The sequence below is a fragment of the Medicago truncatula genome, chromosome 2 (assembly GCF_003473485.1).
Source record: "Medicago truncatula cultivar Jemalong A17 chromosome 2, MtrunA17r5.0-ANR, whole genome shotgun sequence".
In the NCBI taxonomy this organism is placed as follows: Eukaryota; Viridiplantae; Streptophyta; class Magnoliopsida; order Fabales; family Fabaceae; genus Medicago; species Medicago truncatula.
In genome coordinates, this window is record NC_053043.1 from 47,639,363 (window position 1) to 47,711,451 (window position 72,089).

The 72,089-nt window shown below is 33.1% G+C and overlaps 6 protein-coding genes and 1 pseudogene across 10 annotated transcripts; 6 read left to right on the plus strand and 1 right to left on the minus strand.

Moving 5' to 3' along the window:
- Nucleotides 1-4,360: 4,360 nt before the first annotated feature.
- LOC11418083 (respirasome Complex Assembly Factor 1) lies at nt 4,361-7,616 on the minus strand. The gene is made up of 4 exons (XM_003597315.3): nt 7,244-7,616; nt 5,945-6,048; nt 4,833-4,962; nt 4,361-4,721 (listed from the first exon to the last, which is right to left on the minus strand). The coding sequence occupies exons 1-4, from the start codon at nt 7,343-7,345 to the stop codon at nt 4,683-4,685; spliced, it is 375 nt and encodes a 124-aa protein (XP_003597363.1). The 5' UTR covers nt 7,346-7,616; the 3' UTR covers nt 4,361-4,682.
- Nucleotides 7,617-14,769: 7,153 nt separating this feature from the next.
- On the plus strand, nt 14,770-20,277 carry LOC11417600 (telomere repeat-binding protein 5). Of its 5 annotated transcripts, XM_024776765.2 has the most exons (11): nt 14,773-15,066; nt 15,257-15,318; nt 16,121-16,288; nt 16,387-17,314; nt 17,422-17,637; nt 17,734-17,796; nt 17,891-17,970; nt 18,050-18,294; nt 18,606-18,935; nt 19,213-19,276; nt 19,759-20,277. In XM_024776765.2, exons 3-11 carry the CDS (start codon nt 16,208-16,210, stop codon nt 19,933-19,935), a joined length of 2,184 nt encoding a protein of 727 aa, XP_024632533.1. In that variant the 5' UTR covers nt 14,773-15,066; nt 15,257-15,318; nt 16,121-16,207; the 3' UTR covers nt 19,936-20,277. The 5 variants fall into 5 exon arrangements, with proteins under 5 accessions (XP_024632534.1, XP_024632533.1, XP_003597364.2 ...); XM_024776766.2 differs by lacking the exon at nt 15,257-15,318 and having other exon boundaries at nt 14,770-14,896; XM_003597316.4 differs by lacking the exon at nt 15,257-15,318.
- A 3,468-nt stretch (nt 20,278-23,745) lies between these two features.
- On the plus strand, nt 23,746-25,964 carry LOC11419120 (scarecrow-like protein 33). Its single transcript, XM_003597317.4, has one exon. It carries the CDS (start codon nt 23,819-23,821, stop codon nt 25,739-25,741), a length of 1,923 nt encoding a protein of 640 aa, XP_003597365.1. The 5' UTR covers nt 23,746-23,818; the 3' UTR covers nt 25,742-25,964.
- An 11,435-nt stretch (nt 25,965-37,399) lies between these two features.
- LOC11416099 (scarecrow-like protein 33) lies at nt 37,400-39,531 on the plus strand. Its single transcript, XM_003597319.4, is given in 2 exon segments — nt 37,400-39,171; nt 39,174-39,531. Coding segments are annotated over 2 exon segments (1,926 nt in total). The 5' UTR covers nt 37,400-37,502; the 3' UTR covers nt 39,431-39,531.
- Nucleotides 39,532-46,688: 7,157 nt separating this feature from the next.
- Nucleotides 46,689-51,873, plus strand: LOC11420133 (scarecrow-like protein 14; annotated as a pseudogene).
- A 4,491-nt stretch (nt 51,874-56,364) lies between these two features.
- LOC11408919 (scarecrow-like protein 33) lies at nt 56,365-58,463 on the plus strand. Its single transcript, XM_003597323.4, has one exon. The coding sequence runs from the start codon at nt 56,444-56,446 to the stop codon at nt 58,373-58,375; it is 1,932 nt and encodes a 643-aa protein (XP_003597371.3). The 5' UTR covers nt 56,365-56,443; the 3' UTR covers nt 58,376-58,463.
- Nucleotides 58,464-64,039: 5,576 nt separating this feature from the next.
- LOC11414015 (scarecrow-like protein 14) lies at nt 64,040-66,965 on the plus strand. The gene is made up of 2 exons (XM_003597325.4): nt 64,040-66,497; nt 66,586-66,965. The coding sequence occupies exon 1, from the start codon at nt 64,221-64,223 to the stop codon at nt 66,450-66,452; it is 2,232 nt and encodes a 743-aa protein (XP_003597373.1). The 5' UTR covers nt 64,040-64,220; the 3' UTR covers nt 66,453-66,497; nt 66,586-66,965.
- Nucleotides 66,966-72,089: the final 5,124 nt, after the last annotated feature.

Here is a 72,089-nt window from a genome sequence, read left to right on the forward strand (position 1 = left end):
TTATGTTGTATTGTATATGATTATTATTATTAAGCGATGATTATGTTGTGTCATATATGATTATTATTATAGTGAGATGTTGATTACATTGTGTTGTTTTAAAGTTATTAGTGATGATGATATCTATGAGTTGTTAAGTGTACTTGATGATGTTTATGTTAAATTGATAAGTTGTCTTTTATTCATGAATTGATAATGAGATGTTTGATGAATAAGTATTATTACGAATTAAAGATGTTGTTATATTGTATATGAACTATGATGTGATGATCTATGTTGGTTATGATTTGGTTATTATGTGTTATATGATGATGTTTATAATGTGATGAATATGAAGTAAATGATAATTAGAAGTTGGTTGAACTATTAAGAATTATTACATGAAGAATTATTATTACTAATAGATGAAGTTATTTATGTTGTTAAATATAATTATTGAATTATATGCTTGATATTATTGTTTTGTGAAATCTCACCCCTTCTGCTTGAAAATGTTGCTCTTCGTATGAGTAACTTGCAGGTATTAATGATTAGTAGGAGTGGTGGCTCAAGTGTCTCTAGGTGCTCTGATACGTAACGGGATGGGAACTTTGTTATTGCTTTCTATTCCTTACGTATTGTTTTTGAAGAATTATGACTATCTTTTTAGAATGGATTTTTATGACATAATTGTAAAGAGGCCTTAGTGCCAAAGACTGGTTTTAGTTATTGAATAAATTCCGCTGCGAAGTATTAAAGATTTTGTTATTGAATTTTAAAGGATAAATAGTTATTTATTCAGTTTATGATTTTATGAAAAGAAGTGTAGCATTCCGTTTACGTGAATAACTTTGATTATTAAATAAAATTTTTATGTTGGAAAAACGGGGTGTTACATTTATCATTTGAGTTCAAATATTTATTTGAAATTCATGACTTTAATTAAGGGAAAATTGATGACTTTTGTTTACTAACAGAGCAATTTCATTATTAATTTTTTCCAACAATTAAGCTATGGTTCTTTCTGTCACTAACATTTGAACATGGATCCCAATTAGGGATGAGAATAGGTCAGACCGTCCGTCAGGGGTCTATGGTTCAGCCTACTAAAAGTTCGGCTCGGCCTAGATCGTTTAATAAATAGGCCAAGCTTGAGCTTTTTAAAAAGCTTATTAATTTAAATAGGTTATGCTTAGGCTTATAAAAAAACCTATCGAGCCTATCAAGCCGACCCGTATAGCAGTATATTACATTTTTCCACATTTATTATTTATATTTAGTAATATCAAAAAATCATTGATCCTTCAAATTCTCATAGCACAATTATTCTTATTCCAGTTTTTTTTTTATATATATATAGTTGGGACTTGGGATACAACACAACTTTTTATATAGTCGTAGAGTTGAAGTAAAATCCTGTCAACTTTGTTCAATCTGTTACATGTATATGAAAGGGAGGTCATACAGCAAGGAATTCCTAGAAAAATGAGTAATATATATTTTAATAACTATCCTGATCCGTAAAACTAGAAGTAAGAACAGTTTTGTATGAATTTAACTATATAAAAGATAACACATGTTACTAACATCTAGCTATTTGTGAATTCAACTCTGTTCTGGTGTATGCATAGCTATGAGGTGTGGTCTACATGTTCTAATTAAAAATTGGTGCTTATATTCATTTTCAGGATTGCAATATGTCTTCTCAAATCAGTGAAATAATCCCGCCAATTGTTGCCTCTATTAATGACCAAACTGTGCATGTACCAGAAAGTTTAAGCCAAGTAGAATCTATAACACAAGAACCCGAAAATGATAAAGTTGTTAAGAGGAAGCGAAAGAAAACATCAGGAGTTTGGAATGATTTTGATGAAGTTGAAATTACTAAAGGTGTATTTAAAGCTATTTGCAAATATTGCAAGAAACCCTTGGCATATGGAAGCTAATCAAACTGTCACTCAAGACGACGAGGAGATCAACTTGAAGATTTACATCATATTTAAAGTATGCAATTTAATAATAAATTTATTTTTCTTTCTACCATTATTTACATCATATTTAAAGTATGCAGTTTAATAATAACTTTATTTTTGAAGGTGGAGGATGCACATTAGGAGATCACCTTAAAGATTTGATGCATTTTTGTTGGTTGCTGGAAAGAAGCACGTGAGAAGATCACCTTGAAGAGTTGATGCATTTTTCTTGGTTTCTGATTTTGTTATCACATTCAAGATTTTATGCATTTTTTTTTGTTGAATTGCTGATTTTGTTTTCAGGTTCTTACTGTTTGGAAGTTTGTTAAGTTATCACTTTAAGACTCATATGGTTATTTGATTTGTTTGAACTGTTAATGCTTGCTTCTGATATGCTTAAGTTATAGTTTGGTTATTAAATTAAGTTTGAAATCTTTGTTGTTATCGGACATGATTATTCTTGAGTTTCTATCCATCTATAAATTTTACAATTGTGTTTTATTAGTTTAATTTGTATCTAATTAATGTTTATCACTATATTAAGTACATTGCACAAATTGAAACGGAAAAAAAAATGATGAACATACTCTGTTTGAAATTTGTAACTTAAACTAGGTTTTTAGATAGGCTAATAGGTCAGACCAGACTTTTAAAAAGGTCAGGCTAGGCTTAAAATAAAGCCGGTAAACGGCCAAGACTTAGGCCTTAATTTTTTCAACTAGGCCTAGCCTATTTAACCAAAGCCCGGCTCAGCCCAACTCATTCCCACCCCTAATCCCAATAGAATAATAGCTTTAAAGACTATTGCCATTCGAGCTAAAAATGCCATTTCCACAACTAAGCTATGAATTTAAATTCCTTCCGAAAAAACTGAGCTATAAATTGACAATATATTACTGTTAATTGATAATTTAATAATGGTTGGGATAATGCATTATTAAATACAGAGATTGAGGTTCGAACCCCGGATACCCCACTTATTCACTTTATAAGGTGAATTTTAGCCATTAGACTACCTAACAAAAAAAACTAACGGCTGTAAAATAGTTTGGCATCAAAAATAGGTAATAATGTCCTTAAAAAAAGGTCACAATGTAACTAAGTGATTAGGATGAAATGGTTAATGAGTTACAATTTTCTCTCAAAAAAGAGTGAATTATTTTAGAGAATTTGAAGTGACTAAAATAATTTTTAGTCTGACTTAGACTTTACTTACTTTACAGTCAAACTCTAGATTATGAAAGGACAAAATTTAGATTCATTTTTTTTTATTGATTTTCGTGTGATTCTTAACTAAAAATACAATATTTTTTTTATAACAAACTTTAAGAAAAATTATGAATTTGAGATATTAAAAAAATCATTGGTAATTTAGAATGTGTTTGTTTCAGCGTTTTGTCATATCATTGGTTCTTAACTAAACTACCAATGATTTGGGTAGCTTTCTTTTTTATCAAAGCCAACTTTGTTATATCACAGTCATGTCATTAATGAGGATCACACATTACCAAAATTGACGGTAGATTAAAAAAAACGCAAGAGATGTATAATAGAAAGAGCAAAAAGTTATGCACTTATTCACCTTAAGAAATGAATTTCAAGTTATGCATGATCCAAAAAAGATGAAATTTATTCACAAACACAACTCTTATGGTAGCTGCAAGGACATTTGACATGCATTGGTGCAAAGTTGAATTCAAGATTCTCAACTTCTCGACATTTGATAATGTGTGCTTGGTATCATGTCAAAAAAAAAAAAAAATCTATGCTTAATATGGCATTCTGAAATAAAGTGTAATTACCATAATTGGATTGATTTAAATGGTAAATGATTTTGACACCTTAAATAAATATCACGAGTTCAATCTTCGGCTATTGCGTACAGGAAGAAGAAGAAAAAAATCAAGCTGACAAGGGAGAACTCATCTTAAATGCCCATTGACTCCTCAACGAAAGATTAATCATCAATTTCGTTATACAACTTTAAAAACATGTATATCAATCATTTCTACAAATTTGAAAAGTATCGAACCTTATTTTAATTACTTTTAAAAATCGATTATTTCTAATTTTTCTTTCATATTTTCTCTATGCAATTGTTTACAACACAAGTCTTCAATTTCCTTGTTAGGAATTTAAAATAAACAAATTCTTTTAAAACTAAATACTTTCAGAATGCAAACATATCCTTAGTAAACCTGTGTGTGATGTGCATATCTAGTTATGCACTTGTCAAAAAGAAGAAACATTTTATATGTAAGCCATCAATATAGTGCAAAACTAATCTGATTGCAAACTTTTTAATATCATAATTCAAGTGTGGTAATCTTCAGAATCAAATCTGAGGGACAAAATATTGGGACATACAGACAGAACAAGAAATAATTTTGACAATTGCAAAGATGTCCTTCAGAATTTGCAAAGGTGTCCTTGAGAATTTACCTGCAAGCACCTTTATTAAACAGGTCAATAAACAGAATTTTGATTGTCATTAATTCTACGATCCATAGTTTGCCACAAACGTGTGGTGTCATTAGGAATGCTAGCTAGAACAGCTACAGAAGCAAAATCATTCACCCTCCACAAAATCAGAATGTTTTACATAGAAAAGTAAATACCCGCAACCCACATTTTTCTCATTGATTTCAGAACACTATGGCCAAACATGAAATCAAATATAAACTTCTAAATGTCACTGAGATTAAAGCAACGCTTCAAGTTCCCCGCCGATCAGAAGTGTCCTAAACTGTAGACTAGAATCCAGGAAAGCTGCGCAGATTAGAAAAGAAGTCTTAGATTGTGGAACAGTCAAAATCAGCAATTTTTTTGTGTGGGTGTAGAAACTTTCTACCGCTAATAGAGTAATATGGATTACATTACCAGGAAAAGAGTTGTAGATGCAAAAAGCCCTTCTTGGAGGAGGGCTCCATGGCCGCCAAATTCCTCTTCATCAACCTTCAATATTACTGAATAGTAACCATATATGATCCCGGAGGACAAAACTAAAAAGCTGCAATACAGACAGGAAAACTCTACTTTAGGAACAAACACAAACTGAAGTGTTATATCATAGTGCAACTCGCCTACTAGTGCAATGATAAGTTTGGAGACCAAACTCATAAACTTCCCAGGTGCTTGTGGATTTGTGGTATTGTTTTCCAATAAAAAACATAATGTGTACTATTTTAAACTAGGCAAAATTACTTTCATGGTCCCTTAACTTAATTTCAGGTAACAATTTGGTCTTTTTTTTTTTTTTTTCCACATCATTTTGGTCCTTCAGCAATGTTTGTATATGGATTTACAAGCTTCAAATCTAAGGTTTTCTTTTGGGGCCCAACATATATTTAAGACTGAGAGCTCACTGCGAAAGAAAACCATAGATTTGAAGCTTGAAATACATACCCAAACATGGATAGAAGGACCAAAAGGACGTGAAAAAAAAAAAAAAAAAAAAAAAGATAAAAGCACTAAATCGTTACCTAAAATTAAGTTAAGGGGACAAAAATATATAATATATGTATATAACGCAAATAAATAATTACACACTCAATTGAATAATAAAAATGAAGAACTGATGTAAAAAGATGTGCTACTTTTTAAGAGGTCGCCTCCATTGTTTTTTATTTCAGGTTCTGAATAAAATTTACACATTCCTAATTTCGGTACTTAGACCAGCAACTTGTAAGAACAGTACTTCTAAGTGTGATGCAAATATTGAGATCACAACTTGTAAGAACAAAGGCGCCCAATAAAATGTTCCCAACTTGATATTTGAGATAATATTTTCAGATTTATGCATTGTATTGATATCAAATTATGTAGGCACATAGTAATAAAACCAATCAAGTTGATCATGCACGGTACCACATCATCAGCGAATATGAGAATTCCAGAAAGACTAAACCATCAGGCAAGCCAATAGCTTATGGGATAGAGTGATAGAGACAACTTTAAGATAAACATACAGGATCGGTAAAATAAACACTTACAGCATAAACCAAAATCCCCCAACCACTGGAAAGGCGCCCCAAAGTAATCCAAATACAAGGCCCATTGCTTGTCGAATCCAATGCAATACATCTCCAAGTTGATCCTATTTGGGGTTGGGGAGGTGAAAGACAAAAACAGAGAAGCTGGTTAGGATAATGAGATCAACGCAATACATTTAACTCCTCTAGAATGAAAAGTGCACAATTATTACAAAGCAATTCATTGACCTTCTAAAGTACCTTCCTCAATTTAGAGAAGCTACATCCATATCAATCACATACTACATACAGCTAAGTATAACAATTACTGGTATTTTTTTTATATAAACTACGTGGGATAAAAACCCAAAAGCAGAAACTGCACTGCAATCAAACAAGGAGTAGGAACTCCAAACAAATCAGTGAAAACTAAATGGTTAATCTAGGGTGGAAGATGTTCATAGATCATGAGATCACTGTCCTACTCAGAACCACTATTAAATAAACCACCAGCAACCATGTTGCATTAAAGCCCAAAAGAAGAAACTACACTAGAATCAAACAGGGAGCAGAAACTCCCAACCCAACAAATCAGCAAAACTGAATGCTTAATCAAGGACAGAGGATGATCATAGATATTGAGATCACAGTCCAACTCATATCAGCTAAATGCAACTAATATAGTTTGGCACAAGTGCTAGATACTTGGGTCTCTTAACCATTCGGTCCAGGGTTCGATCCCTGGCCGGTGCGTAGGGAAAAATATTTGTTGGGAGAAGTCAACCCCTTAAATGGATCTCACTCTCTCAGTTACCTTAAAGGATTAGTCTCCCCAGTTGGGAGCAGAGGATAACTTGGTTTACTAAAATAATTAAGCTAAATGCATAGCAATTACTAAAATTAAATGCAACATTAGATATTTCTTATCTTAATCCAACAATATCGATGAATCAATGAGCAAATTTCATTATCATAATACTTCCAACTCTAAAGAAAAAAAGTCAACAATCCAAATCACTGATACTTATACCGTGTCTAAATATAATCAATTAAGAGTTAATACTCAAATTACTCCTCTAATTAAACAAGGAACTGGACCTTCATAGATATCAAACATCAACTTAGTGTTCAATTTAAAAAGTTAAGAGTAAATTAATGGAACAAACATGGCTATATTAATAAAACCCACTTTTTTTTACTCAAAAAAATAAACAAAAATCTGGGTGCTATTAATAGAACCTATTTCGTGAAAAAACAACCTCAAACAGATCGAAAAACATGAAAACAGGACAACTTGTAGAGAGAGAAGTGAAGACGAACCTTGTCCCAAGAAGCTTCGGGATCGAGCAATTTGGCGAATTTGAAAGGAGAAAGGTGACCATTCTGGTGGTGTTGTTGAGGAACAGATTTAGCTTCTTTCATCGTGAGATTCAAGTGAGAATAATCAAAACTGAATCAAATTGAATGTTTATAAGATAAAATAAAGAATGGGTATTGAATTAATTAATGTAAAGTAGGGATTTTTGAATCCGAAGGTAGATTGGGTAACTATGAGAAACGGCGAGAGCGGTGAAATTGGGAATTAGGGTTTGGTAAAACGGGAAAGAAAGAGAATCAGCCAAGTTACAAAGGAGAGTGAAGAATTAAACGATGACTGGGAATTAAAAGTTCCAGTGAGTTAGGATGCAAAATAAAAACAAAATAAAATAAATCGTTTCAAACTTTATATATGTGCTTAAATTTTGAATTTAAATGATAAGCACTCATTTACCCAACGAATAAGGTCTGTTTTGTTACAAATTAACAATTAAAAATCTACCAAAAAAAATTTATTTGAGTATATAGATAGAGTATGTTTGTTACATAAGTTATTTTATCTTATTTTTAATAAATAAGTTGTTTTATGCTTGTTTATCTTAATGAAAAATTATTTAAAAAATATGATTTTTTACTTGTTTCGATACAAGTATATATAAAAATGGTTTATTTTTTATTTTTTATTATAATAAGATTATCATAAAGGAGACTAAAATTAAGAAAACACAAAATAGAATGGGAATATTAGGTTTTCTTCTAGAGGACGATATTTTTTTTTTTTAGACATCATTATTTAAAAATATATTTATCTTATTTTCTCTCTCCTCAAAAAAAAAATATATTTTTCTAGTAGCTACTCAAAACAATTTCTCATTTGAAATCGTTTTTTTATTCTTTTTAGATTTTTTTTTTAAATTATATAACAAACGGAATTTCAAAAAAAATATGTTTTTCTTCAACAAAAAAAACGCTATAAAAAACAGGTTCAATATCATTTTTTATGAATAATTAACTAATTGTTTATCTTACTAATTTTAAGTTTTAACTAATCATTTGAATCACATGGATAGTTTTGAAATGATATATATTACTCCCTCCGATCACTAAATTCCACTTTTTAGATAAATTAAATAATTAATACATCTAGTCTTTATTGGATATATTAATTATTCAATATATCTAAAAAGTGAAATTTCATTTAATAATAGTAACCAAAAAAAGTATAAATTATAAGATGTCAGAGAGAGATATATTAAAATAAGAAATTTATGTGTTAATCCTATATGTTTGTTAATTGTCACTTAAGCCTTCACTTACTAGCAAGGAGCAAACTCAGGTCACTGGAAGTAGAATATTTAAATAATTTACAACAAAAACAATATACTTCCTTCGTTCCTTTTTAAGTATCATTCTAGTGCGGATTTTTAGTTTCTATTTAACTCTCATTTTGGTATTTTAAGGGTATAATTTATAAATTATATCTTTTGTCATTTACTCTTATCTTTTTCAATAAAACTAATTAATGCTATATATTTGAAAAACTAAAGTTTATTTTTTGTTTTTTAAATAAAGTTTGTTTCTTGTTATCTTAAAATTTAAACAAAATTTTGTTATCTATAATAATGGTTCGATGAATAGTTAAAGTTCTATAAATAAGATGCGTATTAATTGTTAAAAATTTCAAGTGCTAAAGAAAAGAACATATCTAAGAGAAAAATAAAATAAAAGACTCTTTGGATGTTCAAAAGAAAGAAAGAGTGTAAGACTCATTGGAACGACTGATGAGAGGTGAAAAGGGAGAAATAGTTGAAGACTCATTTGACAAGATAGAAGAACAATATTTAGAAAAATTGACAATTGTTTGTTATGAGAGATAGGGTGTCCAAAAAAACAGGAATTTGTTGGAGAAAAAGATAGTAACTAACAATTTATTTTTTTTAGGTCAAGTAGCCTAGCGGCCAGAGAAATTCACCTTAAAAGTGAATAAGTGGGGTGTCTAACAAATGCATTATCCCTTACCAAATGAGCTAAGCTCATGGGGACCTAACAAATGTTTGTTACAGGAGAAAAATAACATATTAAATTTATTGGAAAGAGAAAGTGTGTGAAAAAGAATAAGAATATATTGGTGGATTAAAATAAGGGTATAATAGGAAGAAAATATGCAAAAGTACACTTTGTTATTTTGGTGTTAATATTCTAAAACAACAATTAAAAAGAAATGGAGGAAGTGCTTTGTCAACATATTTGCAATGAACTAACAATTTTAGATTATAATCTCACCATTGGTTAATTTCCTTAAATAACTCGCATACGGGAAAGCTTAATTTTCTTGAATAACTCACATACGGGAAGTACCAAAGATATTTGTCATTAGGAAAATTAAAGTTCATTTCTCTTGTAAGCCCCTCTCGCTAACGAGAATATTTTTTGATTTGTTATTAAGATTCTTCCAACTTATTCGATCATATATATCAAAATAGGGAATTTCTTTTTCATAATCATCACTAAAATTTGCAATATTAAATACATTTGACACATTATTATTAGAAACACTGGATTATCATCATTTTTCTCATTTTCATGATTTAAATTTTCAAGTTTTTGTATGGCTAACTTGATAATGAAATTAAGGGTTGAAAACATTGGCTAGGGGGTATATAGAAAAAGTACCACTAGGGGGTATATAGCAAAATTAAGGGTTAAAAACTATGTTCATATTGGCGTCCCCATTGCGTTTTTCTATATAAACCCTTGCTATACACACCCTTATTAAAAACTTGGGCCCTTACAAACTTCGGCCCTAGGCAGTCACATCTCCAGCCAATATCTAAGGTCGGCCCCAATCAAGTTATAAGTCTAAAAACATAAAATTTGAAGTGTTAGTTCAGTGGTGTTAGTCAGGTACTCTCAAGATGTATAGTTTATTTTTTCTCAGAGAAATTTGTAAAACGATTATTATTGATGACTAGAAATTCACCTCACGAAGCGAATAAATGAAAAATTCAGGGTTCAAACTATACGTATCATATCATCATAACTATGTCAATTAAACTATGCTCACGAAGATACTGTTGTCATTTATTTTAGTTAATGAAAAACATTCCCCTTCCCCGATTTCGATTGTTTTTTAAAGTTCTAAGTTCATAAATAATTAATGGGTAGTGTTAACTTGTGCCCTTAAGGCACATGTTAAGAAACTCAAAAGAAGAAATATTCTCTAAAATTTTGTGCATTTAATTGATTAAAAATTGTGCATTGTCCTTACCAACTGAGTTAAGCTCACGAGGACTCTATATTTGAATCATTAAGGATACAAATTAGCATTTCCCATAATTAATTTATTAATTTGATTTTACCATCAACTTTTCAATTTCAAATTCCTATATTTTTTTTTATGGTGGCCGAGGTTTAAACCCCGAACCTTACATATATTATGCATTGTCCATACCAATTGAAGTAGCTTACATCAACAAATTCCTATATCTAATTTGCAGGATTGGTAAACTAGGTCATCTAAGAGGGAATCCTCCTCGTCGTAGAGTCTTTCTCATCTTCTTTCTACTTTTCCTATGTTGGGCGAGCCTGAGATCTGAATATGGCTTTTACGTCAAGTAATCCTATTAAAGTTACGTGAACTTCAATCTCCCTCAACTTTACAATTCATGCATTCCATTATAAATTAATTAAGCTTTCATATACCAATATGTTTTTGTAATAACACATATTAAGTATGTTATATTTTTTTAGAGTACATATTAGTATGTTAATGTTAGTAATAATAAGTATGCAGGTATTAAGTATACATTTGTCCTATCTCTGAAGGAATTAATTAAAGAAAATAAGTAAGAAATATATTTTTTAATGTTTGATTTTTCTTTTTAATTTTGTAATTTTTGCCACCTATCTACCACCAAAGTCTGATATCAAGTCACATCTATCATGAAAATTATGGAGATGGAGATATCAAACCCTCCATTTTCTCGTATCTTTATTCCTTAATAACTCTCTCACCTTAGTAATCAAACCATCTATATATCTCCTCTATAGTTAGGGTCTCGGAGTTATTAAGGAATATCTCATACTCCCTCCGTCCTAAATTATATGTCGCTTTGGTACTTTTACGCATATTAAGAAATCTTTAACTTTTGTGAAAATTAAATATGTTTTTCCTCTTTTACCCTTGGCAACACAATTACTCCAACTTGATTGCACCGTCCCAAATTCCTCCAACTCCAAGGCAATGAATTCACACGGTTCCTTCTCTCTCTTCAATTGGAGTACTAAGGCAATGAAATAATAAAACAATCCAACGATACCTCTTTCTCTCTTTATCTAACTAATACTTGTCTTTGTGTCACTTAATTATGGGTCTTGTTAACGAGTACTCCCGAGGCATTCTTTAAGCATATTAAATTAGGAAATTATTCTTTAAAAAAATTCAAATAGTTCAATTTCCAATGCAATGAATACATAATTTTTCATAAAAAATTATTATTTAAGACCCTTAAAGAGTGCTCCGGGGATACTCGTTAACATTTCCCCTTAATTATATTCGTTCATAACCTGACAATATAACATTTTTTTTAAGTTTAATGACTATAACCAATAATATAAAATAGTTTAGTCGCAGTGGCGAAGCTATAGTAATTTGTACGAGGGGGCCAAATACAAAGAATTATTTTGAGGCAAAGAAAAATTATCCTTTTCAAAATTTTATTTATTACATTTAAGGGTTAAAAATGTTTAATCACTGTAAATTTAGGTTTCAAGGAGACAAATATATTCATAATTGAATATTTGCTAAATAGACCAACAATTTATTATTCAACGTCAACGAATAAACCATTTGTACTAAACTATTGTTCATTTTGTTCGATTATCGATAATTTTATTGCTAAAAATGCTTTCATTATAGTTGTTGTAGAGACCAAAATTTCAAAATAAGACAAATAAGTTTATTAATTGTTTTTTTAACCTTTTAATTTATGCTAAATTTTTACAAATGAATTTATTTGAGGTAGCTAAAAATATATTATTGGGATAGCTAACTATATTAATATATTTATTTATTCAATGGAAATAAAAAGCTTGAGGTAGCAAAGCTACCCCTTGACTACAAAAACTACCGTGACGAAGAAGATTGTGGGAGAAGCTTTGAGGTTGTTCCATATTTTACAATGGTTCAGTGACATGCGCTTTGACAATGCGGACTTCACTTTAGATTCAAAGCTTACCACATATGCTTTCCTTCATCATCGCGTTAGCATTGCGAAATTTGGTCCGGTAATTTCATATTGTAGGAGACTTTTCTCATCGCTCACTTCACAAACTCTCGGGTTGACTTCAACGGACGACAATCAAATGAGATAGTTCATAACTTTGCGGGGGTTGTTACACTATCAGTTAATCCCATCATTTATCTTATAATGTACCTCATTGTATTGAACAACTTATTATTAATAAGATGATATAAACATTTTTCTTTTAAAAGAATAACTTTTAATAAAAACACGAGAATCTAGCTATTTTTGCATTAAACACGTTAATAATATACATTATCTTTCCAATATTATCTTCAATTATTAAGATAGATAAATGATTTGTAAAAAAAAAAAAGATAGATAAATGATAGATCGTTAATTCTCTTCTTTTAGTTAGGGATATTCTTGTAAAAAGTTGATTAACACACTCTGGTATTTTTTAAAGGAATAACACACTTTGATGAGGATGAGGATGTTGGGATGTTGCAGAGATCGGGATGTTATGTTGGATGAACGGTATGATTAGATGAGGTAGGATTAAGAATGACACCATTAGGGAGAGAGCGAGGGTAACACCTATAATAAAAAAAGTTGGTAGAAAATATGCTTAAATAGTTTGAGCATGTAGAAAGAAGTCTCTGTAGATGTCGTTGTAAGAGTATATCAGATGGAGGATTGTCAAGCCAAAAGAGACGACGGAAGAGCAAGAAAAACTATAAGAGAAACCATTATAAAAGATGTAGAGGTCCATGAGTTGAATTCAAATATGGTTTATGATAGAACACTATGACTTAATTTGATTTATTTAGCCGATCTCACTTAATGAGATAATACATGATTGTTGCTTAGAAGAACTCAATTATTTTAATTTTCCTTTTTGTTTTCTTAGTGGAAGATATTTTTGCAAAAACATTCCCAATTTCCCTTTCCCATTCAAAATCAATTGTATTTCTTAATTTTTTTTTTGAAAGATGTATTTCTTAATTTATTGTAAACTTGCTAAACCAACTATGTATACCTTCTCACGACCTCTCGAATAAAAAAAAAAGTAATAATCATCTTGATATTTGATCTGTAACGAGTAATCACAATAATCTCCTAAATATAAAAAATCAAAACAATCATTGATTATGCATTATGTTAGTCAAATACATTAAAATGCGTTGTTAGTATTGTCATATGAGTAGTGCTAGCAACACTTTATTTTAAACACTATATTTAATACTCGCTTTTCTAATTGACTTAAATCAATGTGGGTTCTACGTTTTGAAAATGGAACTCACGTAAAGTGGCGGGACATATATTGATTCATCCAATAAGAGAGTGAATGTTTGAGAGAGTGTTGAAAAGAGAGTGATGCTAGCATTCCTCATTGTCATATTAATCCCTTAATATAATTACTTATTATCATATTAGTTTTTACATGTACTTACTTACTTTCATATCAGTCTATATGTCAAAAGAGTTAATGTAAGCATTGAAAAACTATTTTAATATCAGATACTACTTTGAATAAAGAAGTACACAATCAAATACTATTTTAAAATTTCGATACTCCGAGGGATTATCTTGGCTAACTCATTATATATTTAGAGACAAAAACGACCATTGCTTTAATAAATTACACCCTCGCACCATTATTATAAGAAAAAAATAACTATTTAAATTTGTTGAATAACTGATGCATCTGATTAATATTATAGACCAGATTAAAGTTGTTATTTAATGACTAATTAAAAAATTCATTTTTTTTACAATAATGATTAAAGATTGTATAACTTTGGATGAATGAATTGCAAGTATAAATAGTACAATAATCAAGCTTCAGTTTTCCGCGATCCCACAGAAACAAAAATGAACATTATTCCGAATAAAAAAAGAATATTACTAGTTTTTACTAGTTTTACTACGTGCGTGATGCAAGTGCAATGAAGTGTGACAAAAATTTCTACAAGTACAAAACAAAATTTGAAACTAAAAAAAGAAAGTACAAATAATCAACCAAATTCAACTGAAGGTCAAAAATGTCAAAAAAGAAAATTTGAGTGAGTGAGTGACTAAGCGTCATTCACGATCAAGCGGACCAGAATCAGCCACAAGATCCAAAACTCATCCACGTGTCACCATCACATCAACCAAGTGATTGCGTGGAACCGGTCTAACGCTGTCTTCACCAGTAACCTGCTATATCCGGTAATGTTCGCTACAACAACCGATCGAACCGGTAACTCACGGTCAATGTTATAAACTCTTGGGGTTTAAGGTGGTTTTTTGTTTTCACAAGGGTTTTACTTTTTTGTCTCTCATAACAGAACTAACACGTTTCTTAGATTCATTTCAGATTCAACAACAACCATACCCAACAACGTTAATCCAATTATCTTGTTCATGGGTACTTGAAATCATGTTTTTTTTTTCTTTCTTTCCAATGAGTGAGACTTTTTTTTTTATTTGTGATGGAATCCGAATATACCCCGATCTCACATTTTGCATGAATTTGCCGAAATTTCAATTCATTTGGTGTTAAAGATTTGATCTTTGAAGATAATACTGTGGGGAAAGGTGATTTTTTTGTTGAATCTTTGATGGGTTTGATTTGTTTCCTTAAAATATGCTAACTTTTTTTTTGTTTGTTTTGTTGAAAGAGAGAAAAAAAAACTGTTGTTGGGTTTATCTTTGGGGTTTGAGATTAAAATAACGTTGTTTCTAGAACAAAGTTGAAATTTTGACATGTTTGGTTTTGTTTTGGAAGTGTTTGTTTGTGTGGTTGGGACACGTGAGTTTTCAGTTTTCGGAACACTGTTTACACAATTCGTGAGTTGTTTTTTCTCTCTCTTCATCTCTGTTTATGCATTCTTTTGGTTTTGTTGATCTTTTGTTTTTTGTTTAGTTTGAGTTTGTGTTGATTTGATCTTTGATTTCCATGTTGCTTGTGATAGGGTTTAATTTTTTTGCGTCGTTGTTTGGTGAATTGGTTACTTTTTGTGAGATCCGTTTTTTTCTGAGGTTTAAGATCGGTTTTGTGACCTTTGTCTTGTTTAGTCCTCTTTCTCGTGAATGTGTCTGGATTCTGGAATCTGGTCTTGTTTTGGAATCCCTTTCTCGTGTTCTTCTTCAACTTTTATGTCTCATAATTTTTTATTCTCTTTTTTAATTTAGTTTTTGAAGTTTTTTGAAGATTGTTGTATGTTACTGATAGATGAACCATTGCGTCTTCGTTTGAATCTGTTCTCATTGTTTACCAATTATTACTCCTAGGGTTTATTTTTTTAGTACTACATGCACTTATTCTCCCATTTGACGAAATGATTACAGATATTATCAATGGATTTTCCATTTTCGTTTTTAAAATTACCATGATTTATGCCTTCACAGTAATTGTTGTTGAATTTAGGCCTTATTAATCTCGTTTCTCTGATTTTCTCACAATTTTTGGGATGTCCTCCTCATGTAAGATATTTCCTCGCAATCAAGCATGGCTGCGAGGGAAAAAATGGATTAATGGAATGTGTTGCGTGAACAAACAATATGATTTGTCATTCACTTTCTTTATTCATATCAGCTTAACATAATGTGTTTGAATTTTGAAACATCGCGTTTGTGTGTTTAATGTCAGGCTTCCAAATTGAGACTGGTAGGGTCAAGCAACACTTGGCGTTGAAGTTTATTTGATCATTTCTTATTTTGGCATGGTTTCTGAGATATGGTGGCGCAGAAGAGGATAGATTATGGATTTGTTGGCTATCAGGTGCCAACAAAGCCGCGTGCCACACGATCACCTAGGGTAAATGAATTCTGCTTCGCTTATGGCGCTGATTACTATTATTTTCATGATTAACAAAACAATCCATGTAACTACTTTTTTTTAATGATTTTTCGTAGAAGAGGGATACATTTCAAAGAAGTGTGGAACACAATCAAATGTGTGCGATTGACTTATTGGCCACCGTAGCCGCCGGCACTTTATTGCAAGAGAAACAGAATCCAATCACACCCGGTGACGGATCATCGAAAAAAGATCAACATGGATTCGTTAAAGAAGAGGGCCAAGATACAAACAAACCATTCAAAGCCGAGCTTCCTAATGAAGCTAGTTGTGACAGAAGGCTTCAACACGGATTTGTTAAGGAAGGTTGCCCGGATGCAAATAAGTCGTTGAAAGCCGAGCTTTCTGATGACGTAAGTAGTGACAGGAAATGTTTCTCTGCTTTTTCTTCGCAGGTGTATGGTCAAAATCACTGTTCAAAGGAAAATCCGCATCTTGAAATTGATGGTCATTCATGCATGGCTTCTATAGTAACAAGTTATAGTTGCTCAGAGAGGTTGGTTGCTGACGTTTTGGTGGATAGGAAAAGCCATAGTGAAATGAAAAATATTACTAGTAAAGTTGAATTAGGATCCTCTGGATATCCAGATTGTAGTGATTGCAACTTAGATGTTGATGTAAGTAAAGTAAAGGATGAGCTACAAAAATCTGAAAAGGTACCGATCGGTACTGCGACTGGAGCGTGCTGTGTTGAGGAACTAATGGATGAAAAACCTCAAGCGCCGATCGGTTTAGGTGGCAATGCTAAGTTGTCGGGGTATAACGATAGTGTGCCTAGTAGCTCATTGTTCAAAGGTTGCAAAAATGTAACAGTAGTTAGTAGAGATGATGACGAAAACTTTTCAGGGTGTGCTCACCCTAGTTCAAAAACAAAGTCCTTTAGATCAAAGACTTGTATAGGTGATCAAAGAATAAGGAAAAGATTGGCTTCTAAATATCGGAAAGTTGCTCGAGAATCAAAGCACGAAACACTTTCTAACAATGGTGAGTTTGTGCTTAATTATCATATGAAATTACTTGCTTTCTTGTTTTGTCACTTATCGTGCTTTTTGCTTGTTTGCTAATCTGTTTTTTTATTTGAAACATGTTAGCTGTGGATAAAAATTTCAACAGAGTTTACAACAGTCAGAAAAATTATCATAAACGCCAAATATCTCAAATGAATATTCCTTTCAAAAAGAGGAAGATTTTTGACTGCAACTCCACTTCAAATTCTAATGGAAATATCAGAAGTGGTTGCACTTACTATTTGCCCAACAATGACACGAATCAAGGTGTTTCTTGTTCATCATCTCGGATGCGCAAAGGTTTTACTCTTAATTAATGAAATGCTCCTATTTAAGGCACTGTACTTAATGATCTCAAGAGTATTTTGCTGAGTAAATTCCAAATCTTTGATGCAGATCCTGGAAAGTCATCCCTGGAAGCATATCGTCATTCTGCAGTACGATCTAGAGATTCTCATGGTATGCGAAGATTGAGGGTGTTTTCTTCTATTACTCTGACTTGATTGATATCTTCCAAGAGGTTCTTACATGATGATGTTTTTATTTTACTCAGTGAAGCTTAGGATCAAATCATTTAGAGTGCCGGAGCTTTTTATTGAGATTTCTGAAACTGCAACTGTTGCCTCCTTGAAGGTACAATACAATTATATTCTGGCATATACAACTGGAAAATTCTATTGTGCTGCAGCTCTTACAAAATTTTGGTCCGCAGAAAGCAGTTATGGAGGCAGTGACTACTCTACTTCAAGGTGGATTGCGAGTTGGTATGATTCTCCATGGAAAGAAACTTAGAGATGACAGCAAAACTCTACTTCAAACTGGAGTTTCTCATGATAACCAGCTGGATGCTTTGGGCTTCACCTTGGAGCCTAATTCTTCACAAAGCTTACCACTCACATGTGCTAAAGATTCTCTTCATGTTCCTACTGCAGACAACATGCCTCTATCTTTAATAGGGTAATGCCTAACTTGCAATTGTTTGCATTAATGAACCCAACTACTTGAACTAGAATATGCTGTGTCAGTACCATCGGGTTCTACCGTAAGTGGTTGGTGCGTACCGCAGTGTGTGTGAGTGTTGTCAACCCTAAGGTACTGGGTTGATTCCTACTAAAAAAAAAAAAGAATATGCTGTATCAGTGTGTCTGTGGAAATCTCGATTTTCCTTGGAGATGCTGTCATTAAAATGTTATTGTTGTTGTTGTTATTATTATTAGTATTATTATTGATTATCATCGTTATCATCTAAAACAAGAATTAATATTCAGGCATACTTCGAGTCCATCTGTAATTTATCCGACTCCGATGATTCATGGTTTCTCTGATGCTGAGCATCAAGTAACCAGTTTAGGCAACATTGTTGAAAGTGATCATGATTCAGCACCTTCTTCCATCAACACATTAGGTGAAAAAAGATTGATAGGTTCCACAGAACTTGTAACTATTCCTGAAATGGATACGGAGGGACTAGCTATGCTACCTGTGAACCAGAAGCCAAAGCGAACTGAGATCTCACAACGCCGCCGAATTCGCAGGCCTTTTTCTGTTGCCGAAGTGGAAGCACTGGTTGAAGCGGTCGAGAGACTTGGAACTGGAAGGTAAGCCTTACAAATAGTATTTAGACTTTAGGGAGCTCTGCAAGAATTTATTTAAAACTTATTTGGATTTATATCACTTGCATAATATTTGGATAAACTGTTATAAATTAATTACTTAAAGAGTGCCCCGGGGGCACTCGTTAACATTTTCCTTACTTAAAACATGTCTATAAGTTGTTTTTAATTTATTTTCATAAGCTTGTTTTATACCAACGAGTCCTTAATCGACCATGTGCATGGCCCTACTAATTTACCAATGTGTCCTTAAAAAAATCAGGTGGCGTGATGTTAAACTTCACGCTTTTGATGATGCAAAGCATAGGACATATGTGGATTTGAAGGTAAATTTTTTGTTACCCTTTTGTATAAAAAACTATTTTTTATCATTAGATTGTATTCTCACTCAAACAAATCTTTAAATACAACGTGACCATCACACTTTAAGTCATTTTGGTGGCATGCTTCCTTATACATCTTCTGTTAACTTGTATCCAAATGCAAATTAGTTGTTCTATCAAGTCAAGTAATTGGTTTTGTATTAGGCAAGCTATTTATTGCTCCATTTATGTTGATTGCCTAATATTCTATCTAGCTAGTTTGATTAGTTTTACATAAAATTAGAATTTGATTTATAAATGTTCAATTGTCACATACATAATGTTTCACTTTTTTCAGTAAAATACAGCATAAGATACTGATGGAATGCATAAGAAAAGAAAAATGTCACTTTCAATTAGTATTGTATTGTATGATTTTGGTTTTGTCCTTATAATAGAAAAAATGGTTGGCATGTGATAATAATATTAGGTATTTGATAATGCAGGATAAATGGAAAACATTGGTACACACGGCAAGAATATCTCCTCAACAAAGAAGAGGTGAGCCTGTTCCCCAAGAACTTTTGGATAGGGTCCTCACTGCTCATGCATATTGGTCCCAACAGCAACAAACAAAGCAACAACAACTCAAGCATCACCCGGAAACTTGCCTTCTACTTTAATATGAGGGGGTGTTGATAGCAATACACCATATGATGTGACTTTGTAGATTGTTTTGGTTAGGTGTTACGGTTTCTGACCCTTGGTAATTTTTTTTTTTTTTTTTTGTATCTATGATGATATACATCACTTTTTTCTTTTTTCTGGGTACAATGTTTGTTGCTTTCTCTATATATCATGTAAAAAATTATAGTACAAGGAAGAAAGTGAAGCATAGGGGAGAATTTATGTAACATTCTCTTGCTCACACTATGGTTCTTTCCCTGTGTGGAGAGGCTATTTCTTGTAAGTAAATGGTTTATATGCAATAAAGGGCTTGCTAATAGAATTTCTCTTATGCCAAATTTACTTTTTCATTGTCTGTTTTATTATCTTCAAATAATTGATAGAAGTATTTTCACTGCTTGATGAGTGTATATGTAGTTACCTATTTTCTAAATGATCACCTAAACTATTAGGTTTTTTTTTGCCTAATTTTAAAAAATATTATTTTGGCGTAAAGGAAGACAAGACAACAAAGTTATCCCCTCCAATCCATGGCCAATGTTTGGTTATGTAATTGGAAGGGCACGTGGTTGCATGTGTTGAAAAAGGATAAAGTTTATATGCATATTCAAATATGTACCCAAAAGAATAATCTAATATTGGTTTATATGGAGCTAGTAACTCTATCATACATTGGATCACGTAGATGACTGCAAAGAATGTGTATGCCATGTGTTCCTTTGTTTCCATCGATTTGTTTTTAATTACATTTAGCAGTCAGAATCTTCTCGATGTTGCGGTCAACCCTTTTTAATTGTATGAGCTTTGATAACTGAACACAAAAATTCAGCCACAAAATAGACATCGTATCCTGTATAATTTTTTTTTCTAATTTTTTTATTTCTCTCCCTCTCCCACTGCTTCCTTTCTCTCTCATCTTCCACCAACCAACAACCCACCGTACCTCCTCTCCGGCCATCGACCACCGGCGACCACCACCATTAACCTTCTCATTTCGCGCCACCACCATCATCTCTCTTCTCCGATCCACTCGGATCTGTCACACCACCATCACCACTATCCCTTTTCTTTCTATCCCCTTCATTACTCCCCAATAATCTCGCCGACGTCGTTAAGATCTGCTTCGCTCTCTTAAAGACCAGATCTCACACCTTTGTTCTCTGTCGTCGTTAAACTCGCCGTCGCCGATAACCAAACACAAATTACCGGAAAGACACATGAATAGGAAAACTAGAATAAAAAAAGATGGAAGGAGGTGGTTATAAATACATCGGCGGCGAAGAGCGGAGGGGAGGGTGCAGCGGTGGCCAAAGAAAGAAGATGGGAAGAGAAGAGGAGGATACGACGTAGAGGGAAGGGAAAACAGAGAAGAGAGAAGAGCGAGTTTACAGAATTGCCCTTCATGTTGTGCTGAAAATTCAATTTTGTCTTTGCATTTAATGGAAATTACAAAATTGCCTATGGTGTTGTATTTGTGTCATGATTTGTGTGTTCGGTTATCATTTCTGTAATTGTATTTGTATGGGTAAATGTATGGGTAAATATATCGATATTATGGATGAATTTAATACATTAAAGGAGGGAAATGATGATTTAAAATTAAAAAACGCGTTTAATAGTGTGGATGGGAAAATCACATCCAAGGTGTCACTTACCTTGGAAGTCTCCCTCTCTTGGCTCGGTTTCTCTTAATGTGGATGGTAGTGTTTTCACGAGTTCATGTTCAACAGAGTTTGGGGGTCTTATTCGAGATCATGAAGGCTATTTTCTACATGGTTTCTATGGTAATATTGACCCCTATTGTATTTTACATGCTGAGATTCTTGCACTTTATCATGGTCTTGATTTGTGTTGGTCGACTAATTTTCGGCGAGTTATTTGCTATTCAGAATTCTTGAATGTAATTCAATTGGTTCAATATCCACTTAATATGTTTCACAAATTGGGTAACTTGAGTCAATGTTAGATTGTTGATTTGTGTCATACTCTTCGGAAAAACAACTCTGCTGTTGAGAAAAATTAGTACTTAGATACAGCTCCTTCGAATTTATCCTCCATATTGTTTGCTGATGCGCTAGACATCTCTTTTGTTAGGCATTAACTTTTTTTAGTTTTCTCTTTTCCTTTTCTCTTTTCCGTTTGTAACCAAAAAAGTGGTTTGCAAAACACTTTTAATGATAGCTTGAGAGGAAAAATATTGAGGGATTAGGATTAAGCAATTGCATAACTTAATAAGCTTTTATAATAAGTGATAAATGATAGCTTAAACAAACAAATAAATTTTATGTTGAATCATGAATTCATCTTAATAAGCTTTTTTTTTTTCTTTCATAAACTACTTTAACAAATTTATGAATAATACATAAAAGTTTATTTATTTGTATAAGTTCAAAATACAACTCAAAAGATTTTCAACAAAATACAACTTAAGTAGGAATCAAACTTGGGTTGATGAAGTAATTTTATAAGAAATAATTTTTGTATGAAATTTTGATTTTTATTAAGATTATATGTATGGATGTTTGTGACTTTTAAATAATAACAAATTATGTTTAGCTTTTATTAATAATTTAATAAATATAATAAAAATTCTTATCTTTTTCAATGACGCCAATAATATAACTTTCTTTCTTTTTGAAGGAAACAATATAACTTTCTTAAAAGCAACTTTGTTTAAGGGTATAACTCAAACAATGAAAAATCAAACCAAAAAAACATATATATTGTAATAAATTTGTACCAATATATAAAGGGAACACACTCTTTTTTGCTGAACTTTTTCTTCAATTTTTACCCTCCATAACAATAGAATTAACACCCACAATAATCCAACAATATTGTACATTATAAAAAAACTTATTTTGACCGGATATAAATAAATGTCGTATTTTGATATATCATTTTTTCTTCTAATATTACCCTACATTTAAATATTTTTACCATTTTATCATTTATTGCTAATAAAAATGAAAAGACAAACACTTTAGTTAAAATTCAAAAGTTCGAACATTTGTTCTCGTGAGTTTAACTCAGTTGGTAGGAACAATGCATAATACATATAAGGTCCAAAGTTCAAACTTCGACCACCATAAAAAACGTTTCGAACATTAGTCAGAGTCTTGACAACACCATCGGACAGTGTACACCAAAATGAAGGGAACTTCTACGGTACACCTCACAAATTGAGGTGTACCGGTACTCCTGCTTCAAATATTTACAATTTAACGATTATTTTATGAAATAAAGAGTTATTTATCAATATTTATATTTTATAAGACATCGTTTTATAAGAATAGACATCATTTCATTGGTTATAAGAATCATATTAAATTTTTAACATTTTCTCAGTAATAAATATTCTTTGTTATATGTAACAAAAATTAAAAAAATGTAAATTTTATTTCGTCGACACTTTCGGTAACTAAGATCTAATTATTGTAATTGTTAATGATAGAAAACAATTTTTTTTCTTCGAAAAAACAACTCGTTTCAATATGAATTTGATGATTTGGTGTACCGATACACTTAAATTTTTGAGTGTACCATAGAATTTGCCCAAAATGAATATATGGCCACACATGAAACAATAGAGATTAGCCCACTTCTACTCAGCGGCCCCACACGCCACATTTATTTTGCTTTGTGCATTTGCAGTATATATTGACAAACAAATAATTGACACACCATATCTTCTGAATTGGACACATGATTGGACACGGTTGATACATTAGTACACACCAAATCTTCTGAATTTAGCCACATATATAAATCAACCAACCATGTTCAACCTGGCACAAAAACAAATCTCAAATCCACTCCTTGTGACTCAAGAAACAAAATTAACAAACTTTCTTTGTTATAATTTGTTGTAAATGGTCGATGGACAAAAGAGTTGTTGGTCCACACCATGAACATAGTGAGAGTGAATTCTCTTCCACTATTTCCACTATTCTTGGTTTTATAAACAAATTTCTCATGGAAGATGATGACATAGAGGAAGACTACAATATGTTCCAACATCATGAACATGAGGAGTCTTCCACTGTTCTTGGTTCTATAAACCAATTTCTCATGGAAGAAGACTTTGAAAAAGAATACACTATGTTCCAAGATTCTTTTGCTCTTCAACTCACTGAGAAATCATTTCATGATGTTATTGTTCACACTCCTCCTGCTGCTGCTGGTCTTCCTTATTCTTCTTCCTCTTCTTCGTCTTATTCTTATTCTTCTTCCATCAAGCATCGACAAAACTACAACTATGTGCATAGCCCTAACTTCAGTGATTATAGTTTCAGCAGTGGCAGCACTAGCTCCTTTGAACCTGATCCAATTATAGACTCATACAACTATAATAACAACCCTTTTCTACTCCCAACTACTCTTCCATTTCCTCCTAATAACTTTGTTTCTCAATCCAATCCAACCCTTTTTCCTTCTTTCAACAATGCTCTTTCTCATGAGGTATTTAAGACAGAAAACTTTGAAGAAGAGCATTTTCTTAATGTGTCAGAACAAGTGAAAGTAGATGATAACAGCGAGTTATCAGAATTATTTGATAAATTACTTCTTGGTACTAAAGTCACAAAAGGGCCGCATCAAAACACAAGCTTCCAGCAGAATGAAGAATTATCAAACAGATTCGGTGGTTTTAGGAGAAAGAGAAGTTATGAGGAAGTTGTGGATTTGAGGACACTATTGATGCTATGTGCACAATCCATTTCTTGTAATGATATTTCAAATGCAAACCAATTATTAAACCAGATTAAGAAACATTCTTCTCCAACCGGTGATGGAACTCAAAGATTGGCATATTTCTTTGGAAATGCACTTGAAGCACGTTTAGCAGGAACTGGTTCAAAAATCTATAGAGCTCTATCTTCCAAGAAAAAATCTGCTGCAGATATGATAAGAGCTTACCAAGTTTATTCATCAGCATGCCCTTTTGAAAAGCTTGCAATTATTTTCTCAAACAATGCAATTTTGAATGAAGCAAAAGAAACAGAAAGTCTTCACATTATAGATTTTGGTGTTGGTTATGGTTTCAAGTGGCCTGCTTTTATACACCGTCTATCGAAAAGATCCGGTGGGCCACCCAAATTGAGGATCACAGGGATAGATCTTCCAAATTCATTGGAGAGAGTGAAAGAAACTGGTCTTAGGCTTGCAAGTTATTGCAAACGTTTCAATGTTCCTTTTGAGTACAATGGTATTGCAAAAAATTGGGAAAGTATCAAAGTTGAAGATTTTAACATAAGGAAAAACGAGTTTGTTGCTGTGAATTGTTTGTTTAAGTTTGAGAATCTACTGGATGAGACAGTAGTTTCGGAGAATCCGAAGGGTGCTGTTTTGGATTTGATTAGAAAGACAAATCCGAATATATTTATTCATAGCATTGTTAATGGTGGTTACGATGAACCTTTTTTTGTGACAAGGTTTAAGGAAGCTGTTTTTCATTATTCAGCATTGTTTGATATGCTTGATAACAACAATGTTGAACGTGAGGATCCTGTTAGGTTGATGTTTGAGGGAGACGTTTGGGGGAAAGATATAATGAATGTTATAGCTTGTGAAGGTTGTGATAGGGTTGAGAGGCCAGAGACATACAGGCATTGGCATTCTAGGCACATAGGAAATGGGTTTAGGTCTTTGAAATTGAATAAGCAGATTATAGATAAATTGAAGGGTAGGTTGAGAAATGATGCATATAATAGTGATTTTTTATTTGAGGTGAATGAAAATTGGATGCTACAAGGTTGGAAGGGTAGAATTCTATTTGGTTCTTCATGTTGGGTTCCAGCATAGACCTTCACAATATGTTGGGAGTAAATCAACATTTTTGTTCTTGAAAATTGTATGAATCAAACAATTCAGTTTTTGAAAAACTTGTATGAATCAAACAATTCAGTTTATCAGATTTGCAAAATAGAAAAGGTTGTATGTTTTTGATTTGAGAGATAGAGTTAAGACTATGAGTCACTCTAGTAAAATTTGAATCTTATTCACTATTCAAAGGTTCAATTCGTAAGACACCTCTACTTATGGACAATCTTAGAAGACAAAGGTTTAAGTCGTAATACACATTTGCTTATGCAATCTTAATAGAATTAGAAACCACTAGTCATTTTTAAATTCAAGTGTGAGATTGTTGGAGCACTTGAGTGTAAGGTGTGAATCGAAAAATTCCTAAGTCAACTCTTCCAATAATTGGTCATTTATGAGACGAGATAAAGCCATTGATTTCAAAATGGTAAAATGATCATAGCCATTGAATTTGTAACTTATCTGTGACTCCTCACCTATAATATAGCTCATCTCCCTAATTTATCTTTATCTCTTCTCCCTCCTTTAGCTTGTGTTGATGAGCTTTTTTTTTTGTCCCGTCGGATTTAAAGAGTGTTCATATGACCATAGTCCCTTTGAGAAATAACGTCCCTTCAAAATTAAAAATGTTCTTAAGAGCATAGTTCATTTGAAAATAAGTTTCTTCTTAAGATTACAATCCCTTTCGATATAAATTGTCCATTCGGAGATAAGAATGATCTTAAGAATATAGTCCCTTTCATTATATGAATCCCTTGAAGAAGTTAGAAGTTAGAATGGTGAAAACACCATATTGAAGTGGTCTCAGTACCATAATAGAGTGATATCGATACTATATTGAAGTGGTCTTATCACCATATTTTGAAGGTGTGTTCTAGAATGGATCCTACAATGCAATTAGACTTTGATACAGTTGCAGTTGAACTGTTTTATCACGGGGACGTCGTGATTGATAATTTACTTACACAATTTTGAGTGGTGTCACAAAACGTTTTAAAGAGAGCGACATAATCCGCGACTCACCTAATAATCTCTTTGATGACTGAAAATATTTTTGAACTAATTTTAAATTTTGTTCCAACAAATATTAAGTTCATCACTTCTAATTCAATATCTTCCATTTTGAATTTATGATAATGGTGAATGCACAAATACATGATAAAGATACTTAAAATCATATATATATATATATATATATATATATATATCCTTCTCATTTTTATGAAGGTGCGTATTAGCAAGATACACCTTCATAAGTTGGACAAAAACACCATTGCTTTTAAATTAAAAATAAATAAAATTAAGGGTAGCAATGTAATTTTGCTTCTTTTTGTATCTCTCTCTCACTTCTCATCCCTCCCACTTCTTCAAAACACAATGATGAAATAACAGAGACCACCAGAGATTCGGTGAGTTAACGCCGCCGCCACACATCTTGCCATCGAAAAGCTACTTCTCTTCTCAGATGTTTCGTGTCATCTTTCTTGGAAAAGAAGGACGCTAACTCAGACACATAACAGATGTCTGGTTCTCTTCCTCGGATCAATCCTCCCTCTTCCGATGCACACACTCCTCACACATATCTCCGATTCGGCGTCACCAAATCCGTTACCGGAACTGCTAATGTCGATTGCTGGGAGAAATTGAACACGGTCCACTCAGATCCAGAATTTTGTTATTAAAAGTGGATTCAGATTTTTTTTTTAATTAGTTAGTTCAGAAACAAAAAATAGTCATGAACTGGGCATCTTGATTAGTTTATCGTTTTAAATTCATAACTTAAACAAGGGATCTTCATCTTTTCTTGCTCGTGAATAGTAAGCTCCTAATATGTTAGATAGCAAGTTAAAGTTGTATTGGGGAAGAAGAGATGTGAGAGGAGTTTTGTTGTTCCCACATATACTATGGCTGTGCCACACCAGTAATTTACGCAAATACCTTCTCGGCAGTTAACTGCCGCCGGTTTCCTAGTTAACTGCCGAGGAAAATGTTTCATCCGATGAAACAGCTACCTGCTCCCCCCTACACACTATTTTTCATCACCTTCATTTCCAACCTCATTTCAATCCCAAAATCCATTTTTTCTATAATCAATTTTTGATCCAAAATCATTCAAGCATCAAGCATAGGAGGTATCAACACACTATTGACGTAAAAAAACAGGTATTGTGCGTTTTATTTGAGTCATTTTATGGGTGTTTTAGGGGTATCTACGTCAGTTACGTAGAACCCTGTCATGGGAATCAGGAAAACTTCGGTTGTTTAGTGCCGAGGAAAACCTCGGTAGCTAGGTACCGAGGAACTCTTGGTGAAAATTTTCACCACGAAAAAATGGCAGCCACTGCCAAATTTTCAAATTTTTTTTTCTTTTGTTTTTTTTTTTTGTGTTTTTTGTTTTGATTCATTATGGCATTGATGTTTATGCATTACTTAGTTGTTAATTCATATTTATGTGTTGTTTAATTATAGTAATGGTAAAGAATGTGAAAGATGTTCCGGGAGAGACAAAAGAAAATTTTGTCGAAAATTCCGGAGATGTCAAACCGCCTAATTTTGAAGCGAAAACAAACATAGATGAAGCTTCCGTCCATGTTGAAGCTTCAAAGTATGTTGGCGGCTCCGGTGTACTCCCACTTCAACCCCACGAGGTCGACACGGCTAAGTTTTTTTCAGACGACGTTAAGTCGAAAAATAGAGATGAATTGCTTGAGTGGGTGCGCCGACAAGCAAATAAGGCGGGATTTACCATTGTCACACAAAGATCAAGCTTGATCAATCCAATGTTCCGGCTAGTGTGTGAAAGGAGTGGAAGTCACATAGTTCCGAAAAAAAAACCGAAGCATGCGAACACGGGCTCAAGAAAATGCGGTTGCTTATTCATGATTAGTGGATATCAAAGTAAGCAAACAAAGGAATAAGGATTGAACATTCTTAATGGAGTTCACAACCATCCCATGGAGCCGGCTTTAGAAGGACACATTCTTGCCGGTAGATTAAAGGAGGACGACAAGAAGATCGTACGTGACTTGACCAAGAGCAAGATGCTTCCAAGAAATATTTTGATACACTTGAAGAACCAGAGACCACATTGCATGACAAATGTGAAGCAAGTGTACAATGAACGTCAACAAATATGGAAGGCAAATAGGGGTGACAAGAAGCCGTTGCAATTTCTAATCTCGAAGTTGGAGGAGCACAACTATACTTATTACTCAAGAACACAACTTGAAAGTAATACTATTGAAGATATTTTTTGGGCTCATCCAACATCCATTAAATTGTTTAACAATTTTCCAACGGTTTTGGTTATGGACTCCACGTACAAGACCAACATGTATAGGATGCCAATGTTTGAGGTAGTTGGGGTGACTTCAACCGATTTGACATATTCGGTTGGGTTTGGATTTATGACACATGAGAAAGAAGAAAACTTTGTTTGGGTTTTAACAATGTTGCGTAAACTTCTTTCGTCAAAGATGAATATGCCTAAGGTGATTGTTACCGATAGGGATATGTCTTTGATGAAAGCGGTTGCACATGTTTTTCCGGAAAGTTATGCATTGAATTGTTTTTTTCATGTGCAAGCTAATGTTAAACAAAGGTGTGTCTTGAATTGTAAATATCCTTTGGGCTTTAAAAAGGATGGGAAAGAGGTGAGCAATCGGGATGTGGTGAAGAAGATAATGAACGCATGGAAAGCTATGGTTGAATCTCCCAATCAACAATTATATGCAAATGCATTAGTGGAGTTCAAAGATTCATGTAGTGATTTCCCAATTTTTGTAGATTATGCCATGACCACCTTGGATGAAGTGAAGGACAAAATTGTGAGGGCATGGACAGACCATGTGTTGCATCTTGGTTGCAGGACCACAAACAGGGTCGAATCGGCCCATGCTTTGTTGAAGAAATACTTGGACAATAGTGTGGGTGATTTGGGTACTTGTTGGGAGAAAATACATCACATGTTGTTGCTCCAGTTGACCGCTATACAAACATCCTTTGGTCAAAATGTTTGCGTGTTGGAACATAGATTCAAAGATGTCACTTTGTACTCGGGGTTAGGTGGTCATGTGTCTAGAAATGCTTTGGACAACATTGCTTTGGAAGAAAAACGTTGTAGGGAAACATTGTGCATGGACAATGACATTTGTGGTTGTGTTCAAAGGACATCTTATGGACTACCATGTGCATGTGAAATTGCTACAAAACTCCTTCAAGAGAAGCCAATTTTATTGGATGAGATATACCACCATTGGCTTCGGTTATCTATGGGTGAACAAAGTAATGAAGATGCTTTTTGTGTCGAGGTTGAGTTGAAGGCTATTGTAGAGCGTCTAAAGAAACTCCCTTTCCAAATGAAGCTTGAGGTCAAAGAGGGTTTGCGGCAATTGTCATTTCCTGAAACCACCTTGATGTCTCCACCACCACGAAAAGTACCAATCAAGGGAGCAAAGAAAAAAGTCGACATTGCGAGGTCTAAAGGAAAAATTACATCGACTAGTCGGATCCCTTCTTCTTGGGAGGTTGTTGATTCCCAAAATCCGGATAGCCAACCGTCACCATCACCAACTACATCATCATATAAAAGGAAAAAAGGTGCTCGTCTTGGTAAAACATCACTTTCCCCACTTCCACCACCTACTCGGTATCCAAAGCCTAAAGCTATCCCGGTTATGCGTCCTATTGATTATATGCCACGCTTCATGCTTCCATTTATTGAAAAAGTGGTGGATGTTATCGGCGATGGACATTGCGGATTCCGGGCTATAGCGGAGTTCATGGGCTTGACCGAAAAAAATCATCTCATGATCCATACACATCTTATCCAAGAGTTGATGGATCATAGAGATGATTATGTTGAAGTATTTGCGGGTGAGGATCGTTATAACTACATTTTAAACGGATTACATCCTCCCGCAAATACAAAAACTTGTGCACATCTTGTTGATAAGTGGTTGACATTTCCGGACATGGGACACATTGTTGCTAATTATTACAAAATGTGTGTGGTTGTGTTGACAAATCTTGAAGTTGGAAAATCGGAATCGTTTTTCCCACTAAGAGGGCCACCACCGCCGGGTAATCAAAAAACTCCCATCTTGTGCCTTGGGGCAATTCCAAATCATTTTGTGCTTATTTCCTTGAAGAATGGTTGTCCACTACCTCCATCATCTACGGAGTGGCACAATCACAAGAAAGAAGATGCGGTGACTTGGGAAGATGAGTATTTGGATCGACATGACTTGTTTCGAAAGCTCATGGCTATTGAAAGTGGAAACAAACCGTGCAAACCACAAAAGGAGTCAAACAAAGCGGCGCCTATTTTGTTGGACACTCCCGAAAAACCAAAGCAACAATTTGAAGTTATTGCGGAAGATGAGGAAGATTCTATGTCACTTGATCTTCTCCAATCACTTGGTCTTTAATGAGTGATTTTTTTGTCGGTGTTAGTTCGTTTTTTTTTGGTAGAAATTACACCGATGTATTTTTTTGGGTCGAAATTGTAACGCCAATTTTTTGGTGGCCAATATATAACTAACATTATGTAATTTATATTGATATATATATATATATATATATATATATATATATATATATATATATATATATATGATAATATGATTTTTATGTGGAGAAAATAATGCAATACTAATTTATAGCTTTTTAATGTTTTCCGCATTTCATTTATTCGTTATTACATTCCATTTAATTTTGTTCTAATATATGATTCTTTTGTTACAAAATTTTTCAAGTGAGACATGTCTGAGGTTGCACAAATTGAAGGGCGGGTTAGGTACTCCGCGTTTAAAAAGACGGTTAAGATTATGATAACGCCGACGGACTCTCTTGACAATTTGAAAGCACAACTTAACACTTATTTTGAGCATCTTGGTGAAAATCAATATACACGTCACTTGTTTGGTCAAATGCCATGCATAGACCTAGGAGAAGATAGAGATGAATACGCATGGAAAACGGCAAGCTATATGCCTTTGCTTATTCGCGACGACGGCGACGTCGGATTTATGTTTCGGAATATGGTGGAAGACAATATATTATATATGTATGTTCGTTCCATATGTAATTGCATTGAATGTAAGTAGGGATTTAATTTAATGATGTGTAATGAGTAGTTTAATTATGGACACTTTGTAATGTTTTGATGAATTTCAAACGTCTGTTTAATTTTAACCAAATGTCGGTTTAATTTAATTATGAACAATTGTAAAAGATATTGTATTTATCTTCATTATGTCCGAGTTTCAATCATACATATGAATTATATTACCTTTGGAAATGCTCTGGTTTAATTACAGGTAAAAACTGGCCGAAAAAATGGCTTGGAAATACTTAGAATTATGCAGAACCTGCTGTCTGCATAATCAAATTTCCTTGGCCGTTAACTACCGAGGTTTTCCTCGGCAGTTAACTGCCGCCGGTTTCCTAAAAACCTCGGTAGCAAACTGCCGAAGGGTATTTTGGTATTTTACTCGTGTGGCACAGCCAAACAACATGTGGGAACAACAATACTCATGTGAGAGAAGTGAGAGAGAGGATACAAAAGAAGCACAATTACATTCCTACCCTTAATTTTATTTATTTTTAATTTAGAAAATACAAACCTTCGTAAAAATGAGAATGTGTGTTGTAACATTCCCTATATATATATATATATATATATATATATATATATATATATATATATATATATATATATATATATAGGGTGTAAGTTAAAAGACTTACACCAAATCTTAACCATTAAATCAAATCAATTCAATGGTTCACAAATGTTTCCTAAAAGGTGCATGTGAGTCCTCTTTTTCGTTTGTCATTGGAACAAAAAAATCCCCAGATTCACAACAGCTTCAAAGAAATCGGATCCAAGCTTCTATTGCTTAATTCATATGGCTTCTTTTCTTCTTTTCTTTTTAACAAAAAATTCCTAGATCTACAACAACAAGAAACAAATCCCTCGATTTTTCTTTTCTAAATTTCTTATGAATAATTCGGTGTTATTGTCCATCTAAAATTTGTACCAATTCGTGGCCAATAAACAACATTTCAATTTCTTGGATTTCAGTATTCTTTCTATAACAATGGTGGTCTTTCTTGTTTCAGAAATTGGAATAAATAAATTTCATGTATCAAAAGCTAGGTTTCATTTGACGTTGACGACAAAACAGAAAAATTGATGTTGACACATTTAATAGGGCTGAAAAACACATGTAAATTATCCAAATACCCTTCAGCAGTTAACTACCGAGGAAAACCTCGGCAGTTAACTGCCGAAGTCCAATTTAATCCATCGACACTTAAGTGCCGAGGAAATCATAACTTCATTTTCTTCGATACTTCTTCTTCTAAAAGTGCTGAAATTTCATTATCAATAACTACTAGATGGCTGGGTTGAATTTGAATGCCATAGCTCTTTCAATGGTGTGATTTAGTAGAATGAATATTGTCATTGATTTTCAGGCGGGCAATAAAATAGAAACTCACGTTTAAAAGAATTCGTCTTTCTAAAGTATATGATTTTTGTTGTACTCTAATTCATCATAGTGATCCACAAATGCATGTTGTAGATTCATAGAAACTCTAATCCCAAAGTTCGGTTAGCCACAAATAAAAGAGATTTTTTTTCCTTTTGTTGTTGAAATTACTCTTTAAATGTCTTTCTTTCTATTGTCTTCAAGTGCATCTCATCTTTTGGAGTTTGAGGCCAATATTTTGTCTTCACAAAAACCGCCATAGTTTTCAAAGATAAAGCTTTTGAACCTGCGAAAATTTTCCTAAATGTCTAGTTAGAATGCTTTGGAAGTTGTTTAATGTAGATGGGTCAATTAGGCATGAAGGTATACGAGATGCACTTGAAACTTGGGATCTTCAAATATGGCAAAGCTTTCATTTGGGGATTCATGATGATAATTCACTTGCTCACAAGCAAAGCATATGAAATTTCAGAGCGATTCATGGATGATAATGAAGTTATTGAAGAAGAAGTATTGAAGAAAATGAAGTTATAATTTCCTCGACACTTAAGTGCCGATGGATTAAATTGGACTTCGACAGTTAATTGCCGAGGTTTTCCTCGGTAGTTAATTGCAGTCGGTTCCAAAAAAATTCGACAGTTAACTACTGAGGGGTATTTGGGTAATTTATATATGTTTTTCAGCCCTATCAAATGTTTCAACAACAATTTTCGCAAAACAGTGAAAGAAGAAGGATGAATTACATATATCTCACTATTTCTTTTTATTTGACGGATAGTTGTGAACCATTGGATTAATTTGATTTAATAGTTGAGATTTGGTTGACTTAGTGTCAACGGATCCTGCCTATATATATATATATATATATATATATATATATATATATATATATATATATATATATATATATATATATATATAACTTATACACTTTTTTTTAATATGTGTGAAATTATCAAATGACCCACTCATTGTAGGATGGATGGAGTAAAACTTACTAAATCAATAGTGTATTAAAGCTATCTTATATAATTATTCTTATTTTTATTTGTAACATATCAAATTTTTTATAAATTTAACTTGTTGGGTCTTGAGTTGGATTTCTAACTAACGCTAACAACTCATTAACTATTGATTCAACATTAGAAAGAGAAGTACAGTCCCCGTGAGCTTAGCTCAGTTGGTAGGAATATTGCATATTATATGCAGGGGTTGGAGTTCGAATCCCAGACACTCCACTTCTCCACAATTTAATTGTGTGAGCTCTAGCCACTAGGCTACTTGACCAAAAAAAGAAGAAAGAGAAGTACAATGCATAACACCCCCACGAAGCCCCCCAAAATTATCATGAAGGGACATTAGAAATCAAACCACGCTGCTTTGACGACTTTCAACTCATCAAATCCCATAAGAGCCATCTGACCCCCACAATTTTGTCGTAGCCGAATAGCACTCTTGAACGGACATATTGTTTTGTTTGAGTGCCCTAATATCACATTCTAGTTGATACCGTTTTGCAAAATTTGATTGATCATACATTCATTTTAGATGATCCCAAATCTCTTCAACAGTTTGATATTTTGCTTGTTGCAAACCTATGTGCTGCTGATCAACAAAATTATTAATCCATGTAATAAATTTTGAATTACTTGTTGGGTAAATATACGTTTACCCTGTAATATTAACGGTTTTTGGTTTACTTCCTGTAATTTTTTTTGTTTAGATTTCAACCTTGTAATTTGAAAATTATTCGATTTTGGATCTTTATGGTATCAAATTTCAAAATTTAAGGTACTTTCGCCTCATGTAATTTGAGCGATTTTTTGTTTACCCTATATCATATCATCGATTTTGTACAGTCAAAATGTCAAAAACTAAAGAATATTCTTCAAAATTACAAGGTTAAAATCTAAACAATTTTTTTACAGAGATTAAACCACAAACCACAAATATTACACTGGATTAATCATATATTAACCCTTGCTACTTTTAAACATATTATTTCATGTTTTGAAAGCTTGTACATACTTATCTAACATCATTTTAATTTTTTTGACTTAAAAGAAGTTCCATCAACCCCACATATCTTTTCCTATAATTTTCCTTTTTTCATCACATAATAAGAGTAGTTCTGTCCAATACGATGAACACTAATAGTTTGAAGAGAAACATCCTTGTCACTACCCATAGCGAACAATGACAACCCACCAATGAAACATCATGATGGCTAGTAATGAACATAACACCAATACAAAGTCTTACAAGGAGTATATATATATATTAGAGAATATAAAAGTCTAATATATCCATACTACTAACTAATAATAACAATGTGACTATCCAGATATATGAGATATGATGTAACAAAAAAAAAAAAAAGATATATGAGATTAGATATGACTGCTATTGTTTTTGTAAATTAGAGGGTTGGCTCGTTACGTGAACCCTTCATAAACAAATGTTATTTAAGGGATTGGTGCTAGTCACACCCCAATAAAAACAAGTTACACCTTAGAATGACTAATATACCCCTAAATTGAACATAAGTAAACTTAATTTACATTAACCTAGATTGAACGTAAGTAAACTGAATTTACAGTAACCTCTTATATACATACTATATACATACGTAAACTAAATAACCTAAATTGAACGTAAGTAAACTTAATTTACATTAATCTAAATTGAACGTAAGTAAACTGAATTTACACTAACCTCTTATATACATACCATATACACACGTAAACTAAATTTACATTAACCTAAATTGAACATAAGTAAACTTAATTTACATTAACCTAGATTGAATCTAAGTAAACTGAATTTACACTAACCTAAATTGAAAATACGTAAATCTGAATTTACATTAACCTACATACGTAAACTGCACTAACCCCTTTTATATACATACACGTAAACTTAATTTACACTAACCTCTCACTTAAAATCAAATTGACAAGCATATCTCATACCAAAACAAACAATAAACAAATAGAAACTCATCGAAAATGAAATTCATGAAATTCACTAACCTTTATGAATATAGTACATATCAATAACAAAGATGATGATTCAGATCTTGGTTGTACATCTATGGTGATTTGTGGATGAAAAGGGGTAAGGGTTCAAAATGATCATAAAAGATGAGTTTTTAGAAATTTACATGAAGAGGATAATTTTGGTATTATTGTAAAATTTTAAATAAATTTAGGTGTAACTTGTTTTTTTTTTTTGTGTGACTAGCACCAGTCTATTTAAGGTAGCTAAATATACAAATATACTTACTCATTCAAATTAAATTAAATTTTTGGGGTGCAAAAGCTACCACATTTATCTAAAAGCCCCCGTGATCATATTGGCTAGGATATGTGTTGTGTTATTCCAAAACAACATTTATTTTATAATTCTTTGTATTTGTATTGAGTGATTGCATGTGCCTTTTATTTGTTGTCGTGGTAGCAGATTTGAACCTACTATCCTGTACCCAAATCAGTTCCTGTTCCAGGATACAAGGATGAAGTTTTTTGTTTATTGCAGTGCAGCAATAGCCAATAATATATGTTGTAGTTTATGATAATGATTTTTTGAGTCCATATGCGTTGTCAAATGAGCAAAAGATTTAAGATTACTTCTTTGACACGATTATATGATTGAGTAGTAGATATTGAAAGATGAGTATTATTTGAACAACCAATTTGATGATAACTTATTTGACAACCATATTTTACAAAGAAAAAAGTGGTATTGGTACGGAAACCATAGCAATAGAGAGATAAAGTAAAAAGTAACGTGAGTATGAGAGAGAAAGTTGTTACAAAAGTTTTCAATAATGTTGAAATATCATTTCTCATATTGAAATGGACCTTAATTAAATTCATTGTTAATTTTCACGTGTAAAAATCATCATCAAGAGTAGTGTACAACAAAATGAATATTTGCCACACATGACACAACAATGATTTAGTCCACTTCTATTCAGCGACCCCACACGATTTACCACACATGTTATTTTGCTCTGTGCATTTGCAGTGTTGAATCATTACACAAAAAATCTTCTGAATTGGACACGGTTGATACATTAGTACACACCAAATCTTCTGAATTCAGCCACATATATAAATCAACCAACCATGTTCAACCTGGCACAAAAACAAATCAACAATATTCTTTTACATCAAATCCATTCATTGTCACACCAGAAACAAAATTAACAAACAAATTTTCCTTCTTGTTATAATTTGTTGTAAATGGACAAAAGAATTGTTGATTCACACCATGAACAAAGTGAGAGTGAATTCTCTTCCCCTATTCTTGGTTATGTAAGCAAATTTCTCATGGAAGATGATGACATAGAGGAAGACTACAATATGTTCCAACACAATGAACATGATGGGTCTTCCAATGCTCTTGGTTATATAAACCGATTTCTCATGGAAGAAGACTTTGAAAAAGAATACACTATGTTCCAAGATTCCTTTGCTCTTCAACTTACTGAGAAATCATTTCATGATGTTATTGTTCACACTCCTCTTCCTCCTCCTCCTCCTATTGCTGCTGCTGCTGCTGCTGCTGCTACTACTACTACTACTACTCTCCCTTCTTCTTCTTCTTCCATCCACCATCAGAAAAACTACAAATTTGTGCATAGCCCTGACATCAGTGATTATAGTTTCAGCAGTGGTAGCACTAGCTCCTTTGAACTTGAACCAATTATAGAGACATACAACTACAATTACAACACCTTTCCACTCCCAAATACTCTTCCAATTCCTCCAAACTTTGTTTCTCAATTCGACTCAACCGTTTTCCCTTCTCATGAGGTGATTAAGACAGAAAACTTTGAAGAAGAGCATTTTCTCAATGTGTCACAAAATGAGTCAGAACAAGTATATGTAGATGATAACAGCGAGTTACCAGAATTATTTGATAAATTACTAGTCCTTGGTACTAAAGTAAAAAAAGGGCCACTTCAAAACACAAGCTTTCAGCAGAATTATGAATTATCAAACAGATTCTATGGTTATAGGAGACAGAGAAGTTATGAGGAAGTTGTGGATTTGAGGACACTATTGATGCTATGTGCACAATCCATTTCTTGTAATGATATTTCAAATGCTAACCAATTATTAAACCAGATTAAGAAACATTCTTCTCCAACAGGTGATGGTACTCAAAGATTGGCACATTTCTTTGGAAATGCACTTGAAGCACGTTTAGCAGGAACTGGTTCAAAAATCTATAGAGCTCTATCTTCCAAGAAAAAATCTGCTGCAGATATGGCAAGAGCTCACCAAGTTTATTCATCAGCATGCCCTTTTGAAAAGCTTGCAATTATGTTCTCAAACAATGCAATTTTTAATGTAGCAAAAGAAACAGAAAGTCTTCACATTATAGATTTTGGTGTTGGTTACGGTTTCAAGTGGCCTGGTTTAATGCTTCGTTTATCGAAAAGATCTGGTGGGCCACCCAAGTTGAAGATCACAGGGATAGATCTTCCAAATTTGTTGGAGAGAGTGAATGGAACAGGTCTTAGGCTTGCAGCTTATTGCGAACGTTTCGGTGTTCCTTTTGAGTTCAATGGTATTGCGAAAAATTGGGAAAGTATCAAAGTTGAGGATTTTAAGATAAGGAAAAATGAGTTTGTTGCTGTGAATTGTTATTTTAAATTTGAGAATCTACTTGATGAGACGGTTGCTCCGGAGAATCCAAGGGGTGCTGTTTTGGATTTGATTAAGAAGGCAAATCCGAATATATTTGTTCAAAGCATTGTTAATGGTTGTTATGATGCACCTTTTTTTGTGACAAGGTTTAAAGAAGCTGTTTTTCATTACTCATCATTGTTTGATATGCTTGATAACAACAATGTTGAACGTGAGGATCCTAATAGGTTGATGTTTGAGGAAGAGTTTTGGGGAAGGATATAATGAATGTTATAGCTTGTGAAGGTTGTGATAGGGTTGAGAGGCCAGAGACATATAGGCAATGGCATTTTAGGCACATGGGAAATGGGTTTAAGTCTTTGAAATTGGATAAGCAGATTATAGATAAATTGAAGTGTAAGTTGAGAGATGATGCATATAATAGTGATTTTCTGTTTGAGGTGAATGAAAATTGGATGCTACAAGGTTGGAAGGGTAGAATTCTATTTGGTTCTTCTTGTTGGATTCCAGCATAGAGCTTCACAACATGTTGGGAGTAAACTAACATTTTTGTTCTTGAAAATTGTTATGAAAATAGCTATTAAAATTAATGAAAGACTTATATATTGCTTTGAATAATCTCGATGCATTAGGACAAACTAAAACTTTTAAAATTATGGTGCTAGTTCAAAAAAAGACTATTTTCATCGATATTTTTTAATTTGAGAGATTAAGCTGTCGAGACTGTTTGGTTCCACTTCTTTTCACCACAGTCGCGCATCCATGAGATTTTTTGACCTGAAAATGAGAAGTTAACATTTGTTGCTTCCCGCGGTTTCAAGCATAGAACTCACTTAGTAAATTTGAGTACCAAACTGTCTTAGCGGTATTGATTTGAAGGGCAAAATGGTGGATTTAATATTATATTTTTTAGAAACTGCAAATTTTATTCACTTGACGTGTGTGCGCAAGAAGCACACGAAAACCCGCGGCTAGATAACAAACAGAATTACAAAGGGCTCAGATAAAAACAGAAACCTCAAACCTCCAAAAACACACTAAACACACAACACAGAGGTGGAAAACAACCGAACTAAAAACGCAAACAGCAGGAAAACAAAAAACAGATCAGCTCCCAAACAAAATAATAAGGCTGCCATATGCAAAACTGCACAAAACCAGCACAGGTCACCGCAATATACACAGCATACCCCAGCCTCAAACTTGTTTACTGCTAAAACCGCTGAACACCTCCTCATTACCGTAAGAGGCACGCTTTTGGATTCCAACTCCACTCGTAGAACAAACACGCCGGCACCTTCAAACGGCTAAGAATACATCTCCACGATATAACCTTCACAGCCTCCACCGTACCCTCCACCTGACAAACCACATTTTTGAAAATTCGATCATTTCTCACCCTCAATAAATTCCACACTACGGCATGCCAAATCAAACGGAATCCCTTACGGATCTTGTTACTCCCTGCTGCCACATTCCATTCCTCCCACAGCAGAAACATGTTAACCGGAAGCTCCATAGCCACCTCAACACGCCATTCCAAACCTCCATAGCAAACACACATTGAATGAACAAGTGACTCGCCGACTCCGGATTCCCCTCACACAAAACACAATTCACCGAATCGTCCGGAGGTAGGACTTGCCTATGCCGTAAGTTAACTTTCGTCGGGATCCTGTCATGAAACAACTTCCAAGAAAAGGCAACCGAGACCGTGGTTTCCGCTAGCATCAACACCTCCAACTTCTTATACATAGATTTCACCATGAAAACCCCTTTACCCTCCATTCTCCACCAACAAATATCATCTTCTACAGAGCCTCTAAAACTCTCCAAATCCTCTAATAATTCCGTCAGTAACTCATTCTCCCAAACAAAAAGGGGCCCCTCCAAACAAAGGTCCAATTGGTATCCGTTGTGTTGATCGTCCCCACCTCTCCAACCATCGCCTCTTTTTGGTTAGAAAGCAAGAAGAGTCTAGGATATTTCTCCCCGGAACGAAATATCTACCCTCCAAGCTACGTCCCAAAAACTAGTGTTCACACCATTCCTAACCTTTCTAGTAAGTTCGGAATTAAACCAATTTGACACATATATCACTACAACAAAATTGAGATTTAGTAACATTCAAAAAATGTAACTAAATCAAGAAAAATGTTACTAATTAAATTTAGTAACAGTTAAACAATTGTTAGGTAAACCCCGTGTTACTAAATTACTTCAATAACATTTTATAGTATTATTAGTAACATTTAGAAAATGTTGCTTTTTTGTATTTTTGTAACACTTTAATATCACTAGTAACATAAAAAAAATGTCACATAATAACTTTGGAGAATTTATAAAAAGTGTCGTAAAGTTGTCTAAAGTAAAATTGCGAATATACCAAATTTGATTTTTCTTAGACTTTATTAAGATTTTGAATTAGCCAATATTTGAAGATCAAATTTGCAATTAAAAATATGTTCTCATAAACATTTGAAATTTGATTTCATAATGGAAATAAACTATACAACACAATTTTGATTACATACTAAAATGATTACAAGTTTTTATCCAATAAAGCATGTAAAGGTAAAAATAAAAATGTGTAATAAACCTTCATTACAGAGGCATCCAAAATATATATATCTAGGTTCTGTTCCTTTTTATTGTTTCCATTTTCGCACTAAATAGTGCACACCCATAGCCCCACTAGTTTTTGCAATGTTATATCCTCAAGCATGCCATCGATCAACCTCCTAAGCTTTCATCACAACAAGTTGACCAAGATGTTTTTTACCTTCGAAGAACCTGCAACAAATTTGAAAACATAAAGGAATAAAATTATATTGATATATCATGTCTCTGCTCATATTCTTTCATTTCACCTCCATGTATAAACCATAGAATTCAGCTTACCATGTTGTTTTCCCTTGTTTGTAAAAACTAAGAAAGAAGCCAGTGCATGAAAAAATAGCTGATATATTACTATTATATGGAAAATCTTTCAGGAACCATTACATCTACTTTCATTATAAGATCACACACTCCCATTATAATCGACCACTCTTCTGAATAACTTTTTTTTTTTTTAATTCAGTAATTTTTAATTACTCTAGCTATAATGCATTCAAATCATGACTTGTCTCTGTGTATGTCTATGACAATGCGTCCTAATAAAAAATAACACTGCGGAAATTGCCATATGATTAGATTTCTTAAGCAAATGGTCACCCTCTCTAAGATAAATTGAGATTTTTATACAAAAGCATACTCAACAGAAAAATGAAAGAAAACAGAAAGAAAAAAAAGCTTTATATGGATAGAAAACAGTCAAATTCATGTACAGTGATAGAAAACAGTCAATTTTTAAATGGAGAAAACTAGTGTTACCGTGTTCGATAGTAGGGGTATAGTAACATTCTTTAAAAAATGTTTCAAAAAGTTGTTAAATAGTAACGTTATTATGGATATCACTGGTTAGATGTCACTAAATGTTATATATGTAGTAGTGTATCATGTTTGTGTTCTTCCAAATGAAAACAGTGCTTGGGTTGTTTAGTTGATCTTTGGTGTTGGAAAGCAGCATGGAGTATGATCCACAAATTTTGATGTTTTTTTTGACAAATAATTCATTCTTAGACTTCAGCCTTAATTAAGTCAGACTCCTCTATATTTCTTTTTGACAATCATACATAATAAATTTGAGTATACATTAACACTGACTCCAAGTAATTAAGTTAATTACTTTACACCTCTCATCTATGCATGATATTCTACACCAAGCAAGATCAACTACTCCATAGCTCTTATGTATACGAGGCCTTTATATATTTTGGTAATGTAGTCTAGGACTATCCTAAGAGTGAGTGAGGTTTAAAGTAATGATACATAGACATCCTTAGATGGTAATACACCCTTTGACATTCACACAAAAATTTGACATGTGGTCATGTGGACCCCTACACAAGCACACTTTCTCTTTCATCTCCTCTTCTCTCGTCCTAATGCATGAGATGTATGAGAATAAATAGTGTCTATGTAACATTTTTCTAAAGTAAACTTTGAGTGACTTATTTTATCTATTGCTAGTTTTCTATGGTTTTGTGGTTTCAATTTTTTTTTTTTTTTTTTAAGTATACACACACAACAGTACTTTGAAACGTGTGATGTGATGCACGAGAAGTTAATTATCTTAATGATTAATTTTTGGAAAATTAAAGGATCATACATAAAGATAAAAATACTAATCTATTACATTTTTGAGTCAATTTAGACATAAAATACTCATTAACCAAAAATAATACTCCCTCCGTCCCGCAATAAATGACCTATTTGAAAATTTGCAATTTTGACCTAGCTTACTTTGATCATATTTTTCTACTAATATACATATATAAATAATATCATATAAGATGTCGTTAGATTCGTCTCGATGAATATTTTCAAAATATCAAATTTTCATGATTTTTTCTAACATATTATTCAAGATATTTAAGCTCAAAATTATGCATTGAAATGCGTAATGCAGTCAACTGTATCATATATTAAGGGACGGAGGGAGTAAAAAAAAATGACACCCGCGTGCGCACATATACACACATGTATGTATGTATAAAAGCATGAACTGCATAATACATTGAGAAAACAATGATGCATGCATTTTCTAATTAATGTCATAGCAAGTGATGGAGCAGTGTGGATATGCTCTTGAACAAATTTTATAAAATTTGTTATGCTCATGAGTTATTGCTCCCAAAGGACGATGAATCAAAATCTTAAATAATGTTAACTTCTTATTTTCATATCAAATAGATTGTTGAAAGAAAATACTTAATTTCTCTTCTTGATGATTTGATAATGATCTCTCGGCAAACAAAGCTTATGGATGACGCGGCTGTGGTGCTAGTGCCAGTGCTATGGTTAATTAGTACGGGGAAGGAGGAAGTCCAATATGCAGTTGAGGATTTCTAAGGTAGCGGACGATAATACCTGCAAAACAGACACTCACTCCGAAAGTCAAGTCAGTATCTACTAGAGAGAGAAGCGTATGAAGTGTGATTTTGATATTGTACTTGGACGTGGTAGAAGTGCCACACTTATATTGACGATTTGGTTGCAACCGTTCCCGTGTGAACCGGTGTCGGTTGCAGAAGACGGTTGGGTGCCAAGTGAACAACTAAAATAATTTCAAAGCATAGTTTTAAAAATCGGATCAATGATTGACTCAGTAAGAGTACTGGGTCACTGAGTCATTGGTCGAACTGGATTGAATCGAATGACTTGATCTTCATAACAAAGATTATTTGCGTTGAATTAGATCGAACTGGGTGACTTTGATCTCTCAAAAAATTATAATTTTTTTACACTAAATAAAAGCATATTTTTATAATATAAATAGAAACATCTTCATAAATGCCCCTTGAATTCAACTGCATATATTTTTTATTTTTAGATATAGTACTTATTCAAATGAATACTAAAAAAAAAATTCACTTCACATCTACAATACAAATAAAATCAAGTGTGTTAAAAAATATTTATAATTTTTTTTGTTCAAGTATAGTTCGTTTTAATGATAAATTATATATGTGGTGGTAAAGTTGATATTGAATTCCTATTCGAAGATATGTTTATTATATATATTTTATTTGAAGCAATTAGTTTGCAAGAGATTCTCATTGGTGCAATGGTAAGGTACTAGTGTGATACCTGTGCGTACGCACGGGTTAATGTATATATATTATTGAATAATGTAATTTAAGTAAAACAAAATAAATAATGACACTAAAATTTAAGTTGATATAATCATTAAAACAACAAAGTAGATAAACATACAACATGCAATAGATATTAAACAAATGACAAACAACTCATGATTACAAATTACATTACATCAAAAAAATGATATCGACATAAAGATTCAAAGGCTACTAATCAGCATTAAATATTAGTATAACACCTGTACTCAATTTCTTCTTTGTGACAATACTATCAACCATATTAATGATCCATGGATTTTTTCCCAAAGGATTTTATGAACAAAACTCATGTTAGCACATTTATCATGGATAAGATGAAAATCGTCTTTTCAGCAACAAAGCCTTGTGTTCGTTCAAAATAACAATAAACATAATACGGATCATACACCATAAAACGGATTAAATAGTTTTTAATCATACAAATCACATGTTTTTAAGTTTAATCGATATAAAATTTTAATGGTAATTTTAATCCTTCACAAAATTAGAGCTTTCATTGTTGCAAAATAATTGATGTCCAAGTGCAGCAGTAAAATGTTTAAAAATCGGACAAAACATCTCATATTTAGCCTCTTGTAAAAAAAACTCATATTTAGCCTTCTTTTTTTCTTTTTTTTTTTAAAAAAAAAAAAGAAGTAGAATGAAAAAAAATAAAATTAACTCAATAAAATATTCTTGAAATTTTTTTATGTGGGACACCCTATAAATTCTATAGGCTCTTCAAATAGGTTTTAATGTGGGACACCCCCTATAAAAATTTTGAGTTGAATTTTATATTCAACTTTAATTCTAGACCATTCATTTTATAAAAAATTTAATAAACAATGACATGGAATTTTCTTATAAGCTTATTTTTTATTGATATATGAAGGTTTTTGATTTCTCCGGTGGGCCAATTCACCGGTTCCCGGTCCAACCAATCAATTCGGTTTGGTTTTTAAAACTATGTTTTAAAATGGTGTTTCCATACGGGCAGGCACACAACTTACCATGCTCAAGTATCTTTGAGACGATGCCTATTAGTCCGGTCAGGAACATATAACATTTTGAAAAAGTTAAGTCGCATTCTTTACGGTGGTTTCAAGCTAAGAAAATCCGTTTTGTTTTTGGGACTCATATGTGGTGGTCGAGCCCGCTTGTTTGTTTGGGTATCGGCTGATTTGTATATGTATTTCGGTGCTGCCTTTGTATATTTTTCATGGTCTCTTTGATACACCTTGTGCTGAAGAGATTACGTGACCGTGTTATATCATTTTTGCTTGTTCAAAAAAACATTTTAATTTCCTCAAAAATATACATTTTAATAAAAGCAACCAAATACATATATTAATACTATCATCATTTATTAAATAATAATTTGCAATAATGTGCATGATAAAACCATTAAAAAACAAAAAGTTAGGAAATTCAAAAAAAACTTTCTTTCCTTAAAAAAGTTGCTTAAGAGATAACTTAACAACTTATTAGGAAATTTAAAACAATAACTTTGTAATAACTTTTATGTAAAAGATAAGATATGTAAGATCATCTTTTTTTCACAAAAAAGCCAAAAAATCAGGGAATTGATAACAATTTTTTTGCACCAAAAATTTATATGAGAGACTTAATAACTTTTATATATAATAAATATAAGAAGACAAAAAATTAGAAAACTTTCAACTAATTTTTTAGCTTCCATAAACTTGTTTAAGAGACTTGAGCATTTTACAATTATTTTTTCTCCAAAAATTTACTTAAAAAGGTTAAGAACTTTTACATATAATAAGATGCGAAATATACCAAATTATCCCCGGCAAAAAAGAATGAGGAAGTATATGGTTATGATTGATCTCGTCTCGTCTATAAAGGTTAGTCACATTATTTGCTTTGTCCATTTGCAGCGTTGACTTGGTCTTGAACCACTTAAATATAATTGGACACGGTTGATACATAATAGTAATACACCAAATATGATCAGCCACTTATATCAATCAACCAACCATATTCAACCTCGTACACAAATAAAAAATATTATGTTAACTCAAATCTCATGGAAGAAGACTTTGAAAAGGAGTACACTATGTTCCAAGATTCTTTTACTCTTCAACTTACTGAAAAATCATTTCATGATGTTATTGTTCACACTCCTCTTCCTCCTCCTCCTCCTATTGCTACTTTGTGCATAGCCCTAACTTCAGTGATTATAGTTTCAGCAGTGGTAGGACTAGCTACTTTGAACTTGATCCAATTATCCCTTACTCTAAATGCTTATTAGGTCATGCTATCATTAACCCTAATTTTTCCCTCTAATAACCTGTCATTAATTGCTAATCCCACATAATCCAAATATTTTTCCCTCCTATTCCATTGCCTATTTGAATTTGAATTTTGTTGTTGTTTGTTTTACCTTCATCTGCATGCGCTACTGATTTAATGCAATGATGCCATCAAGTTAAACCTTTGGTATAACCCATGCAAATATGAGTGGTTATCTGATTTAATATGTCGGTTTCCAATGCAAGGCTCTCTACATCCAGAGTTAAATATATACGTTTCCATACATGCTGCACTTTTACAAAGACATTCCAATTTTTTAAGGTGGTCTTTCCAATTCTACTAAACTCTTTGACCTTTTCAATTCTACAACTCACAAAAATTTCTCCTCTCATGTGTTGCGGCCCAGCAGAAGCATTCTCAGTGGAATTATTTTTATCTCATGCATCAATTTACCCTTTTATCAATTGAGTTCCTGTTCCTGTGATCAAAATGCTTCCAAACAAAACAACCATTCCTCCAACAATCGATAATGATTCCTTTAATTTTTCACAGTAGACAATGTTTCCTTTCCTTTCCTTTTAATTTTTTTTTTTGTAGAATTATTTTTCTTCTTTTCCGTCAAGCTTGTTGTCTTGGCTCCATCATGGCTGACTCTGTTTTTTCAGGAAAGCTGTTTTTCCCTCTTCCTCTTTGCAATAATATGCTACGCTTCGTTGGGGTGTATGTTTATTTGTTGTACTACTGTGTCAAGTTTTTTCTAAAAACAATTGCTTTTGATTTTTCTCATGAGTGTCGTGGGGTTTGCAGTTAGCATATCTTTTTTCTTTTCTTTTTCTGGCTTTTGGTTATCTTTTGTAGGTGCAAAAGAGAAGAAGGCATAACCCTACCCCACATTATGTTGCATGAAATTGAGAAGTGACAGTGCTATTGTATTATAACCATCAAGGGCTGTTTTGGTTGTGTGGGATTATAAGGGGATGCATTGTTCTCAATATACATAGGTGTATTGATATTTACCTTTGTATGGTTGAAGTGTATTGTGCCTTGATTTGTGGCAAATGTTTTCATCTTGGTGTAATTTGTCCATGATTTCACATTGATTTGTAAATGGGTCATCAGTGGTTGTTTGATACATTGAAGATAAAGTGATATGACGTTTATGAATTTTTTTTTTACATAGTTTATGATACATTTATGCTTACTTTATGAATTTGTTCTAAATATGAAAACTAATGATAATTGAAAGGGTATATTTAAAAATTTGGTTAAAGCTAGACAGTAATTTTATACATTTTGTTTATGCATCTCTTATAAGGTTCAATGGAAGATGCAAATATTGCCTAACCAACACAGTATCATATTCAATTTTTTAAATATCAACATCATCATAATTTGATTTTGTGTGTGTTTGGAGGAATTGATTTTGATCGAATTGAGTTTGAGAGAATTGATTTTGGTTAAAAGTGAGTTTGATGTAAATTAATTTATGTTTGGATACACATGTACAAAAATGATTCTTATGAATTATAGTTGTTTGGATATTTTAGATTGAAATTGTTTTTGGATGTCTAATTACCAAAATGGGTTTTAATTGTATAAATAAATTTTAACTAATAGTCAATAGTAAAACAAAAAAAAAATCTAAATAATCAACCAAAAACAGCCTAAGCCAACCCAATAATATTAATAAAAAAAACGTTAATAAAAAAAACCATCAATTAAAATCATCTCCATGTTACTGATATCGTGTGCCCCCCTCTTGTCATTTCGAGAAGCTTCAATTCCATTTTTACCATTTATACCCATCTCTCAGTACTCTTCTACCACTTCTCCTTCTCTCATATATAGCATTCTTATCTTATTTTACCATTTTTTTCAAACTTAAAAGGAAAAAAATAAAAAACAAAATTATATGGTTTCACAAAGGAAGGGACAACATGCATCTGGTTTAAGTTGTAGATCTGGGTTTCACAAAGTTGCTGTCAATTCTTTTTATGAAATACCATCGAAAAGCAACCTATTTCTATCCCCTCTTCTCCATGTTTGTTCCTTTTCTTTTCTGAACCACAAAACGTGGAGTCAATTCTTTTATCATCTCTAACATGTAAATGTCACTGTAGTAAGCAAAAAACAAAATTTGCACCAAGAAGAAGAGAGTGAATGTGATCTCATACAAGCCATAGCAAGCCAACAAAGTTTGTAGTTTTTTTTTTTTTTTTGCCGTTTGAAGCCCAGTGTTACGAAGGGGTAAAATAGATACTCCCTCCGGTCTTGAATGTAAGAAACAAAAAAAAAATCACACATATTAAGAAAGTGGATTGAGTCATTGTAAAAAATACCATTTTTCCTGTTATGTCCTTGTCTTGGAAACATGACTTTTGAACTCCACCAATGAAAAATCTTTGGAATGCGTTAAACATGGGAATGTGAAACAAATTGGATAAAGTAAATGAGGTTAAAATTGGAATAGTAACATTTAATAGGATGACTTTTGTATACTTTTGCTTACATTTGAGACCAACAATTTTTTTATTTTGTTTCTTACATTCGAGACCGGAGGGAGTATGTTGTTGGTGACGTGCGATGCTAAAACGAGAATTGATTCTCTGATAATTGTAAAGCTAGGAATTCTAGCTTTTGCCAGACGCGCGGTTTTGGGCAAGACGTGCAATTGCGGCGAAAGCGGACTTGGGATCCAAACACCTCTGATTCGTGTTTGACAGAGTAGAAACGTGCTTTTCGTGTTGCCACCGCATAACCAAACAAGCACTTTAATTGATGTACTTGCATATTTTTAAAAATAAATTAAACTCAATTTACGCAGTTATATTACTATTTTATATTTTAAAGTTTGTGCTTGAGTAAGGCAAACAACACATTCTTTAACCACTATTTTTATATTATGTTTTTACTTTTTTATTTTATTTTTTTATTAATGTGATTAACCACTTATCTAATGTTTATCTAATCGATCTCGTAGTAGTGTTGGAGAAAAAATATTTATACCGCGATTATCTCTATCACCTTCAGACATGAATTCCTTTCAAGTTTTAAAGACGACAGTTTCCTTTAGCGGTCTCATTTGTCATGACTATTAACAAGAGTCAGGGGCAATCATTGCGACATGTGGAGTTGTTCCTCCCAACGTTTGTATTTTCACATTAACAGCTATACGTTGTTGTATCTAGAGTTACATCTAGAGAAGGATTGAAAATATTGATAAATAACAAAGATGGAGAAGATATTGATGTGACATCTAACATCGTGTGCGAATAAGTATTTCGAAATGTACAATACTCTTTAATATATGCTACACTGTCTTTAAACTCTTTTCATCTTTTAGTTGTAACATTATCATTCCTTAATAGAATATTATGCTATGTTTGTTTCTTTAGTGACTCTAAGTGGCTCATAAGACCCGTGTTGTTGCACGGGTCAAAGATCTAGTAGACTCATACAACTACAATTACAACCCTTTTCTACTCCCAAATACTCCTCCATTTTCTCCTAATAACTTTGTTTCTCAATCTAATTCAACCCTTTTCCCTTCCTTCAATAATGCTCTTTCTCATGACGCAATTCAGACAGAGAACTTTGAAGAAGAGCATTTTCTCAATGTGTCACAAAATGGATCAGAACAATTGCATGTAGGTGATACCAGTGAGTTATCAGAATTATTTGATAAAGTACTAGTTCTTGGTACTAAATTCACAAAAGGGCTACTTCGAAACACAAGCTTTCAGCAGAATGAAGAATTATCAAACAGATTCTATGGTTCTAGGAGACAAAGAAGTTATGAGGAAGTTGTGGATTTGAGGACACTATTGATGCTGTGAGCACAATCCATTTCTTGTAATGATATTTCAAATGCAAATCAATTATTAAACCAGATTAAGAAACATTCTTCTCCAACCGGTGATGGAACTCAAAGATTGGCACATTTCTTTGAAAATGCACTTGAAGCACGTTTAGCAGGATGGTTCACATATTTATAGAGCTCTATCTTCCAAGAAGAAATCTGCTACAGATATGATAAGAGCCTACCAGGTTTATTCATCAGCATGCCCTTTTGAAAAACTTGCAATTATTTTCTCAAACGATGCAGTTTTGTATGTAGCCAAAGAAACAGAAAGTCTTCACATTATAGATTTTGGTGTTGGTTATGGTTTCAAGTGGCCTGCTTTTATACACCGTCTATCGAAAAGATCCGGTGGGCCACCCAAATTGAGGATCACAGGGATAGATCTTCCAAATTCATTGGAGAGAGTGAAAGAAACTGGTCTTAGGCTTGCAAGTTATTGCAAACGTTTCAATGTTCCTTTTGAGTACAATGGTATTGCAAAAAATTGGGAAAGTATCAAAGTTGAAGATTTTAAGATAAGGAAAAACGAGTTTGTTGCTGTGAATTGTTTGTTTAAGTTTGAGAATCTACTGGATGAGACAGTAGTTTCGGAGAATCCGAAGGGTGATGTTTTGGATTTGATTAGAAAGACAAATCCGAATATATTTATTCATAGCATTGTTAATGGTGGTTACGATGAACCTTTTTTTGTGACAAGGTTTAAGGAAGCTGTTTTTCATTATTCAGCATTGTTTGATACGCTTGATCACAACAATGTTGAACGTGAGGATCCTATTAGGTTGATGTTTGAGGAAGTGTTTTGGGGGAAGGATATAATGAATGTTATAGCTTGTGAAGGTTGTGATAGGGTTGAGAGGCCAGAGACATACAGGCATTGGCATTCTAGGCACATAGTAAATGGGTTTAGGTCTTTTGAAATTGAATAAGCAGATTATAGATAAATTGAAGGGTAGGTTGAGAAATGATGCATATAATAGTGATTTTTTATTTGAGGTGAATGAAAATTGGATGCTACAAGGTTGGAAGGGTAGAATTCTATTTGGTTCTTCATGTTGGGTTCCAGCATAGACCTTCACAACATGTTGGGAGTAAATTAACATTTTCGTTCTTGAAAATTGTTATGAAACTAGCTATTAAAATTAATGAAAGACTTATATATTGCTTTGAATAATCCCAGGATGCATTAGGACAAACTAAAACCTTTAAAATTATGGTGCTAGTTCAAGAAAAAGACTATTTTCATCGATATTTTTTAATTTAAGTTGTCTAGACTGTTTGGTTCCACTTCTTTTCACCACAATCGCGCGTCCATAAGACCTTTTGATGTGAAAATGAGAAGTTAATATTTGTTGCTTCCCGCGGTTTCAAACATAGGCCTTTTTTTAATTTGAGTACGAAAATGTCTCAGCGGTATTGATTTGAAGGGCAAAATGGTGGATTTAATCTCATGTTTGTGTTTCTTCCAAATTAAAAAATGCTTGGATTGTTTAGTTGTTGTTCTTTGGTTTTGGAAAGCAGCATGGAGCATGATCCACAAATTTTGATGATTTTTTTTTTTGACAAATAATTCATTCTTAGACTTGAGCCTTAAGTCAGACTCCTCTATATTTCTTTTTGACAATCATACATAATAAATTTGAGTATACATTAACACTGACTCCAAGTAATTAAGTTAATTACTTTACACCTCTCATCTATGCATGATATTATACACCAAGCAAGATCAACTACTCCATAGCTCTTATGTATACGAGGCCTTTATATATTTTGGTAACGTAGTCTAGGACTATCCTAAGAGTGAGTGAGGTTTAAAGTAAACTTTGAGTGACTTATTTTTTTTGTTTAAATTAAAAATTTAAGCTGGATCTTATTAATATGAAATGCCTAATCATTAATAGTAATACTACTAACTAATATTTTTTAAGGAACTTGTCAAAAAAAAATTTAGGAAAAATTCTCTTTGGGCACTCATATAATTGATTTGCACCTTGATAGAGAAAGTAATACGATAAAAAGAGCGATTTAAAGAGAAGATACGAAGTTGAATGAGTATTAGAGTGTCTTTGGATGAGGTAATTGATAAATTTTAAAGAATTTAGAATTCTTGACAATTTAAATGATTCATTTAAATTACTTTCATTTCTCAATTATTTTGTTTGGATGAAGTAATAAAAAAATTCATTGTTATAATTTTTGGGCAACTTTTATAAATTTTAATTTTTTGGGCCAAATTTGAAAATTGAAATTAGGGGTCTATTTGTAAATTACAAAAATTTCGAGGGGTTAAATTGTAATTGTTGAAAAGTTTGGGGTCAAATTATAATTTTTGAAAAAATTGAGGGGTCAGTTTGCAATTTTTTGGTAGTTTATTGGGGTCAAAATGAAAATTTGAGGACCAAAATGTAAAATTTGAAAAATTATAACAATGAAATTTTTTGAAATTCTTAACTTTAAGGTGTCATTTGAAATTCTTTAAATTTAACTTCAACAAAATACTTCATAAATTTCCATCATTTTAAAAATTCTTCAAATTATTATCCAAACAATAAATTTCACTTCAAAGTATTTGAATTCCCTCAAAACATTTCACCATCCAAACACACTCTTAGAGTGTTAAGGATGATCTTTTTAGTACCTAAAGGCTAAAACCACAATAGTTTATTGGCCCAGGCCTTTAGTCGCCATAGACACTTGTACTTATGGAAAATGAAATGTTCAATTTGAGCCCAACATGTGTGCCATAATGTGCATGAAAGATGTTATTAATGCTTCGCGATAATGTTTTATGTGTGTTCAATGTGGTGACACATCAAGCATGAACAATTGTTTTTAAGACTCAATGATTTTCACTCACCATGATATTTACAATTGTTTCTCAACCTAAGAAACTCATCAAAGCACTCAACCCGTAGCATATAAGTAGCCTAAAAGTTCTCTCCTTTGGTTACATGAGATTCTCCAACAAATGGGTAAAAAGCTTGTTGAAATTTGGCTCAAAATTGGTATTGAAGAATCTGTGAAATCGGGGCACGTGACTTGATCATCATGGCACGATTTCGTGTTGTACAACTTGGGTGAGCCACTGGAAATATCGTGGTACGGGAGCATGGAATCGTGGCACGATTTCTCGGGATTTGAGTTGTATATAAAGGTTCATTCTCTACTTTTTTGAGAGAGTTTCAAGAGAGAAACTTGGTAAATCAGATGATGTAACTTTAGGGTTGAGTGTCTTTGGTGAGAGCTTCTCTTGGGTTGGAAAACAGTTGTAAACACCTTGGGTAGTGAGATTTTACTAGGAGGAGAATCAAAAAGTTTTCTTTAATGTTTTCTCTTAGGATCCATTCTGAGTGAGTGACTTGAAAAATAGGTAGAAATTAAAGTTTGTTCTTTGTGTGCTTTTAAACTAATTTATTATAGAGAAGTGTTATTTGAACAACCATTTAGTTGACAACTTATGGAACAACCATAATTTACCAAAAAAAAAGTAAGTATTTGCACGAAAACCAAATCAATAGAAATAAAGTAAAAAATAATGTGAGTGTGAGAGAGAAAGTTGTAACAAAATGGATATTTAAATGTCATTTCTCTTTCTTATAAGCTTTTTGTATCACTCTTATCATAATGCATCAAAGTACATCTTTACAACCACATGCAATGTTTTCGATTCAAAACCTGAATGAATGTATCCAACTTATCAGTACATTTGTCAATCGACTTTAAGGGTCCTTTTGATTCAGAATTTTTGAAGAGGAGGGGAATGGGGGAAGTATTTTAATCCTTTTGTGTTTGCTACAATTTTTAGGAGAGAAGTGGAGGGAAGAGGAAAAGAGGGGGCAAAATCCTTTTTGTATCTGTGTTATGTGCCTTGTTTTCTATCGTTTTGTGGTTTCACTTTTTCTTTTTTTAAGTATTCGTGACATAAGAAATATTTTAGCTTCAAAAATTTATTTAAGAAACCTAAGAACTTTTACATACAATAAGGTGCTAAATTTAAGTTCTCATCAACAGGTATGACGAGCATAATCACAATGCTACAATATACTAAATTATCCCCAGCAAAAGCTTTTGCATTATATCCACTTCAACAAAAAAGAAGGCTTAATGATGTGTTTCGTCCTTGCAATTAAGAGTCATTTAAAAATTGGTCCTGTAATCGTTAATCCTGGAAAATTACCCTTGCATTGTTTAATCATTTAAAATTTCATCCTTTAACCAACTTAATCACTGTCACGTCATCAAATTAGCAAAATTGCATGGGAATGGACAAAAATACCGTCATCATCCATTCATGAAATGATATTTTTACCCCTGTCTTCATCTTCTTCTCACTCCCTTTTCTTCTTACCGTATCTGCAAACAACAATCACCAACACCATCCTTATTCGTTTTCTCTTCATGTTTCTTACTGGATCTGCAAACAACACCACCGTCACAGTCTACAAAACCACCGCAATCACCACCGACCCACTCTAAACCCCATACTCATTCAAACTATCCCTCACCAAACCCTCTGCGGCGGCGCAATTCTCCACGTCACCAATCTCCACCAAGCCAAAATGGCCAAACAAGTCGGCACATGTGCCTTTACCGTCTCCGATCAACAACGTATGACCGATCCTTCCCTCATCAAATCCATCAAACACTCTGTTTCAATTCCCGCCATCTTCCCTGTCAGGATCGGTCATGTCGTCGAAGCTTAAATCTTTGAAGCCACCGACGTTGATTACATCGACGAAAACGAAGGTGTTGAACAGTAACGATGCCGAGTTTTGTTGTTGAACTGGTTTTTTATGTACGAGTGATGATTTGTGTTTGTTGTTGTTGTTGGGGTTTGGATATATAAGGTTTATTGAAAAATTGGAACACAGACCTTTAATTTCCATTTGTTGTAGCCGCACTCCATCTAATTCTGACCCCAATTTCAAAACTTTTTTGGTTGAGGGAAAGAAATCGAAAATGAGTTATGTTGGATGTGGAGAGTTCGATTTGAGTATGTGTTGGGGATTTCGAATTTGTGATGTTGATAGTGGTGGATTCGGATTCAAAAAAAGTTGGTGTTTACGTGTTTGATTGTTCTTGCTGGAATTTTTTTTGGTTGGATTCATGGTTTGTTTCTGGAAAATTGAAGAAGATGAACAATGCTTCAAAGAAAGAAGGAAGACGAGGGTATTTTTGTCAATTTCCATGCCATTTTGCTAATTTGATGACTTGGCAGTGATTAAGTTGGTCAAAGGATGAAATTTTAAATGATTAAACAATGTAAGTGTAAATTGCCAGAATTAGCGATTACAGGGACTAATTTTTAAATGACGCCTAATTGTAAGGACGAAACACATTATTAAGCTCAAAAAAGAATGAAGAAGTATATGGTAAGGATTGATCTTGTACACCAAAATGAATCTTTGCCACACATGACACAACAAAGGTTAGTCCACTTTTACTCAGAGGCCCCCCACACGCCCACACTATTTGCTTTGTCCATTTGCAGTGTTGACTTGGTCTTGACCACTCAAATAATTGGACACGGTTGATACAGTACAATACACCAAATATGAATGAATTCAGCCACTTATATTAACCAACCTCGTACACAAATCAAAAATATTATTCTCTCTCAAATCAAATCCACACTAATTCGATATAACCCAGAATTTTTGTTGTTATAGATGGACAAAGGAGTTGTTGATCCACTCCATGAACAAAGTAAGAGTGAATTCACTTCCACTGTTCTTGGTTTTATAAACAAATTTCTCATGGAAGATGATGACTCAGAGGAAGACTACAATATGTTCCAACATCATGAACATGAAGGGTCTTCCACTGTTCTTGGTTCTATAAACCAATTTCTCATGGAAGAAGACTTTGAAAAAGAGTACACTCAGTTCCAAGATTCTTTTGCTCTTCAACTTACTGAAAAATCATTTCATGATGTTATTGCTCACACTCCTCTTCCTCCTCCTCCTCCTCCTACTGCTGTTACTGCTATTACTACTACTCTTCCTTCTTCCATCCAGCATGAGTATCAACAAAACTACAACTTTGTGGATAGCCCTAACTTCAGTGATTATAGTTTAAGCAGTGATAGCACTAGCTCCTTTGAACTTGATCCAATTATAGACTCATACAACTACAATTACAACCCTTTTCTACTCCCAAATACTCCTCCATTTTCTCCTAATAACTTTGTTTCTCAATCTAATTCAACCATTTTCCCTTCTTTCAATAATGCTCTTTCTCATGAGGTACTTCAGACAGAAAACTTTGAAGAAGAGCATTTTCTCAATGTGTCACAAAATGGATCAGAACAAGTGTATGTAGATGATAGCGGTGAGTTATCAGAATTATTTGATAAAGTACTAGTTCTTGGTACTAAATTCACAAAAGGGCCACTTCAAAACACAAGCTTCCAGCAGAATGAAGAATTATCAAACAGATTCTATGGTTCTAGGAGACAAAGAAGTTATGAGGAAGTTGTGGATTTGAGGACACTATTGATGCTATGTGCACAATCCATTTCTTGTAATGATATTTCAAATGCTAACCAATTATTAAACCAGATTAAGAAACATTCTTCTCCAACAGGTGATGGTACTCAAAGATTGGCACATTTCTTTGGAAATGCACTCGAAGCACGTTTAGCAGGAACTGGTTCACATGTCTATAGAGCTCTATCTTCCAAGAAAAAATCTGCTGCAGATATGGTCAAAGCTTACCAAGTTTATTCATCAGCATGCCCTTTTGAAAAGCTTGCAATTATGTTCTCAAACGATGCAATTTTGAATGTAGCCAAAGAAACAGAAAGTCTTCACATTATAGATTTTGGTGTTGGTTATGGTTTCAAGTGGCTTGGTTTTATATATCGTTTATCGAAAAGATCTGGTGGGCCACCCAAATTGAGGATCACAGGGATAGATCTTCCAAATTCATTGGAGAGAGTGAATGAAACAGGTCTTAGGCTTTCAAGTTATTGCAAACGTTTCAATGTTCCTTTTGAGTACAATGGTATTGCAAAAAATTGGGAAAGTATCAAAGTTCAGGATTTTAAGATAAGGAAAAATGAGTTTGTTGCAGTGACTTGTGTGTTTAAGTTTGAGAATCTACCTGATGAGACAGTTGTTTCGGAGAATCCGAGGGGTGCTGTTTTGGATTTGATTAAGAAGGCAAATCCGAATATATTTATTCATAGCATTGTTAATGGTGGTTATGATGCACCTTTTTTTGTGACAAGGTTTAAGGAAGCTGTTTTTTATTATTCAGCATTGTTTGATATGCTTGATAACAACAATGTTGAACGTGAGGATCCTGTTAGGTTGATGTTTGAGGGAGACGTTTGGGGGAAAGATATAATGAATGTTATAGCTTGTGAAGGTTGTGATAGGGTTGAGAGGCCAGAGACATATATGCATTGGCATTCTAGGCACATGGGAAATGGGTTTAGGTCTTTGAAATTGGATAAGCAGATTATAAATAAATTGAAGTGTAAGTTGAGAGATGATGCATATAATAGTGATTTTCTGTTTGAGGTGAAGGAAAATTGGATGCTACAAGGTTGGAAGGGTAGAATTCTATTTGGTTCTTCTTGTTGGATTCCAACATAGACCTTCACAACTAGGTGGGAGTAAATTAACATTTCTGTGCTTGTAATTGTATGAATCAAACAATTCAGTTTTTCAAATTTGCAAAATAGTAATTTAGTCTCTCCACTATAATATTTATATAGAAACTAGCTATTAAAATTAATGAAAGACTTATATATTGCTTTGAACAATCTCAGGATGCATTAAGACAAACTAAAACCTTTAAAATTATGGTGCTAGTTCAAGAAAAAGACTAATTTCAACGATATTTTTTAAATTAAGAGACTAATTGTTTAGAGTGTTTGGTTCCACTTCTTTTCACCGCAGTCGCGCGTCCTCAAGACCTTTTGACGTGAAAATAAGAAGCTAACATTTGTTGCTTCAGAAAAACACGCGTCTATCAGGCTTCCCAGAACAGTTCCAAACAAAGGCCTCATTTGGTAAACTTGTGTACCAAAATGTTTCAGAGGTATATTGATTTGAAGGGAAAAAAAGGTGAATTTACTCTCATGTTTGTGTTTCTTCCAAATGAAAAAAAAATGCTTGGGTTGTTTAGTTGATCTTTGATGTTGGAAAGCAGCATGGAGTATGATCTACAAATTTTGATGATTTTTTTGGACAAATAATTCATTCTTAGAGTTGAGCCTTAAGTCAGACTCCTCTATATTTCTTTTTGACAGTAAATAGCTCTATGCACAGCTGATCTATGCAGATATTGTACATCAAGCAAGATAAATTACTCCATAGCTCTTATGTATAGGGAGCCTTTATATATTATGATAAAGCAGACTAGGACTATCCTAAGAGTGAGTGAGGTTTAAAGTAAACTTTGACTGACTTATTTTTTGTTTAAATGAAAATTTTAAGTTGGATCTTATTAATATGAAATGCCTAACCATTAATACTAAGTAATAGTTTTTAAGGAATGTGTTAGGAAAAATGATCTTTGGTGATAGAACAAAGTGCAAGTTTGTGTGTAAAACTAGTTTATGGAATTAGGGTTCTTAGAGAAATTGAGAGGGATTGAGATTGAAAAACTAACTTGATTATTGATAGTAATTGAGTGTATTATTTACAATGCATTATAGAGCTTATATACATTGAGATATGTAACTAACTCCATAACAAACTAGATTGCTTGGCTTACAAGTTAACCAAGGTAGTTACCACTAAACTAGGGTTTCTCTAACTAATTGAATTCTTAAACCTGTAATATTTGGAAACTCATATACCTGATATACACCTTGATGGATAAAGAAATGGAGAGAGTGATCCGATAAGAAGAGAGATATAAAGGAAAATAAGAAGTTGAATTAGGATTCGAGTGTTAAGGATACCTTTCTTTAGTACCTAAAACCACAATACTTCATTGCCCTAGGCCTTCGGTCGCTATAGACACTTGTATTTATGAAAAACAAAATGCAGAATGCTCAGTTTTGAGCCTAACATGTGTGTCCGAGTGATGGATATTCTTAAGGCTCAGCTACAACGTTCACGTGTGTGCAGCGTGGTGACACATCAGGTGTGAACATGGCTCTGTTGGTGACCATGGCAGATATTCATTTCTCTGTATCTGATCTGTGTTTTCTCTGCTCTCATATCTTTTGAAAATTAAATCTAACAATTAATCAAATTTTTCTTATTTTTCATTTCATTCAATCTTTATAATTGACAAAGATATCACAATCTAAGAGGATGCATATGGTTTTACTTCTGCAGTCACTTTACAAGATAATTTAAACACCGAAAGCTTTTGTTCTGCATTTTTAAAATGCAATCTGATTACCCTGCACAATTTGATTGTGATGTTTATGCTTTACATTATGGTTTAGTTGCTGTTCAATGCAGTCAAAGTATTGAGTTTGGTCACTTCTTTAATAGTTCAATCTATTAGTTAGTTTATTAGTATTAGTTGGTTGGTTGGGATTAATTAGAGTTAGTTACTCTTATTAAGTGCACAAATCATTTGATCAATATAATTTCATATGAATTATACTCTCATTTGAGTTGTAAAGCTCTTTTTTATCTCTTTTTCTCCTAATACTTCAATATTCTAATAGCTATGATATATATATATATATATATATATATATATATATATATATATATATATATATATGGGGAGAGAGGGTTGAATAACCCAACTGCTTTGAGTTAAAGATTAAGGAGTTGAAGGTTCTAACTATGATGATGTATATGTTTATCACTTTATCTATATCGTGTAAAAAATTATAGGACAAGGAAGAAAGCAAATCAAAGGTGAGAATTTATGCAAAATTCTCTTTGCTCACGCCATGGTTCTTACCGTAAGTGGAGAGGCTATTTCTAAATAAATGGTTTATGCAATATAATTTCTTTTGTCCTTTCAAAAAATATAATTTGTTTTATGTCAATTTTGCTTTCGTTCATGTGCATTTTAATTGTCTTTAAGTGATTTGCAGAAGTTTTTCCGTTGGTTGATGATTGTGATTCAATTTTATTTTTATCTTTTGCACTTAGTTTGATGGAGAATTATGTAGTTCTATGTAGTTCTTTTGCACTTATTATTTTTTGTTTTATACGGTTCTTAAAGGTGGTGGTCGGATCCTTATTTTATTTGGGGATCGACCGACCCCATTCTTGTAAATTCTTTGTATGACTGTTTAATTCCGGGGTGGCTCCTTTGGTACACCTTGTACAAAAGAGTTTTTCATCGTCGTTGTTAATATATCCTATTTTAATTTCTTCAAAAAAAAAATGAATATAAAAAGGAAATGAGTAAACTGTCAAATTACAATCTATTAGATTATAAGACGCTCTTAAATAGGTCATTGATATTATGAATATTTCAAATTAGTCATGACTATGTTGAACTTTACTCATATTAGTGTTTTGGAAAATATGACAGTGATTAAATTGATACTAAATACTTAAAGATATGGATTCAATTGATAATAAATTTTTAAAACATGACACCCTAATTGATTGTGACCGATTAAATTTAGGGAACAATTTAACAATTTAATGAAGTCAAAAACCTTTATAAAATATTCATAATTTCAAATATGTCTTCCAAGATGAGAGCCTAATTTGATGTTTTATTCAAAAAGAAATACTACTGATTTTTAGCATGACATGTACATCCGAGTGTGCATGATTCATGTGTTTTGCCTCGGACCGAGACAAAGTTTCGCGTGTGTTCGGTGTGGTGGCACGCATGGTGAAAGAGTCTTTGAAAAAAAAAATTAAGGTTTAAATGTGAAAATAGTTCCTGCAAATATCTGATATTTTGGTTTTAGTCCCTGTAAAAATATTTTTTTGGTTTTAGTTCCTGCAAATATAGAAAATTTGGTTTTGGTCCTTGATATTTTGTTTTAGTCTTTGTAAAATTGATTTATATTGGATTTGGTCCTTGTAATATGTAGAATATTTGATTTTAGTCCCTCAAAATGAGGACTAAAATGAATATTATAGGGACCAATTTTAATATGAAATGATTTTACAAGGATTAAAACAAAATATCAATGACCAAAACCAAATATTTTATATTTGCAGGGACTAAAACCAAAAAAATATTTTTACAGGGACTAAAACCAAAATGTCAGATATTTGCAGGGACCATTTCCATATTTAAGCGAAAAATCAAATAGAGCATAACATATTATATATATTTTTTTAAATATAACGTATTATTACTATAGTTAGTTGATATTAAATTTCTTTTTTTTTAAAGGATATTAAATTACTTCCTTAAAAAAAAGGATATTAAATTACTTGGTTCCTGGTCTATGCAATTTGCGTGCTGATTAAGAAAATTGTAAGCTTGTCAACCAAGCTAAATTTAACAATCCGTGACTTTCGGTATATAAAAGTTTATCAGCGAACACCGTTGACACTTGAGAGAAATTCAACCTCTTTTTCTTTGAACCAAAAGAAATTCAATCCTTATCTTCATGGATAGTATTAAAACTGATATTGAGATACTATTGTTTTCTCTTACTTGATTGCATTCTCCATCGTTTTAAACTATCAAAATATCTTTTCAAACAAATTGCAATACGTTAAGGTCTGGTTTTGAAATATATTAATCATAAGTATTATTTTATCTTTTTCTTAGAGTATTATAATATCTTTAAAATTTAAAATATATTAAAAGAGTAATGGTTGAATTGATTGATGTCAAGAGTCATTTGTTCTAATCGATGACAATTGTGATAGTTGTGTTTCTTCTTTTCAGGGTTTTCTCAAATCCACTTCAAATTCGTATAGTTATGTCGCTTCTTTCTAGAGCCTAAGAAGCGATACAATGTTTGCAATGATCAACACTTTTTTTTTTTAATATAGACAACAATGAATTCTTAAGTAATGAGAACCTTACTTGGACAACACATATGCACATAATCTAATAATGGCATTGAAGATCATTTAATCATTTTGCTCTTTCAGGTCTCATGTTTGGGTGGTTATGAATTGTCGTGAAAGTTTTAACCATGATATCACTTAAGGGTTCGTTCGATTGTCAAGATAGGAAGACAGTATGATACATTAATCATATCGTGCTTAAATCTCATGTTTGATGCACCAAAGAGATTGGATAAAATAAACCATATTTCTATCATATTCTGACTTTCCATTGTAATTTCTATCCTGAGTATAAGTTGAGTTAGAAATTATCCTGATGGGATTAGAAGATCATTTTTTATTTATTATCTTGATATTCTTTCATTTTTAAAATATTGTCATTTTTAAAATAATGATAGCATGTATTTTCTATTATAATTAATAACATGTCATTTTTATAATATTTAATTAATTATGAGAGCAATTTTTCATTTGATTATAATGATATCATGTTTGTTATTATGTGCACATCAAACACATAATAGGATTAATGTTTATCATGTCATTATCATATCTTATCTATATCTAACTTTATATTATATCTTGCATCTATCCTATCCTGACCATCAAACGGATCCTAAACTTCTCTCCCTCACACCTCTTTTACTCAATCAAACCACACTAGACCCCAAAGACGTCATTGGAGACTTGGAGCAATATCCAAGATAGAGGCTCCCTATACAATAAGGAAAGAGATTAACTTACTTCCTCTCTATAAATAGATTAACTACTTATAGTTAAAACTCAAGCTATTAATTAACCTTAAGCACCCTTGAAATAAAGAGATAACAAAATGGAAGTCGGTAAGTTTTGACTTTTTTTAAAAATGATTTGTAAAAATAGTCACATGTTAACGTGTCATGTCAATCCCTAACAATGCGTGTTATAGAATAACTAAATTGTCTAACCTCGTTCATTTCAATGACTATTTTGCCTATTTTCAAGTTTTACACGACAAAATGTCATAACCATACAATTGATGATTTACTAGATTCTTGTATCCATTCGATGGACTAAAAAAACATAAAATCGATTGAGATTGTTTGATCAAACACCTTTTTTCGTGAAACGAATATGTGACGGGTGATCGCGATCAAGTAGTCTAATGACTATAATTCACTTTTTAAAGTAAATAAGTGGGGTATCCGAGATTCGAATATCGCCCCTACATATAATAATAATATATTATCCTTGCCAACTGAATTATACTCAACTTTCCTCATTATTATTGTTAAAATAAAAAATCAAAGATTGAGGGAATATACTCATCATGATTTGATTTTATCAACATATTTTCAGTCGCACATCCTTCCACGAAGATTCGTACTCACGCAGTCATCATATAGTAAAATTTCATTTGTTTTCAAATTTTATTACATTTTTGTTTTTAGTTTATGGTACTTTTGTTTCCCCCATACTTATAATGTTTCATTTCACTTGAACACAAAAACCATCGTAGAATCAAACAACTAACCAACTTCATGCTATGGATCCGAATTTTGTCGGATTCGAAACAACCTACAAATTCGATGACCATGGTAACTTAATCCTTCTCTCTGATCCAAATCCAAACCTTGACGATTTCACCATCACCAACCCTTATGTGGGCCCATCCAATTCGGAGCCACTAGTTTTTTCTTCTGATACAACCAAAGATTCTACCTTTGAAGATGCTGATTTTTCAGAAACAGTGAAATATATAAGCCAGATTTTAATGGAAGAAGAATTTGAACAAAAACCATGTATGTGTTATGACCCACTTAGTCTTCAACATACTGAGAAAATTTTCTTTGATGCTTTGGAATCAAATTTGCCTCTTTCACCTAATCAACACCCTCTTGATGTTCTTGAGATTCCTAATAGCACTTGTTGTGTTACTACTGATTCTGGTAATAGTTCTAGTTCTAATGAGTTAAAGCCTCTTTCACCTGATACACCAGTTTCTGGTGGTGATTCTGGTTTTAATTCAGTGAAGTCTCAATTTATTGTTCCAAATCATGGTTTGAATTTGAGTAATAGTAATATTAGTGATGGTGTTTTTGATTTGGATTCTTCTGAGACTAGGGTTATGGCTCAAAATATTTTTAGTGATGCTGATTCTATTTTGCAGTTTAGAAAAGGGTTAGAGGAAGCTAGCAAGTTTCTTCCACAAAAAGCTCAGCTTTTTACTGGTTTTCAGAATGCTAGTGATAGTTTAGTGTCTCATGAGCCTAAGGGTAGGGTTGGAGTGATCAAGATGGAGGGTGGTGTTAGGGAGAACTCGAATTCGAGTTATTCGAGTTCAAATTTGAATTCGGGTTATTCGAGTTCAAATTCGAATTCACATGGTTTGTTGAAGAGTAGAAAGAATCACGAGCGTCAAGAAAGTGACGATGAAGAAGGAAGAATTAACAAGCAGTCTGCGGTTTCCGTTGAGGAGAGTGAAATATCTGATATGTTTGATAGAGTTTTACTTAGTGTTGAAAATGTGCCGTTGTGTGCTGAACAAAAGGATGGATCCATGGTGGAGAGTAGAACACAGGTTGGTGAACTTGATGGAGGGAAGATGCGTTCGAAGAAACAAGGGAGGAAGAGGGATGCTGTGGATTTGAGGACCCTTTTGGTTCTGTGTGCACAAGCTGTATCTGCTAATGACAATAGGACTGCTAATGAATTGTTGAAGCAGATTAGGAACCATTCTTCTCCTTCAGGTGATGCATCACAGAGAATGGCTCATTACTTTGCGAATGCGATTGAAGCGCGCATGGTTGGTGCTGGTACCGGTACACAAATATTATATATGAGCCAAAAGATGTTTAGTGCTGCTGATTTCTTGAAAGCTTACCAAGTTTTTATCTCTGCTTGCCCTTTCAAAAAATTTGCGCATTTCTTTGCAAATAAAATGATATTGAAAACAGCTGAAAAGGCAGAAACCCTTCACATTATTGATTTTGGTATCTTATATGGTTTCCAGTGGCCAATTCTTATTAAGTTTTTGTCAAAAGTAGAGGGTGGACCACCCAAGTTGAGGATCACAGGAATCGAGTATCCCCAAGCTGGCTTTCGACCGGCAGAGAGAATCGAGGAAACTGGCCGGCGTTTAGCTAACTATTGTGAACGTTTCAATGTTTCCTTCGAATACAAGGCCATACCATCACGAAATTGGGAAACCATTCAAATTGAAGACCTTAATATTAAGAGCAATGAGGTAGTGGCTGTGAACTGTTTGGTAAGGTTTAAGAATTTACATGATGAGACAATCGACGTGAACAGTCCTAAAGATGCAGTTCTGAAGTTAATCAGGAAGATAAATCCGCACATATTTGTTCAATCCATAGTAAATGGGTCTTATAATGCCCCTTTCTTTTCCACACGCTTCAAGGAGTCACTTTTCCATTATTCTGCAATGTTTGATATGTATGATACTCTCATATCCCGTGAAAATGAATGGAGGTCGATGATTGAGAGAGAGTTTTTGGGCCGGGAGATTATGAATGTTGTAGCATGTGAAGGTTTTGAGAGGGTTGAGAGGCCCGAGACATACAAACAGTGGCAGGTTAGGAATCTAAGGGCTGGCTTTAGGCAACTCCCACTGGATAAGGAGGTAATGGTCAGATTTAGAGATAAGCTAAGAGAATGGTACCATAAAGATTTTGTCTTTGATGAAGATAACAACTGGATGCTTCAAGGTTGGAAAGGCCGAATTATGTATGCTTCGGCTGGTTGGGTGCCAGCATAATGATATGTTACTGAATTCTTACAAACTTGTCTGATTGGGTTGAAGGTATGATTATAATCCTAGTAATACTTGGCTGTTAGTTAAGTTAGCATGTTGCATTGAAAAGCTTATCAGGTTCTTTTGATGGTTTCAGGTTCAGGTACGACTGCTGTGCCTTATTTTCTTAACCTTCAGTTGCACAATGAATGTTCTTCCCAGCTTTGCAACAAGTAACTCTGTACAATTGTAGCAGAATTTCTTCCCGGATAGAGTAGTAGTGTCCTTTTAGGCTGTTAGCAATTTAGCATACCTGTCTTAATATTAGCAATCAAAACGTTTTTTGTTAATATTCTTTCCCTCTCTTACCAACATGCCTATAAACAAGTTGGTGAAAGGATTTTGTAGCATATCTCTGGTTGAAATGAACCATGTACTAAGTTGACAAGTTTGTTTAATTTGAAATTGCTTCTTGTTTCTGTCTTTGAAATTTTATTTTTGCACAACGTGTATGAAGCTCTCAGATTTTCAGCTTTACTTTGACAGTTTGACAATTATTGCTTCTTGTTTCTGGCTTGTAATAGTAACTTTGTACACATCTACTATCACATAAACTAAAGTTTTACTTGGATAACGACACTGACCTATATCGGCTTCCTGAAACCCTTTTATTGAATTCTTTCTAAAAGGGTTAATTCAGCTCCCATTTTGTTGGATTCTGTACTTTGCTAGAATGCTATTTTGTTGACTAATATATGCTTGTTTCCTTCCCAGAAGAAATTTTCAATTTCAGTTACCTTTGATTGATTCTTTCTTATGTGAAAGTGTTGAAGTACATCACCTTGGTCTGGACCATGAAACTTTGTTCAGGGATATGGTCCATGACTTTGGTGTGGACCAGAAAGATTTTTTTTTTCTTCTTCGTCTCTTTCTGTAATATAGTTCTCTTGCCTACTCTTTAGTATATGCTGTGGTCATTGTGAATTTGTGAAATCTGCAATTCTGAGTTGTCCCACTAAGTCCTCTCTCTTTTTGACACAACACACTAGTAGCGGAGTTCCTCGCTTGTCTCTGTGTAGACTGTAGACATGATAGCACATTACATAGATTCTTACCTTCCTTTCTGTCACCGGATAATTTTCATTGATTGATCATCATAAGGATTCTAACCTCTAAGTTCCAAGTGTTTATTTTAAAGGTTTCTTATATACCTGTTTTGTCTTTACTCTTTTGTTGTCTATAGTCTTCAGTCCAGAGTTTTAACATCCTAAAAGAAATTTCATTCAGCTCCCACTTTATTGAATTATGTACTTAGCTGGAATGCCGTTTGGTTGACTAACGGATCGCTAAATTTATGATCTTGATGCTTAAGTATATATTTGGAACTGAGTTGAGTTTTCAATTTCTTGTGGTCCAAGGCTACCTGTTGCAGAAGGTACAACTATGTGCTTCAGCTTTGACGCGCGTCTATATATATGACTATATCTATTGCTATTCCAAACATGTTCTAAATCATGAGAATTCAAAAAGTTGATAGTAGTATTTAACTTGATTACAATTGATTTTTCAAGTATATCCTTTAGAAGAGATGATTATTTTGAAAGTAGTTCTATAGAAAAGGACAAAGCAAATTCTCAATAGACTAGGGAATACTAGTGGGATTAACCATGGACCTTCCCAAAAGAATTTTTCAATTACAATTTGCTGTGTATGTTTGACTCTCTTATTTAACTACTACTATTATATATCACCTGGTGATATGGACCATGAATTTTTTTTCAGAATACACAGTCTATGACGTCCTACTGGTTCTTTTGGCCTTTGCAGCAGGTATTTTTGGGGAGTTTAGCAGATTTTTTCCTGCTATAGCAGGCGCTGCTGCTGCTTGCTTAATTAGGTGGAGTATTCTTTTGGTGGCTGGGCTAGTTTTGGGCTTTTTAGGTAGTTGAGGCAGTGGTATGCAAGTGGTTTCTTGTTCCATTTGTATATGTCGGCCTCAATACCAGTTGGTGTGGCTTTGTAGTTTGTTGTTGGGGCTTAGGTGTTCCGTATATTTGCGGCACTTTGTCCTTTCTTGCCGCGGGTTATTAATGCTTCTTACATGGCTCGACGAGAATAAATTTGCTATTAAAAAAAAAATAAAAAAAATACAGTCTATGACTTTGGTCTGGATCAGAGTTTTTTTTCTTTTCTTTCTGATATCTAGTTCTCTTTTCTGCAATCATGTCTTTGTCCGTGAACTCCTCTCTCTTATTTGCCATTAACAATCAATAACATGAGTCAAAAAGTTTCCTTGAATATACAACGTTTCTACCCTGATTAGCGGAATTGGCTTCCATGGACAAGGAAAAAGTTTTTTTTCTCTTTCTTTTTTGATAAAAAAACTTATGGAATAAGGGAACACCAAATCTGAACCTTTGCACATTTTAATCTCAATTCAACGTTTACATTCAATGGTCCCATATATCATGACTAAATTGGATCCTCTATATCCTACTTTTCATCTCACTTTGTTGTTCGGATTTAGATCTTCTCCTTCATATTTCTCTACATCTCTCTTTTACTCCATATCTCTCTCCATATATATCCAATTTCTTTTATATATTATCCAACAGTAGGTAGATCTATGATAATTTTGTTCAAAGGTGTCTATCTCTTTTTCAGTAATTAATTCATCTTTTATAAACAAATTATTTTCCTATTATATCCAAAATAATGGTCCATACCCTAGGTTAATGCATGGGAAGTATCTTATAGATATTTTCCATAGTGCGTAATTATTAGTTGAAAAAATATACATAAGCTTTGTTTTTTTGTTGCTCGGGGTGGATTGGCTGCCCATTCTTTATTCAAATTTTAATGTTGCTTTCATTCTCCACTCCACTTTAATCTCTTGTGGTGCTACTAGACAAGTGGGAAACATGTTGCTTTCCTCCACTGTTGTGAAAGATTAAACATTGATAATGACGTTGGTGGCTTATTTAATCTAATGTCGGTATTATTAAAATTGGTGCAGTTAAGTTAGGTGCAATGAGCATTATTTTATTTTTTTTGTTTTCAGAATCATTTGATCATGATTGAACGATCATCGATATACTATATTGGTGAATATAAAATCCATGTGTTGGTAGAGAATTCGATTTTTATTGAAGGCACTTCATGTCCTCACAGGTCACATAAACCGTGCCATCTCTTTCATTCCAATATGATTTAGAACATAATTTAGAGAAATGTTGACCAATATCACTTTTATCCAAATTAAATTTTAACATTGTTAGTAATATACACAAGCTACAATTTTGTAAATAATTAAAAATAAAACTTGATATATTTGCCTGTAATTATAGAAGTGTATTCCTAAATAATAACTGAAAAAATCATACTAAATAATAACTGAAAATATAAGATCAATAGAATAATTAAGCAGCATGCTTAAATCTAGGACTTTCTCTTTTAGGAAAGTCTAGGAATTCCTAATCAAGTATTTCGGAAGTCTAGTACTTCTAAGTACTTGATTAAGTCTTATATGTTTTACTAAAAAAAGTTTTATAAGATGCTAATTATTAGAATATAGTTAGTTAGAGTGTTTGAGAAGTTTGGTTAAGAGTTAGTTACATAACTAAATTCTATATATAGGAACACTCATGTATCATTTCAACCACCTTTTATACAATTGTTTCTTAGTGATGACTCCTAGAGAGCATTATGCATTCTATCTTTCCATTGTATGGGACCTTGATACTCGGCATCCTCTGATTCATAATATGGTATCAGAGCGCTATGGAGATAGCGATTTCGATCCAGATTCTGATGACGAAGATGGTCCCGATGGTGACGAAGAAGATCTTGAAGCTTCCGCATTAGAAAATTCTTGTTCTTCCGCTTCGCAAGTTTCGATCGTTTTCGGCAGTTTCGGCGATTCAGTTTCCACTCCTTCTTCACCATGGATTGCTCTAGCCATTGATGGATTCAGCTTCACGGTTGGTGACATTCCTTGTTTTCTTGATGATTCGAGTTGCACCATCGCACCTCTATGTTTGCTGCTTCAGACGAAATCCAGAAAACACAAATTCTTGATTTGAAGTTCACCGTTTCTGCCAAATCCGCGAAATCGACACATTGCGACTCTGAGTTCATACTTTTTGAAGCTGCGATCAAGAATTCGAAGCATCTCATCATCGATACCGTTGTCTCTTGCTCTGGACCTGTTTACGACGCTTCCGTCTTCGTCGGAAAACAGGACCAAGCCGTAATCACCGTCAAGAACAATTTTCAGTGCTTCGATCTACATGACGAACACATCGTCGATTTCGATCCCGGTGGAAGAATTGGTTCGTTCTTGCTGTTCTCCGTTTTTGCAATTCTCCAACAAATCCAATTCCATTTATGGTGGATACCTTGGGATCGAGGGAGGCATAATTTGATTCCGGTGAAACTTTCTCTTCACAATCTGTTTCCAAACTACAAGAAACAAAATTCTTGATTTCATTAAGTTCTAGAATTGGTGAATTGATTGTTCAGCCTCCACTCAAAACCATAAGCGAATTTCAATCAGAATCAAAACAACTCAAATCGTGTCTTTTGGAAAAGCCAGTTTTGGTTGTGTGTTTCTCGAATCGCATTTACAGAAGTGTGTGTGGTATCGCAAAATTGTGCTCGAAAAAGCAATTTTAGGGGGGTATTCCAAAAAAATATATTTTACAGGGGTAAATAAAAAAAAAAATTTACAGGGGGAAATGTAACGCCCACTTTCGTTTAATCGTTATTTAATCGAGTTTAGGCAATTATATTATAATTATATAATATATGCGTGATTTTGTTATGTTTTGGTGATTCACGATGAATTTAGTGATTTGATTGATGACGTGATAAGTTATGAGTTTTGGAGGATTTGATTATGATATGAGATTTATTTTATTGTTAAATAGAATAAAGATTTGAAAATAATATAAAATATTTAGTTAAGGGTTGTTTTGATATTTTAGATAGTTTTGGGGGAGAAAGTGAGATAAGATAAGTAATTAGGAAGAAATATAAATAGGAGAAGACCTAATATTTTAGAAACTCATTGTACGTGAAAACTTTTGGAAAAGGGAGAAAAAGCTTAGAAGGGAGAAGAGCATAGAGAGGGCTGCGATTTCTTCATAACCAGGTAAGGGTGAGACTAATAACTCAGTATTGTTAATTGAATGTGATTCTGATGATTAGTTAACAAGAATTAGGAGTGAATTGGAGAAAACGAAAACTAGGTCAAAACCTTAGAATTGATGATCAAACGGTGATAATTGGTTTAATTGATGTAGAAAGTGTTCCTAGACCTTAGATAATGTTTAGGACGAACTTTGGAATCAAAAACAAGCTTAGAACCATGTGAAACGTCGAGTTTTTGTGAATTTAGGAAGTCTGGCCGTAGCGACATTCATCGCTCGCCACGACGAGCTATGAATCTCGCCTCGCGAGTGATGAACATTCATCGCTCGCCTCGCGAACCCTGTTTTCTCGCCTCGCGAGTTGTGCAATGCAGCTCGCCATAGCGAGCGACCTTACTCGCCATAGCGAGCTTAGGCAGAGTGCATGTTAGATTTTGTGTTTCGACCTTTTTAGTTGGACCTTGAATGCCTTAGAGTGCCTGAACATACCTAGTAATGATTAGGAATGAAT

Bases quoted from the DNA above. Each gene is read 5' to 3' on its own strand.
- LOC11419120 (XM_003597317.4), top strand. From the start codon at position 23,819: ATGGACAAAAGAGTTGTTGGTCCACACCATGAACATAGTGAGAGTGAA.
- LOC11417600 (XM_024776766.2), top strand. From the start codon at position 16,208: ATGGTGGCGCAGAAGAGGATAGATTATGGATTTGTTGGCTATCAGGTG. The intron at 18,295-18,605 runs GTAATGCCTAAC...ATTAATATTCAG, and splicing joins ATGCCTCTATCTTTAATAGG to GCATACTTCGAGTCCATCTG. The intron at 18,936-19,212 runs GTAAGCCTTACA...TAAAAAAATCAG, and splicing joins GAGAGACTTGGAACTGGAAG to GTGGCGTGATGTTAAACTTC.
- LOC11408919 (XM_003597323.4), top strand. From the start codon at position 56,444: ATGGACAAAGGAGTTGTTGATCCACTCCATGAACAAAGTAAGAGTGAA.
- LOC11414015 (XM_003597325.4), top strand. From the start codon at position 64,221: ATGGATCCGAATTTTGTCGGATTCGAAACAACCTACAAATTCGATGAC.
- LOC11418083 (XM_003597315.3), bottom strand. From the start codon at position 7,345: ATGAAAGAAGCTAAATCTGTTCCTCAACAACACCACCAGAATGGTCAC. The intron at 6,049-7,243 runs GTTCGTCTTCAC...AACCCCAAATAG, and splicing joins CCGAAGCTTCTTGGGACAAG to GATCAACTTGGAGATGTATT. The intron at 4,963-5,944 runs GTAAGTGTTTAT...TCTGTATTGCAG, and splicing joins GGGGGATTTTGGTTTATGCT to CTTTTTAGTTTTGTCCTCCG.